This window comes from Bos indicus, chromosome X (genome assembly GCF_029378745.1).
Source record: "Bos indicus isolate NIAB-ARS_2022 breed Sahiwal x Tharparkar chromosome X, NIAB-ARS_B.indTharparkar_mat_pri_1.0, whole genome shotgun sequence".
Classification (NCBI taxonomy): Eukaryota; Metazoa; Chordata; class Mammalia; order Artiodactyla; family Bovidae; genus Bos; species Bos indicus.
The window spans coordinates 40,103,111-40,167,462 of NC_091789.1; the positions used below are offsets into that span (position 1 = coordinate 40,103,111).

The 64,352-nt window shown below is 54.4% G+C and overlaps 10 protein-coding genes across 10 annotated transcripts; 5 read left to right on the plus strand and 5 right to left on the minus strand.

Annotated features, from left to right (window-relative positions):
• Positions 1 to 843: 843 nt before the first annotated feature.
• LOC139181044 (melanoma-associated antigen 8-like) lies at positions 844 to 2,989 on the plus strand. The gene is made up of 3 exons (XM_070783768.1): positions 844 to 1,089; positions 1,233 to 1,325; positions 1,682 to 2,989. Exons 1-3 carry the CDS (start codon positions 933 to 935, stop codon positions 2,494 to 2,496), a joined length of 1,065 nt encoding a protein of 354 aa, XP_070639869.1. The 5' UTR covers positions 844 to 932; the 3' UTR covers positions 2,497 to 2,989.
• An 8,744-nt stretch (positions 2,990 to 11,733) lies between these two features.
• LOC139181492 (melanoma-associated antigen 10-like) lies at positions 11,734 to 12,725 on the minus strand. Its single transcript, XM_070785019.1, has 3 exons — positions 12,671 to 12,725; positions 12,493 to 12,534; positions 11,734 to 12,362 (listed from the first exon to the last, which is right to left on the minus strand). Exons 1-3 carry the CDS (start codon positions 12,723 to 12,725, stop codon positions 11,734 to 11,736), a joined length of 726 nt encoding a protein of 241 aa, XP_070641120.1.
• A 2,412-nt stretch (positions 12,726 to 15,137) lies between these two features.
• LOC139181024 (melanoma-associated antigen 8-like) lies at positions 15,138 to 17,658 on the plus strand. The gene is made up of 3 exons (XM_070783709.1): positions 15,138 to 15,758; positions 15,902 to 15,994; positions 16,351 to 17,658. The coding sequence occupies exons 1-3, from the start codon at positions 15,602 to 15,604 to the stop codon at positions 17,163 to 17,165; spliced, it is 1,065 nt and encodes a 354-aa protein (XP_070639810.1). The 5' UTR covers positions 15,138 to 15,601; the 3' UTR covers positions 17,166 to 17,658.
• Positions 17,659 to 23,381: 5,723 nt separating this feature from the next.
• On the minus strand, positions 23,382 to 24,373 carry LOC139181493 (melanoma-associated antigen 10-like). Its single transcript, XM_070785021.1, has 3 exons — positions 24,319 to 24,373; positions 24,141 to 24,182; positions 23,382 to 24,010 (listed from the first exon to the last, which is right to left on the minus strand). Exons 1-3 carry the CDS (start codon positions 24,371 to 24,373, stop codon positions 23,382 to 23,384), a joined length of 726 nt encoding a protein of 241 aa, XP_070641122.1.
• A 2,409-nt stretch (positions 24,374 to 26,782) lies between these two features.
• On the plus strand, positions 26,783 to 29,306 carry LOC139181089 (melanoma-associated antigen 8-like). Its single transcript, XM_070783867.1, has 3 exons — positions 26,783 to 27,406; positions 27,550 to 27,642; positions 27,999 to 29,306. The coding sequence occupies exons 1-3, from the start codon at positions 27,250 to 27,252 to the stop codon at positions 28,811 to 28,813; spliced, it is 1,065 nt and encodes a 354-aa protein (XP_070639968.1). The 5' UTR covers positions 26,783 to 27,249; the 3' UTR covers positions 28,814 to 29,306.
• Positions 29,307 to 35,034: 5,728 nt separating this feature from the next.
• LOC139181494 (melanoma-associated antigen 10-like) lies at positions 35,035 to 36,026 on the minus strand. Its single transcript, XM_070785022.1, has 3 exons — positions 35,972 to 36,026; positions 35,794 to 35,835; positions 35,035 to 35,663 (listed from the first exon to the last, which is right to left on the minus strand). The coding sequence occupies exons 1-3, from the start codon at positions 36,024 to 36,026 to the stop codon at positions 35,035 to 35,037; spliced, it is 726 nt and encodes a 241-aa protein (XP_070641123.1).
• A 2,409-nt stretch (positions 36,027 to 38,435) lies between these two features.
• On the plus strand, positions 38,436 to 40,959 carry LOC139181026 (melanoma-associated antigen 8-like). Its single transcript, XM_070783732.1, has 3 exons — positions 38,436 to 39,059; positions 39,203 to 39,295; positions 39,652 to 40,959. Exons 1-3 carry the CDS (start codon positions 38,903 to 38,905, stop codon positions 40,464 to 40,466), a joined length of 1,065 nt encoding a protein of 354 aa, XP_070639833.1. The 5' UTR covers positions 38,436 to 38,902; the 3' UTR covers positions 40,467 to 40,959.
• A 5,728-nt stretch (positions 40,960 to 46,687) lies between these two features.
• On the minus strand, positions 46,688 to 47,680 carry LOC139181495 (melanoma-associated antigen 10-like). The gene is made up of 3 exons (XM_070785023.1): positions 47,626 to 47,680; positions 47,447 to 47,488; positions 46,688 to 47,316 (listed from the first exon to the last, which is right to left on the minus strand). Exons 1-3 carry the CDS (start codon positions 47,678 to 47,680, stop codon positions 46,688 to 46,690), a joined length of 726 nt encoding a protein of 241 aa, XP_070641124.1.
• A 2,409-nt stretch (positions 47,681 to 50,089) lies between these two features.
• On the plus strand, positions 50,090 to 52,613 carry LOC139181042 (melanoma-associated antigen 8-like). Its single transcript, XM_070783763.1, has 3 exons — positions 50,090 to 50,713; positions 50,857 to 50,949; positions 51,306 to 52,613. Exons 1-3 carry the CDS (start codon positions 50,557 to 50,559, stop codon positions 52,118 to 52,120), a joined length of 1,065 nt encoding a protein of 354 aa, XP_070639864.1. The 5' UTR covers positions 50,090 to 50,556; the 3' UTR covers positions 52,121 to 52,613.
• An 8,740-nt stretch (positions 52,614 to 61,353) lies between these two features.
• LOC139181496 (melanoma-associated antigen 10-like) lies at positions 61,354 to 62,347 on the minus strand. Its single transcript, XM_070785024.1, has 3 exons — positions 62,293 to 62,347; positions 62,113 to 62,154; positions 61,354 to 61,982 (listed from the first exon to the last, which is right to left on the minus strand). The coding sequence occupies exons 1-3, from the start codon at positions 62,345 to 62,347 to the stop codon at positions 61,354 to 61,356; spliced, it is 726 nt and encodes a 241-aa protein (XP_070641125.1).
• Positions 62,348 to 64,352: the final 2,005 nt, after the last annotated feature.

The window sequence follows — 64,352 nt, forward strand, 5'->3', positions numbered from 1 at the left end:
CTGGACCCCAATCGGAGGAGACCTCAGAGAAGCTTGTAGCTGCTGCCGGTCCTTGGCGGCCCTGGGGTAGGATGAGCCCAATGTGCGGGGTTTCACTTCCTCATATCCTGATCTCAGACTGGAGACCTGGTTAGGCGGCCTGACTTCCTGACGTCCGGATCTCAGACTGGGGACCTTGCATATGGGGCGGAGCCTTAGGTGGTCCAATTCCCAGGTCTGGTGGGGTGTCAGGTTGAGGACCCTGAGGAGGAACTAGAGGACCCTGAACTCCAATCAGAGGACACCTCAGAGAAGCTCATCTCTGCCGTCAGTCCAGGGCAACTGTGGGGGTAGGATGAGCGCAGCAGGCATGGTCTGACTTCCTGACATCCGGGTCTTGGAGAGACTGGGGCCCTGGTATAAGGGGCGGGGCTTCAGCTGGGGAGAGGCGAGAATCCCAGGTCCCGGCCGGAGGCAGGTGAGGTGCCTGAAGGAGGACTGAGGGGACCCTGCATGAGGACCGACGGAACCCCACAGATCCCCGCCCCTGTAGTCGGCCCTGGGAGCACATTCTGTCTGTCTGCCTTTCTCACATGCTGGTCTCAGAGAGACTGGGGATCTTGTGAAAGCGGAGAGGTCTCAAAATGGCGGACGGGACAGTCTCCGGTCCTGCCTGAGGGCCAGGCTGCATGCAAGGATGGACTGAGGCGGAAAGACCCCAACAGGGAGGCAGGGATCCTAGCCCTTGTGGGGACTCTTGGAGGCCCTAGAGTGGGGTGAGCAGTTTCTTGACTTCTGGCTTAGGGACCTCGGGAGGTGAGGTTTTTTTCTGGGCGGAGGGCAGAGGCTTCAGGTCGGCAGAGGCTGAACTCCCCAAACCCGAGGGAGGACTAAGCAGACCCCCACCCCTGTGGTCAGTGCTGGGAGGCCAGGCAGGACGTGAGGAGGAGCTGATGACCGAGCATCTCCCCAGCCTAGGACCCACAGGAAGCCCTGGGCAGGTTCGGCAGCGTGTGGAGCCCCTCAGCGCTTTCTGTGGAGGCTGGGATCTTGTTCTGAATTTCCATGCAGGTCCCCAGAGGGGAGGGACCAGGTCGTGCCAGGGGCAAGGTGAGCACTACAAGGGAGCCCTGAGGGGACCTCCCGCCACACAACTGGGGGTACCTCACAGAGTCCACCCCTTGTACTGTCACAGAAGGCTCAGGGCAGTGCCACAGGATACCCCCGAGCTGCCCCCTCCCTTTTTCTCACAGGAGCTGCAGGAACCAGGAGGCGAAGGCAGAGGGCTGCAGCTGGTGTCCTGAGGTCAGAGGGCAGAGGAGGTCCAGGCAGTACCAGGGGTCAAGGTGAGGAGGGTACCCTGAGTGTGCACCAGGGGCTCCCCACCCCAGAACAGAAGGGACCCCACAAGGGCCTAATCCCCCACCTTGTCAGCCTTGGAAATCTTGGGCTGTGCTGACTGCACCCTGCGGAGCCACCTCACTTCCTCCTTCCGGTAGCCAGGGGACTGGCTGCCCTGGAGGCTTGCCCCTGTGAGGTCTGAGAGCACCCAGCCCTCAAGAGGAGACCTGTAGGTTGCCTGTGTCAGTCCGCCCAGGGTGTGGTGCTCAGCTGAGGCCATTCACAGCCCCTCTCTCCCCCAGCCTGGCCTGTGGTCCCCATCTGTCACCCTGGCTGACTCCTGTCTGTGGTTTGATCCCAGGTATCGCGCTCGTGGTCGAGATGAGTGAACTGAGCAAGCCCGAGGAAGATTTTCAGGACCCTGGCGAGGCCCAGGGCCCGGTGAATGTGCAGCTCTTGGGGGCTGAGGCAGGGGTGGCTGCATCCGCCTCGGCCTCCTCCCCCACAGTGTCCTCCTTAGGCACTGGGGAGTCCTTGCCCCAGGAAGCGCTGAATGAGATGATAGCTAGCCTAATGAAGTTCCTGCTCCTCAAGTATCGAGCCAAGGAGCTGACCTCCCAGGCGGAAATGCTGAATAAGGTCCTCAGGGATAACCAGGAATACTTCCCGGTGGTCTTCAACCAAGCCTCGCAGTGCCTGCAGCTGGTCTTTGGCGTGGAAGTGAAGGAGGTGGACCCCAGGGAGCACATCTACATCATGGTCCCCATCCTGGGCCTCACCTGCAACGCAATGCTGAACAGTGGGCAGAGCATCCCCAAGGCTGGCCTCCTGGTGCTGGTCCTTAACCTGATCATGCGGAATGGAGACCGTGCCCCTGAGGAGAAGGTCTGGGGAGCACTCAGCAGATTGGGTGTGTGTGTCGGGAGTGTGCACTGCATCTTTGGGGAGCCCAGGGCGCTTCTGACCCACGCGTGGGTGCAGGAGGGGTACCTGGAGTACCGGCAGGTGCCTTACAGCCACCCTGCTCGCTATGAGTTCCTGTGGGGTCCCCGGGCTTATGCGGAGACCAGCAAGTGGGAAGTCATGGCATTTCTGCTCAGGGTCAAACAAAGGGCTTTGAGGACCTTCCCACTGCAGTCTGCAGAGGCTGCAAGGGAGGAGGATGAGGTGGCCTGAGCCAGAGCAGCATCCAGGTGATCCTTGGCTCTGAGATTGAAGAGGGAGCGGTCAGCCTTCTCAGAAGTGAGGGCCTGGGGCAGTTTGGGGAACCAGTGTATCAGCTTCTTTGCATTCCTGTTCTGTACGATGACGTGGAGATTCACCAGTTCTCCTTAGAAAATTTTCAAACTTTGATTGTTTTCATAGAAGGCTAAATAGACTTCAGTGTCTTAGCTTCATGAATGATGCTGATCACAGTGCGTTTGTGCTTACCCAGTTCGTGAGCAAGAGTTTTGCTGTTTCGTAAAAGAGATCGGAAACTCTTCCATTGTATTTTGTGGTCCTGAACAGGATGCAATGGAATTGGAATTAGAACTGTTGTGGAAAAGTGAGCTTGCTTAGCAGTAATATTGATGATGGAAGAGATGATAAAAGTAATTGTAGTGAATTCATGGTTCTGTCCTTCTTGTGTGTCATTTTCAAAAACTAAATAATCTCTTGTTCATTTGGATTTGCCTGGGTTATTTAAGGAATCAGCAGATAATGAATTGAGCCCCCCGCTCACTGGCTTGTGTATTCTGAAGACCTTTATGGAGCCACTGCTCCATGAAAGGCTGGGTTAGCAGTGGGGACACTAGGAGAAGCCGGACACCCCCCACACCATGAGCGATGATCTAGGAGCCGTAGTCACACGAAGAAGGTGGAGAGAAGTCCCCTAGTCACACTAAACCAGGCAACACAGGGCGGGGCGGTCAGGCTCCTAGAGGAATGCTGGAATGTCAGTGTCTGAGCCAGGGCGTTCTGGGGGCTTTGGGAAGCTGGGTTCCTTCTGTGGGAGGTGATCGTGATGAGGCTGCGTGGTGGCATCCCTCAGACTTGCAGGCAGTGTGTCTTGGGGGTGACGGGAAAGTCTGAAACAGATCATCGCTGTGAGGTATCCTTTTGCATCTTGGATAAAACACAGAGAGATCTCTTTCTCGGGCAGGAAAGAAGGGGTCCTGACTGTTGTTGCATTGGTGTTGACCACAGGGGAAAAGGACGTGTTTTCTACCACTGCCCCACCATCTGCTTGGAATCCTGGAGAAGAGCAAATGTTGCTTTGAAGTATGGCCCAGCAGTCCCTGGGCTGGCCCTCTACTCTCTGTCCTGGGAAAGCGGATTACCAAGTATATTGAAATGACCATTTATTTGGTCATCTGGACTTTATTTTGGCCACTTGTGCACATGCTCTAGATTTCAGAGGGATGAAATGAGTGAAGAGAAGCTGCCAAGTGGAGAAATCCTGCTGGGTGACTGGATCCTGGGAACTTTGATTCCCAGCTGGGAAAGACACTGCTCCGCACCCCTCAAACACATGCATACACCCAGGTTGAATAATATAACCCCTAAGAGGAAAACACACAGAGCAGCGATTTTGACGGTTTTTTTATTTATCTTAGACTCAGAGTCTGAGATCCAAATGACAAAAGAGATACGTACTAGCCAGAAAAGATGCAACATCCACCAGTGTCCGTGGCTTCAGGCAGGTTCAGAAGTGTGGAGGCAGCAGAGACTCAACAGGTTAAGGCTGTGCCTGGCATCAAATGACAGGAGCGAGTTCCGGGCCTAAGGAGGTGGTGAGGTTACTGCAGTGCGGTGTGCGGGTGGGTGCAGGGGGCTGAAGGGGCCGCTCTCCCTGCTGAGTGCCAGAGAACAACGGGAACAGATGTGATTCTGGCCGCGTACGTGGCATCTGCCACATAGTCAGTGGACACTTGGAAATGGTTGAGAATTTCAAGACCCGTGTGACCTGCTCAGACTCTCTTCCCCAAAACAAAGGAGATTGTGTCATTATAAGTTCTAACCGCTGCTCTTTGTTGAGCATCTGCTAGGCAGTGTGGAATTGGAGAGCTGTCAGGCATTCAGTTGGGGAAGGCAATGGCACCCCACTCCAGTACTCTTGCCTGGAAAATCCCATGGATGGAGGAGCCTGGTAGGCTGCAGTCCATGGGGTCGCTACGAGTCGGACATGACTGAGCAACTTCACTTTCACTTTTCACTTGCATGCATTGGAGAAGGAAATGGCAACCCACTCCAGTGTTCTTGCCTGGAGAATCCCAGGGACGGGGGAGCCTGGTGGGCTGCTGTCTGTGGGGTGGCGCAGAGTCGGACACGACTGAAGCGACTTAGCAGCAGCAGCAGCAGCAGGTGTTCAGTCACTTCTTGTCTTCCTCTCTCCATGCACACATGGGGACACGGCCCTGCCAAGGCCTCTTCACTTTGGAAGGGTCATGTGATGACCCGTGACCAGTGAATTTGGAAAAGAAGCATTTTTTTTTTTTTGTCACGACCATTTGTTTTGAAGGGACACGGGTGCCTGGGAGTTAATCATCAAGTCAGGACAACACACAGACATAGACAACTCTGAGTGAGGCTTCTCTCCCAGAGACTAAAGTCCTGCACTTCTGATCCTTGAGAGAGGCTGGCCCACAGGGAGCTGGCTGAAGGAATTCCACCCACCCCCACCCACAGCCTGCCACCACCCCCGGTGAGAGGCACTGAAAGCCCCTTCGGGGCTCTGCCCGGTCTCCCATCAGGAGGACAGCAGCCAGCTGCCAAAGGTCTCTGTTGGGGTTGGGAGCATACTCCCCATGGGCCCCAGTCATGAGGCCTCCCACCCCTGCTGCCCACAGTGCCCCCTCTCCCTCAGAACCTGGCCTTGGGTTTTGTCCTGCCTGCCCCCCTCCCCCACCCTCCCCCACTGAGAACGGCTTAGGCCCTGGTCCTGATGACCTCATGTGTGTATCTTTATCTGGAAGTCCCAGGGCAGCATCGCCTTCCACGGTGCTTCATCTCGAACCCGCAGGACTTGACGCAGCCCCTGGGCGAGTCTCCTCATGGTGGGTCAGTAGTAATCATTGCCATGGATGTGCGGGGCACATCTATATAATCCTGAGGTGTATCAGACCATTCCCTGTGGAATCCCACGTGTTGGAGTAAACTCAGGGTCTTTGAATGTGACTGTTAGGTCATGGCTTTTGAGCCTGAGTAAGAGAGGCAGAGGGGTGTCTGGTCAGCCACCCGTGGAGACAGCTAGGAGCCAGTCGGGCTGTTTGAGCAGAGGACAGGCTCTAGCAGATGGCAGGGATCGTACCCAGGACGCTCTCCTAGGTGCCAGAGGCCACAGACTCCAATGAGGATTTGGAAAGGAACCAGGGAGGAGAGGAATCTGGCCTCCCAGGGGTGCAGGCTGTGCAGAGGGTCGGCTGCCCCAGAGAGGTGGAAGCAGCAAGGCCCTGGGGATCCCATCTGACTTGCCCGGGACTGGCCAGGAGAGGGAGGGGGGAGCAGATGCTGCTGCAGGTGAGCTGCCACCCCGGCCTCCATGAGGACATCCGTGCTCTGGGGCCAAGGCCAGGACCACAGCCCCAGGTTTCACTCCAGGATGGATACGTGACAGCTCTCATAACAGGTACTCCTCATGCCCCTTATTGGATATGACTGTTAGGTGTGGTTGGGTTCTTGCTCTGGGTACATAAGAACCTCAGGCCTTTGGCTGCTAGGAGGCCCAAACTGCCCCCTGTCCCCCACCGACTTTTCTGGAGGTCAATTCCAGGATCCAGCATCTTCTGCAACAGCCTCTGTGTGGAAACACACCACCCTGTTCCCAAGCTGATCTTGCCCAGGGCATCAGCGATTGGACAGGCGCCTCCCCTGGCTTAAGGAGTCTCAGTGAATGTTCTGCTCTTCTGAGAAGGCCCTGTGTTTCCTCATGGCTTCCCTGGAGGCTCTGTTAAAGAATCCGCCTGCAATGTGGGAGACGCAAGTTTGATCCCTGGGTGGGAAGGTACTCTAGAGGAGGAAATGGCAGTCCACTCAAGTATTCTTGCCTGGGAAATCCCACGGACAGAGGAGCCCGGGGGACTGCATTCCATGGGGTCGCAAAGAGTCGGATATGGCTGTGCGACTGAGCACACTCTCATGTATGCACAGCTAAAGGTTTGCTCTGGACTCTTTTATCTTTGGCAAGACACTGACCCGTGCTGGAACTTGCCAGACTTCTTCTGTGGCAGATAACACTGGCAATCGTCTTAAAGTGGATTTTGGGCAATACAGGGTTCCAGGTCTACCCCTGGCCTCCAGGTGGTGGCTCTTCCCATATCCAGGCAAAACATCATGAGGTTGGATCAGGGTAGTGTTTGTGGGGCTTGATAAAAAAGTGGATCCAGAGATGTTTCTGTGGTGGAAGAGGCCCAGTTAGTATATTCTATGGGGTTGGAGGTTAAGGGAGAGGAAAAGCTGAAGATAATTTAGCAAGGGTTGTTTCAGACTTACAGGTTCTGTGTGCTTGCATTTGGTTTCCTTTCTTTTTCCTTTTTTTTTTTTTTTAAATTGTGTCTTTTTCTTTTTTTTTCTTTTTTACTTTACAATATTGTATTGGTTTTGCCCTTTTTTAAACACACTCAGCATCTTTTCTCCAAAGTTTCGTTGTCTTTTTTTTTTTTTTAATTTTGAAACTGTCAGTAGACTTTAATTTGAGCTTTTCCATTGTAACCCTTTAAGATTTGAATAATATTTGTGAAAATCGTGGACTTCTCATATGCCCTCACCCAGTTTCCCCGCTTACTAATATCTTACATTAATATGATACATTTATTACTGAGGAATTACTGAGGAAGTATTAATGAGGAAGTATTGATGCATTATTTATTATCAACTAAAGCCCATACTTTACTCAGATTTCTATAGGTTTTACCCACTCCAGGATCCTGGCCAGGAAACCAGCCTAACATTTAGTTGTAATGTCTCCTTGGCTTCCCCATAGCTTTAACATTTCTTTGTTTTGGATGATATTGACAGTTTTGAGGAGTACTCAGTAGATGTTCTGTACAATGTCCCTTGATTGGGATTTGTCTGATATTTTACCCGTACCTAGTCTTGGAGTACGGAGAAGGCAATGGCACCCCACTCCAGTACTCTTGCCTGGAAAATCCCATGGATGGAGGAGCCTGGTAGGCTGCAGTCCATGGGGTCGCTACGAGTCGGACATGACTGAGCAACTTCACTTTCACTTTTCACTTGCATGCATTGGAGAAGGAAATGGCAACCCACTCCAGTGTTCTTGCCTGGAGAATCCCAGGGACGGGGGAGCCTGGTGGGCTGCTGTCTGTGGGGTGGCGCAGAGTCGGACACGACTGAAGCGACTTAGCAGCAGCAGCAGCAGCAGGTGTTCAGTCACTTCTTGTCTTCCTCTCTCCATGCACACATGGGGACACGGCCCTGCCAAGGCCTCTTCACTTTGGAAGGGTCATGTGATGACCCGTGACCAGTGAATTTGGAAAAGAAGCATTTTTTTTTTTTTTGTCACGACCATTTGTTTTGAAGGGACACGGGTGCCTGGGAGTTAATCATCAAGTCAGGACAACACACAGACATAGACAACTCTGAGTGAGGCTTCTCTCCCAGAGACTAAAGTCCTGCACTTCTGATCCTTGAGAGAGGCTGGCCCACAGGGAGCTGGCTGAAGGAATTCCACCCACCCCCACCCACAGCCTGCCACCACCCCCGGTGAGAGGCACTGAAAGCCCCTTCGGGGCTCTGCCCGGTCTCCCATCAGGAGGACAGCAGCCAGCTGCCAAAGGTCTCTGTTGGGGTTGGGAGCATACTCCCCATGGGCCCCAGTCATGAGGCCTCCCACCCCTGCTGCCCACAGTGCCCCCTCTCCCTCAGAACCTGGCCTTGGGTTTTGTCCTGCCTGCCCCCCTCCCCCACCCTCCCCCACTGAGAACGGCTTAGGCCCTGGTCCTGATGACCTCATGTGTGTATCTTTATCTGGAAGTCCCAGGGCAGCATCGCCTTCCACGGTGCTTCATCTCGAACCCGCAGGACTTGACGCAGCCCCTGGGCGAGTCTCCTCATGGTGGGTCGGTAGTAATCATTGCCATGGATGTGCGGGGCACATCTATATAATCCTGAGGTGTATCAGACCATTCCCTGTGGAATCCCACGTGTTGGAGTAAACTCAGGGTCTTTGAATGTGACTGTTAGGTCATGGCTTTTGAGCCTGAGTAAGAGAGGCAGAGGGGTGTCTGGTCAGCCACCCGTGGAGACAGCTAGGAGCCAGTCGGGCTGTTTGAGCAGAGGACAGGCTCTAGCAGATGGCAGGGATCGTACCCAGGACGCTCTCCTAGGTGCCAGAGGCCACAGACTCCAATGAGGATTTGGAAAGGAACCAGGGAGGAGAGGAATCTGGCCTCCCAGGGGTGCAGGCTGTGCAGAGGGTCGGCTGCCCCAGAGAGGTGGAAGCAGCAAGGCCCTGGGGATCCCATCTGACTTGCCCGGGACTGGCCAGGAGAGGGAGGGGGGAGCAGATGCTGCTGCAGGTGAGCTGCCACCCCGGCCTCCATGAGGACATCCGTGCTCTGGGGCCAAGGCCAGGACCACAGCCCCAGGTTTCACTCCAGGATGGATACGTGACAGCTCTCATAACAGGTACTCCTCATGCCCCTTATTGGATATGACTGTTAGGTGTGGTTGGGTTCTTGCTCTGGGTACATAAGAACCTCAGGCCTTTGGCTGCTAGGAGGCCCAAACTGCCCCCTGTCCCCCACCGACTTTTCTGGAGGTCAATTCCAGGATCCAGCATCTTCTGCAACAGCCTCTGTGTGGAAACACACCACCCTGTTCCCAAGCTGATCTTGCCCAGGGCATCAGCGATTGGACAGGCGCCTCCCCTGGCTTAAGGAGTCTCAGTGAATGTTCTGCTCTTCTGAGAAGGCCCTGTGTTTCCTCATGGCTTCCCTGGAGGCTCTGTTAAAGAATCCGCCTGCAATGTGGGAGACGCAAGTTTGATCCCTGGGTGGGAAGGTACTCTAGAGGAGGAAATGGCAGTCCACTCAAGTATTCTTGCCTGGGAAATCCCACGGACAGAGGAGCCCGGGGGACTGCATTCCATGGGGTCGCAAAGAGTCGGATATGGCTGTGCGACTGAGCACACTCTCATGTATGCACAGCTAAAGGTTTGCTCTGGACTCTTTTATCTTTGGCAAGACACTGACCCGTGCTGGAACTTGCCAGACTTCTTCTGTGGCAGATAACACTGGCAATCGTCTTAAAGTGGATTTTGGGCAATACAGGGTTCCAGGTCTACCCCTGGCCTCCAGGTGGTGGCTCTTCCCATATCCAGGCAAAACATCATGAGGTTGGATCAGGGTAGTGTTTGTGGGGCTTGATAAAAAAGTGGATCCAGAGATGTTTCTGTGGTGGAAGAGGCCCAGTTAGTATATTCTATGGGGTTGGAGGTTAAGGGAGAGGAAAAGCTGAAGATAATTTAGCAAGGGTTGTTTCAGACTTACAGGTTCTGTGTGCTTGCATTTGGTTTCCTTTCTTTTTCCTTTTTTTTTTTTTTTAAATTGTGTCTTTTTCTTTTTTTTTTCTTTTTTACTTTACAATATTGTATTGGTTTTGCCCTTTTTTAAACACACTCAGCATCTTTTCTCCAAAGTTTCGTTGTCTTTTTTTTTTTTTTAATTTTGAAACTGTCAATAGACTTTAATTTGAGCTTTTCCATTGTAACCCTTTAAGATTTGAATAATATTTGTGAAAATCGTGGACTTCTCATATGCCCTCACCCAGTTTCCCCGCTTACTAATATCTTACATTAATATGATACATTTATTACTGAGGAATTACTGAGGAAGTATTAATGAGGAAGTATTGATGCATTATTTATTATCAACTAAAGCCCATACTTTACTCAGATTTCTATAGGTTTTACCCACTCCAGGATCCTGGCCAGGAAACCAGCCTAACATTTAGTTGTAATGTCTCCTTGGCTTCCCCATAGCTTTAACATTTCTTTGTTTTGGATGATATTGACAGTTTTGAGGAGTACTCAGTAGATGTTTTGTACAATGTCCCTTGATTGGGATTTGTCTGATATTTTACCCGTACCTAGTCTTGGAGTACGGAGAAGGCAATGGCACCCCACTCCAGTACTCTTGCCTGGAAAATCCCATGGATGGAGGAGCCTGGTAGGCTGCAGTCCATGGGGTCACTAAGAGTTGGGCACGACTGAGCGACTTCACTTTCACTTTTCACTTTCATGCATTGGAGAAGGAAATGGCAACCCACTCCAGTGTTCTTGCCTGGAGAATCCCAGGGACGGGGGAGCCTGGTGGGCTGCCGTCTATGGGGTCGCACAGAGTCGGACACGACTGAGGTGACTTAGCAGCAGCATGGGGTATGAAAACACCTCATTTGCCCCTGTGATCAACAGCAATGTGACAAGAGCCAGGGCCCCTTCCTTCCTGCCCAAGAAAGAGATCTCTCTGGACTTTATCCAAGATGCAAAAGGACACCTCACAGCAATGATCCATTTCAGAATTTCCCGTCACCCCCCAGACACACTGTCTGCAAGTCTGAGGGCTGCCACCACCCAGCCTCATCACAATCACCTCCCACAGAAGGAACCCAGCTTTCCCAAGCTCCAAACCACCCTGGCTCAGGCACCAACAGCCCAACACTCCTCCTGTAACCCCACCACCCCGCCCTGGGTTGCATTGTTCATTGCGACTAGGGGATGTCTTTCCACCTTCCTCATGTGACTGCAGCTCCTAGACCGTCACTCTAGGTGTGGGGGTGTCCTGCTTCTCCTAGTGTCCCCACTGCTAACACAGCATTTCACAGAGCAGAGGCTCCATAAAGGTCTTTGGAATACACGAGCCAGTGAGCAGGGGGCTCAATTAATTATCTGCTACTTCCTAAAATAACCCAGGCAAATCCAAATAGAGAGAGATAATTTAGTTTTAGAAAATGACACACAAGAAGGACAGAACCATGAATTCACTACAATTACTTTTATCATCTAATTCTTCCTGCATCAATATTACTGCTAAGTAGGCTCACTTTTCCACAACAGTTCCAATTCCAATTCCATTGCATCCTGTTCAGGACCACAAAACACAATGGAAGAGTCTCCAGTCTCTTTTACAAAACAGTGAAGCTCTTGTTCTTGAACTGGGTAAGTACAAACACACTGTGATCAACATCATTCACTAAGTTAAGACACTGAAGTCTATTTAGCCTTCTACGAAAATAATCAAAGTTTGAAAGTTCTCTAAAGAAAACAGATGAATCCCCATGTCATCATAGAGAACAGGAACCCAAAGATGCTATACACCAGTTTCCCCAACTGGCCTGGGCCAGCACTTCTGAGAAGGCTGATCTCTCCCTCTTCAATCACAGAGGGAAGGATCACCTGGATGCTGCTCTGGCTCAGGCCGCCTCGTCCTCCTCCCTTGCAGCCTCTGTAGACAGGGGTGGGAAGGCCCTCAAAGCCCTTTGTTTGACCCTGAGCAGAAATGCCATGGCTTCCCACTTGCTGGTCTCCGCATAGGCCTGGGGAACCCACAGGAACTCAGAGCGGGCAGGGTGGCTGTCAGGCACCTGCCGGTATGCCAGGTACCCCTCCTGCACCCACGTGTGGGTAAGCAGCTCCCTGGGCTCCCCAAAGTTGCAGTGCTCACTCTTGACACACACACCCATCCTGCTGAGTGCTCCCCAGACCTTCTCCTCAGGGGCGTGGTCTGCATTCCACATGATGAGGCTGAGGACCAGCACCAGGAGGCTGGCCCTGGGCAGGCCCTGCCCACTGTTCAGCATCACATCATAGGTGAGGCCCATGGTGGGGACCATGATGTAGATGTGCTCCCTGGGTTCCACCTTCTTCACCTCCACACCACAGACCAGCTGCAGGCACTGTGAGGCTTGGCTGAAGACTGCCGGAAAGTGCTCCTGGTTATCCCTGAGGGCCTTCTTTAGCATTTTCACCTGGGAGGTCAGCTCCTTGGCTGGATACTTGAGCAGCAGGAACTTAATCAGGTTGGCCACCATCTCATTCAGAGCTACCGGGGGCAAGGGCAGAGACTGGTGGGGGGGCAGATGCAGTCTCCCCTGCCTCAGGCCCCAAGAGCTGAGCCTCCACTGGGCCCTGGGCCTGGGTCCTAAGTTCTTCCTCGGGCTTGCTCAGCTCACTCATCTCGACCATGAGGGCGATGCCTGGGATCAAACCACAGCCTGAGGCAGGAGTGAGGCGGGGGTGGGGGGGGGGGGAGATGGGCACATATGGGGACCACGGGCCTGGATGGTGGAGAGAGGGGCTGTGAACAGCCTCAGCTGAAAACCACAGCCTGGACGGCCACAGGCCACTTACACATCTCCTCTTGAAAGGTGCTCTCAGACTTCACAGGGGCAAGCCTCCAGGGCATCCAGTCCCCTGGCTACCTGAAGAAGGAAGTGAGGTGTCTCCCCAGGGTGCAGTCAGCACAGTCCAAGATTTCCACAACTGACAAGGTAGTGGGATTAGGCCCTTGTGGGGTCCCCTCTGTTCTGGGATGGGGAGCCCCTGGTGCACACTCAGGGCACCCTCCTCATCTTGACTCCTGGTACTGCCTGGACCACCTCTGCTCTCTGACTTCAGGACATGGCCCTCAGACCTCTGCTTTTGCCTCCTGGTTCCTGGAGCTCCTGTGAGAGAAAGGGAGGAGGCAGCTGGGGGTATCCTGTGGCACAGCCCTGAGCCTTCTCTGACGGTACGAGCAGTGGACTCTGTGAGGTCCCCTCAGTTTTGTGTGGTGGGAGGTCCCCTCAGGGCTCTCTTGCAGTGCTCACCTTTCCCCTGGTACAATCTGGCCCCTACCCTCTGGGGACCTGCGAGGAAACTCAGAACAAGACCCTAGCCTGAACAAAAAGTGCTGAGGGGCCCCACATGAGGCTGCACCTGCCCAGGGAATCCCGCGGGTCCTAGGCTGGGGAGATGCTCGGTCCTCAACTCCTCCTCACGTCCTGCCTGGCCTCCCAGCACTGACCGCAGGGGCGGGGGTCTGCTTAGTCCTCCATCAGGGTTGGTGTGTCCAGCCTCTGCTAACCTGAAGCCATCCGCACTCCACCCGAAAAACCTCATCTCACGAGGTCCCTAGGCCAGATGTCAAGAAACTGCTCACCCTGCTCACCCTGCTCTGGGCCCTCCAAGACCCTCCTGCAAGGGCCAAGATCCCTCCCTGTTGGGGTCTAACTGCCTCTGTCCCTCCTCGCATGGAGCCTGTACTCCAGGCAAGACCTGCAAGTGTCCTGTCTGCAATCTGGAGGCTCTGCTGCTTTCACCTGTCTCTCTGACAGGGATGTCAGGCAATGCGGCATGAGGTCGTCCTGCCTGGGGACTACCAGGGTTCCCTCTGGTCTGAGATCTGACTACCCTCAGTCCTCACTCAGGGTGTTCACCTTGACTTCTGGTGGACCTAGGCTCTGTCCTCTCCCCACCAGGAAAGGTGGGAAGAGGTCCCTGCTCCTCACACCAGGTCCCTACTCTCACAGACCCGGATCTCAGGAAGACAGGACAGACCAAGTGTGCTCTTCTCACCCCGAGGGCTCCCAGGGCCGATAACAGGGGCTGAGATCTGTGGGGTTCCATCAGTCTCACCTTGGGGTCCCTAGAGTCTTCACTTGGGGTCCCTTCAGTCGTCCCTCAGGGACCTCAACTTGTCTCTGTGTAGGACTTTGGATTCTCTCCTCTCCCCACTCATGCCCCATCCCTTATGTCAGGACCCCAGTTTCTCTGAGACCTGGATGTCAGGAAGTCAGCCCCCTATACCAGGTCCCCAGTCTCTCTGACACCCGGATGTCAGGAAACACAGCATGGTTCGTCTGCCCTGTGTCCTCCCAGGGCCCACTCTGCTCTGCGGTCCAGCAGCCCCTGAGTCCTCCCTCAGTGTCCTCACCTTGACCCTCAAAATAACTAAGATCTTCCCGCCTGCCCATCTGAGGCCCTGCCCCGTCTAACAGTTGCCTAATGTCTCTGAGACGCAGATGCGCAAGTCAGAACAGGCTGCCAAGTGCTCATCCCACCACCAGGGTGGCCCAGGGCTGACAGCAGGGGCAGGGATCAGTGGGGTTGCCTTTCATCATCCCTCAGGGACCACATCTTGAGCCCTGACAGATCTGGGGATGCCCTTTGTGTTGACCAGAGGCGGGACCCTCACATCAAGGCTCAGGGAGCACAGAGGGTGGATGAGCACATGTTGCATTTCCTGACATCCAGGTCTCAGAGAAACTGGGGACCTGGGAAAGGGGGCGTGGCCTCAGGTGAGCAGAGGGAAGAAGCCCGGCTCCTCCAGAGTTTCAAGTTGAGGACCCTGAGGGAGGACTGAGCGGGCTCTGGACCCCAATCGGAGGAGACCTCAGAGAAGCTTGTAGCTGCTGCCGGTCCTTGGCGGCCCTGGGGTAGGATGAGCCCAATGTGCGGGGTTTCACTTCCTCATATCCTGATCTCAGACTGGAGACCTGGTTAGGCGGCCTGACTTCCTGACGTCCGGATCTCAGACTGGGGACCTTGCATATGGGGCGGAGCCTTAGGTGGTCCAATTCCCAGGTCTGGTGGGGTGTCAGGTTGAGGACCCTGAGGAGGAACTAGAGGACCCTGAACTCCAATCAGAGGACACCTCAGAGAAGCTCATCTCTGCCGTCAGTCCAGGGCAACTGTGGGGGTAGGATGAGCGCAGCAGGCATGGTCTGACTTCCTGACATCCGGGTCTTGGAGAGACTGGGGCCCTGGTATAAGGGGCGGGGCTTCAGCTGGGGAGAGGCGAGAATCCCAGGTCCCGGCCGGAGGCAGGTGAGGTGCCTGAAGGAGGACTGAGGGGACCCTGCATGAGGACCGACGGAACCCCACAGATCCCCGCCCCTGTAGTCGGCCCTGGGAGCACATTCTGTCTGTCTGCCTTTCTCACATGCTGGTCTCAGAGAGACTGGGGATCTTGTGAAAGCGGAGGGGTCTCAAAATGGCGGACGGGACAGTCTCCGGTCCTGCCTGAGGGCCAGGCTGCATGCAAGGATGGACTGAGGCGGAAAGACCCCAACAGGGAGGCAGGGATCCTAGCCCTTGTGGGGACTCTTGGAGGCCCTAGAGTGGGGTGAGCAGTTTCTTGACTTCTGGCTTAGGGACCTCGGGAGGTGAGGTTTTTTCTGGGCGGAGGGCAGAGGCTTCAGGTCGGCAGAGGCTGAACTCCCCAAACCCGAGGGAGGACTAAGCAGACCCCCACCCCTGTGGTCAGTGCTGGGAGGCCAGGCAGGACGTGAGGAGGAGCTGATGACCGAGCATCTCCCCAGCCTAGGACCCACAGGAAGCCCTGGGCAGGTTCGGCAGCGTGTGGAGCCCCTCAGCGCTTTCTGTGGAGGCTGGGATCTTGTTCTGAATTTCCATGCAGGTCCCCAGAGGGGAGGGACCAGGTCGTGCCAGGGGCAAGGTGAGCACTACAAGGGAGCCCTGAGGGGACCTCCCGCCACACAACTGGGGGTACCTCACAGAGTCCACCCCTTGTACTGTCACAGAAGGCTCAGGGCAGTGCCACAGGATACCCCCGAGCTGCCCCCTCCCTTTTTCTCACAGGAGCTGCAGGAACCAGGAGGCGAAGGCAGAGGGCTGCAGCTGGTGTCCTGAGGTCAGAGGGCAGAGGAGGTCCAGGCAGTACCAGGGGTCAAGGTGAGGAGGGTACCCTGAGTGTGCACCAGGGGCTCCCCACCCCAGAACAGAAGGGACCCCACAAGGGCCTAATCCCCCACCTTGTCAGCCTTGGAAATCTTGGGCTGTGCTGACTGCACCCTGCGGAGCCACCTCACTTCCTCCTTCCGGTAGCCAGGGGACTGGCTGCCCTGGAGGCTTGCCCCTGTGAGGTCTGAGAGCACCCAGCCCTCAAGAGGAGACCTGTAGGTTGCCTGTGTCAGTCCGCCCAGGGTGTGGTGCTCAGCTGAGGCCATTCACAGCCCCTCTCTCCCCCAGCCTGGCCTGTGGTCCCCATCTGTCACCCTGGCTGACTCCTGTCTGTGGTTTGATCCCAGGTATCGCGCTCGTGGTCGAGATGAGTGAACTGAGCAAGCCCGAGGAAGATTTTCAGGACCCTGGCGAGGCCCAGGGCCCGGTGAATGTGCAGCTCTTGGGGGCTGAGGCAGGGGTGGCTGCATCCGCCTCGGCCTCCTCCCCCACAGTGTCCTCCTTAGGCACTGGGGAGTCCTTGCCCCAGGAAGCGCTGAATGAGATGATAGCTAGCCTAATGAAGTTCCTGCTCCTCAAGTATCGAGCCAAGGAGCTGACCTCCCAGGCGGAAATGCTGAATAAGGTCCTCAGGGATAACCAGGAATACTTCCCGGTGGTCTTCAACCAAGCCTCGCAGTGCCTGCAGCTGGTCTTTGGCGTGGAAGTGAAGGAGGTGGACCCCAGGGAGCACATCTACATCATGGTCCCCATCCTGGGCCTCACCTGCAACGCAATGCTGAACAGTGGGCAGAGCATCCCCAAGGCTGGCCTCCTGGTGCTGGTCCTTAACCTGATCATGCGGAATGGAGACCGTGCCCCTGAGGAGAAGGTCTGGGGAGCACTCAGCAGATTGGGTGTGTGTGTCGGGAGTGTGCACTGCATCTTTGGGGAGCCCAGGGCGCTTCTGACCCACGCGTGGGTGCAGGAGGGGTACCTGGAGTACCGGCAGGTGCCTTACAGCCACCCTGCTCGCTATGAGTTCCTGTGGGGTCCCCGGGCTTATGCGGAGACCAGCAAGTGGGAAGTCATGGCATTTCTGCTCAGGGTCAAACAAAGGGCTTTGAGGACCTTCCCACTGCAGTCTGCAGAGGCTGCAAGGGAGGAGGATGAGGTGGCCTGAGCCAGAGCAGCATCCAGGTGATCCTTGGCTCTGAGATTGAAGAGGGAGCGGTCAGCCTTCTCAGAAGTGAGGGCCTGGGGCAGTTTGGGGAACCAGTGTATCAGCTTCTTTGCATTCCTGTTCTGTACGATGACGTGGAGATTCACCAGTTCTCCTTAGAAAATTTTCAAACTTTGATTGTTTTCATAGAAGGCTAAATAGACTTCAGTGTCTTAGCTTCATGAATGATGCTGATCACAGTGCGTTTGTGCTTACCCAGTTCGTGAGCAAGAGTTTTGCTGTTTCGTAAAAGAGATCGGAAACTCTTCCATTGTATTTTGTGGTCCTGAACAGGATGCAATGGAATTGGAATTAGAACTGTTGTGGAAAAGTGAGCTTGCTTAGCAGTAATATTGATGATGGAAGAGATGATAAAAGTAATTGTAGTGAATTCATGGTTCTGTCCTTCTTGTGTGTCATTTTCAAAAACTAAATAATCTCTTGTTCATTTGGATTTGCCTGGGTTATTTAAGGAATCAGCAGATAATGAATTGAGCCCCCCGCTCACTGGCTTGTGTATTCTGAAGACCTTTATGGAGCCACTGCTCCATGAAAGGCTGGGTTAGCAGTGGGGACACTAGGAGAAGCCGGACACCCCCCACACCATGAGCGATGATCTAGGAGCCGTAGTCACACGAAGAAGGTGGAGAGAAGTCCCCTAGTCACACTAAACCAGGCAACACAGGGCGGGGCGGTCAGGCTCCTAGAGGAATGCTGGAATGTCAGTGTCTGAGCCAGGGCGTTCTGGGGGCTTTGGGAAGCTGGGTTCCTTCTGTGGGAGGTGATCGTGATGAGGCTGCGTGGTGGCATCCCTCAGACTTGCAGGCAGTGTGTCTTGGGGGTGACGGGAAAGTCTGAAACAGATCATCGCTGTGAGGTATCCTTTTGCATCTTGGATAAAACACAGAGAGATCTCTTTCTCGGGCAGGAAAGAAGGGGTCCTGACTGTTGTTGCATTGGTGTTGACCACAGGGGAAAAGGACGTGTTTTCTACCACTGCCCCACCATCTGCTTGGAATCCTGGAGAAGAGCAAATGTTGCTTTGAAGTATGGCCCAGCAGTCCCTGGGCTGGCCCTCTACTCTCTGTCCTGGGAAAGCGGATTACCAAGTATATTGAAATGACCATTTATTTGGTCATCTGGACTTTATTTTGGCCACTTGTGCACATGCTCTAGATTTCAGAGGGATGAAATGAGTGAAGAGAAGCTGCCAAGTGGAGAAATCCTGCTGGGTGACTGGATCCTGGGAACTTTGATTCCCAGCTGGGAAAGACACTGCTCCGCACCCCTCAAACACATGCATACACCCAGGTTGAATAATATAACCCCTAAGAGGAAAACACACAGAGCAGCGATTTTGACGGTTTTTTTTATTTATCTTAGACTCAGAGTCTGAGATCCAAATGACAAAAGAGATACGTACTAGCCAGAAAAGATGCAACATCCACCAGTGTCCGTGGCTTCAGGCAGGTTCAGAAGTGTGGAGGCAGCAGAGACTCAACAGGTTAAGGCTGTGCCTGGCATCAAATGACAGGAGCGAGTTCCGGGCCTAAGGAGGTGGTGAGGTTACTGCAGTGCGGTGTGCGGGTGGGTGCAGGGGGCTGAAGGGGCCGCTCTCCCTGCTGAGTGCCAGAGAACAACGGGAACAGATGTGATTCTGGCCGCGTACGTGGCATCTGCCACATAGTCAGTGGACACTTGGAAATGGTTGAGAATTTCAAGACCCGTGTGACCTGCTCAGACTCTCTTCCCCAAAACAAAGGAGATTGTGTCATTATAAGTTCTAACCGCTGCTCTTTGTTGAGCATCTGCTAGGCAGTGTGGAATTGGAGAGCTGTCAGGCATTCAGTTGGGGAAGGCAATGGCACCCCACTCCAGTACTCTTGCCTGGAAAATCCCATGGATGGAGGAGCCTGGTAGGCTGCAGTCCATGGGGTCGCTACGAGTCGGACATGACTGAGCAACTTCACTTTCACTTTTCACTTGCATGCATTGGAGAAGGAAATGGCAACCCACTCCAGTGTTCTTGCCTGGAGAATCCCAGGGACGGGGGAGCCTGGTGGGCTGCTGTCTGTGGGGTGGCGCAGAGTCGGACACGACTGAAGCGACTTAGCAGCAGCAGCAGCAGCAGGTGTTCAGTCACTTCTTGTCTTCCTCTCTCCATGCACACATGGGGACACGGCCCTGCCAAGGCCTCTTCACTTTGGAAGGGTCATGTGATGACCCGTGACCAGTGAATTTGGAAAAGAAGCATTTTTTTTTTTTTGTCACGACCATTTGTTTTGAAGGGACACGGGTGCCTGGGAGTTAATCATCAAGTCAGGACAACACACAGACATAGACAACTCTGAGTGAGGCTTCTCTCCCAGAGACTAAAGTCCTGCACTTCTGATCCTTGAGAGAGGCTGGCCCACAGGGAGCTGGCTGAAGGAATTCCACCCACCCCCACCCACAGCCTGCCACCACCCCCGGTGAGAGGCACTGAAAGCCCCTTCGGGGCTCTGCCCGGTCTCCCATCAGGAGGACAGCAGCCAGCTGCCAAAGGTCTCTGTTGGGGTTGGGAGCATACTCCCCATGGGCCCCAGTCATGAGGCCTCCCACCCCTGCTGCCCACAGTGCCCCCTCTCCCTCAGAACCTGGCCTTGGGTTTTGTCCTGCCTGCCCCCCTCCCCCACCCTCCCCCACTGAGAACGGCTTAGGCCCTGGTCCTGATGACCTCATGTGTGTATCTTTATCTGGAAGTCCCAGGGCAGCATCGCCTTCCACGGTGCTTCATCTCGAACCCGCAGGACTTGACGCAGCCCCTGGGCGAGTCTCCTCATGGTGGGTCAGTAGTAATCATTGCCATGGATGTGCGGGGCACATCTATATAATCCTGAGGTGTATCAGACCATTCCCTGTGGAATCCCACGTGTTGGAGTAAACTCAGGGTCTTTGAATGTGACTGTTAGGTCATGGCTTTTGAGCCTGAGTAAGAGAGGCAGAGGGGTGTCTGGTCAGCCACCCGTGGAGACAGCTAGGAGCCAGTCGGGCTGTTTGAGCAGAGGACAGGCTCTAGCAGATGGCAGGGATCGTACCCAGGACGCTCTCCTAGGTGCCAGAGGCCACAGACTCCAATGAGGATTTGGAAAGGAACCAGGGAGGAGAGGAATCTGGCCTCCCAGGGGTGCAGGCTGTGCAGAGGGTCGGCTGCCCCAGAGAGGTGGAAGCAGCAAGGCCCTGGGGATCCCATCTGACTTGCCCGGGACTGGCCAGGAGAGGGAGGGGGGAGCAGATGCTGCTGCAGGTGAGCTGCCACCCCGGCCTCCATGAGGACATCCGTGCTCTGGGGCCAAGGCCAGGACCACAGCCCCAGGTTTCACTCCAGGATGGATACGTGACAGCTCTCATAACAGGTACTCCTCATGCCCCTTATTGGATATGACTGTTAGGTGTGGTTGGGTTCTTGCTCTGGGTACATAAGAACCTCAGGCCTTTGGCTGCTAGGAGGCCCAAACTGCCCCCTGTCCCCCACCGACTTTTCTGGAGGTCAATTCCAGGATCCAGCATCTTCTGCAACAGCCTCTGTGTGGAAACACACCACCCTGTTCCCAAGCTGATCTTGCCCAGGGCATCAGCGATTGGACAGGCGCCTCCCCTGGCTTAAGGAGTCTCAGTGAATGTTCTGCTCTTCTGAGAAGGCCCTGTGTTTCCTCATGGCTTCCCTGGAGGCTCTGTTAAAGAATCCGCCTGCAATGTGGGAGACGCAAGTTTGATCCCTGGGTGGGAAGGTACTCTAGAGGAGGAAATGGCAGTCCACTCAAGTATTCTTGCCTGGGAAATCCCACGGACAGAGGAGCCCGGGGGACTGCATTCCATGGGGTCGCAAAGAGTCGGATATGGCTGTGCGACTGAGCACACTCTCATGTATGCACAGCTAAAGGTTTGCTCTGGACTCTTTTATCTTTGGCAAGACACTGACCCGTGCTGGAACTTGCCAGACTTCTTCTGTGGCAGATAACACTGGCAATCGTCTTAAAGTGGATTTTGGGCAATACAGGGTTCCAGGTCTACCCCTGGCCTCCAGGTGGTGGCTCTTCCCATATCCAGGCAAAACATCATGAGGTTGGATCAGGGTAGTGTTTGTGGGGCTTGATAAAAAAGTGGATCCAGAGATGTTTCTGTGGTGGAAGAGGCCCAGTTAGTATATTCTATGGGGTTGGAGGTTAAGGGAGAGGAAAAGCTGAAGATAATTTAGCAAGGGTTGTTTCAGACTTACAGGTTCTGTGTGCTTGCATTTGGTTTCCTTTCTTTTTCCTTTTTTTTTTTTTTTAAATTGTGTCTTTTTCTTTTTTTTTCTTTTTTACTTTACAATATTGTATTGGTTTTGCCCTTTTTTAAACATACTCAGCATCTTTTCTCCAAAGTTTCGTTGTCTTTTTTTTTTTTTAATTTTGAAACTGTCAATAGACTTTAATTTGAGCTTTTCCATTGTAACCCTTTAAGATTTGAATAATATTTGTGAAAATCGTGGACTTCTCATATGCCCTCACCCAGTTTCCCCGCTTACTAATATCTTACATTAATATGATACATTTATTACTGAGGAATTACTGAGGAAGTATTAATGAGGAAGTATTGATGCATTATTTATTATCAACTAAAGCCCATACTTTACTCAGATTTCTATAGGTTTTACCCACTCCAGGATCCTGGCCAGGAAACCAGCCTAACATTTAGTTGTAATGTCTCCTTGGCTTCCCCATAGCTTTAACATTTCTTTGTTTTGGATGATATTGACAGTTTTGAGGAGTACTCAGTAGATGTTTTGTACAATGTCCCTTGATTGGGATTTGTCTGATATTTTACCCGTACCTAGTCTTGGAGTACGGAGAAGGCAATGGCACCCCACTCCAGTACTCTTGCCTGGAAAATCCCATGGATGGAGGAGCCTGGTAGGCTGCAGTCCATGGGGTCACTAAGAGTTGGGCACGACTGAGCGACTTCACTTTCACTTTTCACTTTCATGCATTGGAGAAGGAAATGGCAACCCACTCCAGTGTTCTTGCCTGGAGAATCCCAGGGACGGGGGAGCCTGGTGGGCTGCCGTCTATGGGGTCGCACAGAGTCGGACACGACTGAGGTGACTTAGCAGCAGCATGGGGTATGAAAACACCTCATTTGCCCCTGTGATCAACAGCAATGTGACAAGAGCCAGGGCCCCTTCCTTCCTGCCCAAGAAAGAGATCTCTCTGGACTTTATCCAAGATGCAAAAGGACACCTCACAGCAATGATCCATTTCAGAATTTCCCGTCACCCCCCAGACACACTGTCTGCAAGTCTGAGGGCTGCCACCACCCAGCCTCATCACAATCACCTCCCACAGAAGGAACCCAGCTTTCCCAAGCTCCAAACCACCCTGGCTCAGGCACCAACAGCCCAACACTCCTCCTGTAACCCCACCACCCCGCCCTGGGTTGCATTGTTCATTGCGACTAGGGGATGTCTTTCCACCTTCCTCATGTGACTGCAGCTCCTAGACCGTCACTCTAGGTGTGGGGGTGTCCTGCTTCTCCTAGTGTCCCCACTGCTAACACAGCATTTCACAGAGCAGAGGCTCCATAAAGGTCTTTGGAATACACGAGCCAGTGAGCAGGGGGCTCAATTAATTATCTGCTACTTCCTAAAATAACCCAGGCAAATCCAAATAGAGAGAGATAATTTAGTTTTAGAAAATGACACACAAGAAGGACAGAACCATGAATTCACTACAATTACTTTTATCATCTAATTCTTCCTGCATCAATATTACTGCTAAGTAGGCTCACTTTTCCACAACAGTTCCAATTCCAATTCCATTGCATCCTGTTCAGGACCACAAAACACAATGGAAGAGTCTCCAGTCTCTTTTACAAAACAGTGAAGCTCTTGTTCTTGAACTGGGTAAGTACAAACACACTGTGATCAACATCATTCACTAAGTTAAGACACTGAAGTCTATTTAGCCTTCTACGAAAATAATCAAAGTTTGAAAGTTCTCTAAAGAAAACAGATGAATCCCCATGTCATCATAGAGAACAGGAACCCAAAGATGCTATACACCAGTTTCCCCAACTGGCCTGGGCCAGCACTTCTGAGAAGGCTGATCTCTCCCTCTTCAATCACAGAGGGAAGGATCACCTGGATGCTGCTCTGGCTCAGGCCGCCTCGTCCTCCTCCCTTGCAGCCTCTGTAGACAGGGGTGGGAAGGCCCTCAAAGCCCTTTGTTTGACCCTGAGCAGAAATGCCATGGCTTCCCACTTGCTGGTCTCCGCATAGGCCTGGGGAACCCACAGGAACTCAGAGCGGGCAGGGTGGCTGTCAGGCACCTGCCGGTATGCCAGGTACCCCTCCTGCACCCACGTGTGGGTAAGCAGCTCCCTGGGCTCCCCAAAGTTGCAGTGCTCACTCTTGACACACACACCCATCCTGCTGAGTGCTCCCCAGACCTTCTCCTCAGGGGCGTGGTCTGCATTCCACATGATGAGGCTGAGGACCAGCACCAGGAGGCTGGCCCTGGGCAGGCCCTGCCCACTGTTCAGCATCACATCATAGGTGAGGCCCATGGTGGGGACCATGATGTAGATGTGCTCCCTGGGTTCCACCTTCTTCACCTCCACACCACAGACCAGCTGCAGGCACTGTGAGGCTTGGCTGAAGACTGCCGGAAAGTGCTCCTGGTTATCCCTGAGGGCCTTCTTTAGCATTTTCACCTGGGAGGTCAGCTCCTTGGCTGGATACTTGAGCAGCAGGAACTTAATCAGGTTGGCCACCATCTCATTCAGAGCTACCGGGGGCAAGGGCAGAGACTGGTGGGGGGGCAGATGCAGTCTCCCCTGCCTCAGGCCCCAAGAGCTGAGCCTCCACTGGGCCCTGGGCCTGGGTCCTAAGTTCTTCCTCGGGCTTGCTCAGCTCACTCATCTCGACCATGAGGGCGATGCCTGGGATCAAACCACAGCCTGAGGCAGGAGTGAGGCGGGGGTGGGGGGGGGGGGAGATGGGCACATATGGGGACCACGGGCCTGGATGGTGGAGAGAGGGGCTGTGAACAGCCTCAGCTGAAAACCACAGCCTGGACGGCCACAGGCCACTTACACATCTCCTCTTGAAAGGTGCTCTCAGACTTCACAGGGGCAAGCCTCCAGGGCATCCAGTCCCCTGGCTACCTGAAGAAGGAAGTGAGGTGTCTCCCCAGGGTGCAGTCAGCACAGTCCAAGATTTCCACAACTGACAAGGTAGTGGGATTAGGCCCTTGTGGGGTCCCCTCTGTTCTGGGATGGGGAGCCCCTGGTGCACACTCAGGGCACCCTCCTCATCTTGACTCCTGGTACTGCCTGGACCACCTCTGCTCTCTGACTTCAGGACATGGCCCTCAGACCTCTGCTTTTGCCTCCTGGTTCCTGGAGCTCCTGTGAGAGAAAGGGAGGAGGCAGCTGGGGGTATCCTGTGGCACAGCCCTGAGCCTTCTCTGACGGTACGAGCAGTGGACTCTGTGAGGTCCCCTCAGTTTTGTGTGGTGGGAGGTCCCCTCAGGGCTCTCTTGCAGTGCTCACCTTTCCCCTGGTACAATCTGGCCCCTACCCTCTGGGGACCTGCGAGGAAACTCAGAACAAGACCCTAGCCTGAACAAAAAGTGCTGAGGGGCCCCACATGAGGCTGCACCTGCCCAGGGAATCCCGCGGGTCCTAGGCTGGGGAGATGCTCGGTCCTCAACTCCTCCTCACGTCCTGCCTGGCCTCCCAGCACTGACCGCAGGGGCGGGGGTCTGCTTAGTCCTCCATCAGGGTTGGTGTGTCCAGCCTCTGCTAACCTGAAGCCATCCGCACTCCACCCGAAAAACCTCATCTCACGAGGTCCCTAGGCCAGATGTCAAGAAACTGCTCACCCTGCTCACCCTGCTCTGGGCCCTCCAAGACCCTCCTGCAAGGGCCAAGATCCCTCCCTGTTGGGGTCTAACTGCCTCTGTCCCTCCTCGCATGGAGCCTGTACTCCAGGCAAGACCTGCAAGTGTCCTGTCTGCAATCTGGAGGCTCTGCTGCTTTCACCTGTCTCTCTGACAGGGATGTCAGGCAATGCGGCATGAGGTCGTCCTGCCTGGGGACTACCAGGGTTCCCTCTGGTCTGAGATCTGACTACCCTCAGTCCTCACTCAGGGTGTTCACCTTGACTTCTGGTGGACCTAGGCTCTGTCCTCTCCCCACCAGGAAAGGTGGGAAGAGGTCCCTGCTCCTCACACCAGGTCCCTACTCTCACAGACCCGGATCTCAGGAAGACAGGACAGACCAAGTGTGCTCTTCTCACCCCGAGGGCTCCCAGGGCCGATAACAGGGGCTGAGATCTGTGGGGTTCCATCAGTCTCACCTTGGGGTCCCTAGAGTCTTCACTTGGGGTCCCTTCAGTCGTCCCTCAGGGACCTCAACTTGTCTCTGTGTAGGACTTTGGATTCTCTCCTCTCCCCACTCATGCCCCATCCCTTATGTCAGGACCCCAGTTTCTCTGAGACCTGGATGTCAGGAAGTCAGCCCCCTATACCAGGTCCCCAGTCTCTCTGACACCCGGATGTCAGGAAACACAGCATGGTTCGTCTGCCCTGTGTCCTCCCAGGGCCCACTCTGCTCTGCGGTCCAGCAGCCCCTGAGTCCTCCCTCAGTGTCCTCACCTTGACCCTCAAAATAACTAAGATCTTCCCGCCTGCCCATCTGAGGCCCTGCCCCGTCTAACAGTTGCCTAATGTCTCTGAGACGCAGATGCGCAAGTCAGAACAGGCTGCCAAGTGCTCATCCCACCACCAGGGTGGCCCAGGGCTGACAGCAGGGGCAGGGATCAGTGGGGTTGCCTTTCATCATCCCTCAGGGACCACATCTTGAGCCCTGACAGATCTGGGGATGCCCTTTGTGTTGACCAGAGGCGGGACCCTCACATCAAGGCTCAGGGAGCACAGAGGGTGGATGAGCACATGTTGCATTTCCTGACATCCAGGTCTCAGAGAAACTGGGGACCTGGGAAAGGGGGCGTGGCCTCAGGTGAGCAGAGGGAAGAAGCCCGGCTCCTCCAGAGTTTCAAGTTGAGGACCCTGAGGGAGGACTGAGCGGGCTCTGGACCCCAATCGGAGGAGACCTCAGAGAAGCTTGTAGCTGCTGCCGGTCCTTGGCGGCCCTGGGGTAGGATGAGCCCAATGTGCGGGGTTTCACTTCCTCATATCCTGATCTCAGACTGGAGACCTGGTTAGGCGGCCTGACTTCCTGACGTCCGGATCTCAGACTGGGGACCTTGCATATGGGGCGGAGCCTTAGGTGGTCCAATTCCCAGGTCTGGTGGGGTGTCAGGTTGAGGACCCTGAGGAGGAACTAGAGGACCCTGAACTCCAATCAGAGGACACCTCAGAGAAGCTCATCTCTGCCGTCAGTCCAGGGCAACTGTGGGGGTAGGATGAGCGCAGCAGGCATGGTCTGACTTCCTGACATCCGGGTCTTGGAGAGACTGGGGCCCTGGTATAAGGGGCGGGGCTTCAGCTGGGGAGAGGCGAGAATCCCAGGTCCCGGCCGGAGGCAGGTGAGGTGCCTGAAGGAGGACTGAGGGGACCCTGCATGAGGACCGACGGAACCCCACAGATCCCCGCCCCTGTAGTCGGCCCTGGGAGCACATTCTGTCTGTCTGCCTTTCTCACATGCTGGTCTCAGAGAGACTGGGGATCTTGTGAAAGCGGAGGGGTCTCAAAATGGCGGACGGGACAGTCTCCGGTCCTGCCTGAGGGCCAGGCTGCATGCAAGGATGGACTGAGGCGGAAAGACCCCAACAGGGAGGCAGGGATCCTAGCCCTTGTGGGGACTCTTGGAGGCCCTAGAGTGGGGTGAGCAGTTTCTTGACTTCTGGCTTAGGGACCTCGGGAGGTGAGGTTTTTTCTGGGCGGAGGGCAGAGGCTTCAGGTCGGCAGAGGCTGAACTCCCCAAACCCGAGGGAGGACTAAGCAGACCCCCACCCCTGTGGTCAGTGCTGGGAGGCCAGGCAGGACGTGAGGAGGAGCTGATGACCGAGCATCTCCCCAGCCTAGGACCCACAGGAAGCCCTGGGCAGGTTCGGCAGCGTGTGGAGCCCCTCAGCGCTTTCTGTGGAGGCTGGGATCTTGTTCTGAATTTCCATGCAGGTCCCCAGAGGGGAGGGACCAGGTCGTGCCAGGGGCAAGGTGAGCACTACAAGGGAGCCCTGAGGGGACCTCCCGCCACACAACTGGGGGGACCTCACAGAGTCCACCCCTCGTACTGTCACAGAAGGCTCAGGGCAGTGCCACAGGATACCCCCGAGCTGCCCCCTCCCTTTTTCTCACAGGAGCTGCAGGAACCAGGAGGCGAAGGCAGAGGGCTGCAGCTGGTGTCCTGAGGTCAGAGGGCAGAGGAGGTCCAGGCAGTACCAGGGGTCAAGGTGAGGAGGGTACCCTGAGTGTGCACCAGGGGCTCCCCACCCCAGAACAGAAGGGACCCCACAAGGGCCTAATCCCCCACCTTGTCAGCCTTGGAAATCTTGGACTGTGCTGACTGCACCCTGCGGAGCCACCTCACTTCCTCCTTCCGGTAGCCAGGGGACTGGCTGCCCTGGAGGCTTGCCCCTGTGAGGTCTGAGAGCACCCAGCCCTCAAGAGGAGACCTGTAGGTTGCCTGTGTCAGTCCGCCCAGGGTGTGGTGCTCAGCTGAGGCCATTCACAGCCCCTCTCTCCCCCAGCCTGGCCTGTGGTCCCCATCTGTCACCCTGGCTGACTCCTGTCTGTGGTTTGATCCCAGGTATCGCGCTCGTGGTCGAGATGAGTGAACTGAGCAAGCCCGAGGAAGATTTTCAGGACCCTGGCGAGGCCCAGGGCCCGGTGAATGTGCAGCTCTTGGGGGCTGAGGCAGGGGTGGCTGCATCCGCCTCGGCCTCCTCCCCCACAGTGTCCTCCTTAGGCACTGGGGAGTCCTTGCCCCAGGAAGCGCTGAATGAGATGATAGCTAGCCTAATGAAGTTCCTGCTCCTCAAGTATCGAGCCAAGGAGCTGACCTCCCAGGCGGAAATGCTGAATAAGGTCCTCAGGGATAACCAGGAATACTTCCCGGTGGTCTTCAACCAAGCCTCGCAGTGCCTGCAGCTGGTCTTTGGCGTGGAAGTGAAGGAGGTGGACCCCAGGGAGCACATCTACATCATGGTCCCCATCCTGGGCCTCACCTGCAACGCAATGCTGAACAGTGGGCAGAGCATCCCCAAGGCTGGCCTCCTGGTGCTGGTCCTTAACCTGATCATGCGGAATGGAGACCGTGCCCCTGAGGAGAAGGTCTGGGGAGCACTCAGCAGATTGGGTGTGTGTGTCGGGAGTGTGCACTGCATCTTTGGGGAGCCCAGGGCGCTTCTGACCCACGCGTGGGTGCAGGAGGGGTACCTGGAGTACCGGCAGGTGCCTTACAGCCACCCTGCTCGCTATGAGTTCCTGTGGGGTCCCCGGGCTTATGCGGAGACCAGCAAGTGGGAAGTCATGGCATTTCTGCTCAGGGTCAAACAAAGGGCTTTGAGGACCTTCCCACTGCAGTCTGCAGAGGCTGCAAGGGAGGAGGATGAGGTGGCCTGAGCCAGAGCAGCATCCAGGTGATCCTTGGCTCTGAGATTGAAGAGGTTGCGGTCAGCCTTCTCAGAAGTGAGGGCCTGGGGCAGTTTGGGGAACCAGTGTATCAGCTTCTTTGCATTCCTGTTCTGTACGATGACGTGGAGATTCACCAGTTCTCCTTAGAAAATTTTCAAACTTTGATTGTTTTCATAGAAGGCTAAATAGACTTCAGTGTCTTAGCTTCATGAATGATGCTGATCACAGTGCGTTTGTGCTTACCCAGTTCGTGAGCAAGAGTTTTGCTGTTTCGTAAAAGAGATCGGAAACTCTTCCATTGTATTTTGTGGTCCTGAACAGGATGCAATGGAATTGGAATTAGAACTGTTGTGGAAAAGTGAGCTTGCTTAGCAGTAATATTGATGATGGAAGAGATGATAAAAGTAATTGTAGTGAATTCATGGTTCTGTCCTTCTTGTGTGTCATTTTCAAAAACTAAATAATCTCTTGTTCATTTGGATTTGCCTGGGTTATTTAAGGAATCAGCAGATAATGAATTGAGCCCCCCGCTCACTGGCTTGTGTATTCTGAAGACCTTTATGGAGCCACTGCTCCATGAAAGGCTGGGTTAGCAGTGGGGACACTAGGAGAAGCCGGACACCCCCCACACCATGAGCGATGATCTAGGAGCCGTAGTCACACGAAGAAGGTGGAGAGAAGTCCCCTAGTCACACTAAACCAGGCAACACAGGGCGGGGCGGTCAGGCTCCTAGAGGAATGCTGGAATGTCAGTGTCTGAGCCAGGGCGTTCTGGGGGCTTTGGGAAGCTGGGTTCCTTCTGTGGGAGGTGATCGTGATGAGGCTGCGTGGTGGCATCCCTCAGACTTGCAGGCAGTGTGTCTTGGGGGTGACGGGAAAGTCTGAAACAGATCATCGCTGTGAGGTATCCTTTTGCATCTTGGATAAAACACAGAGAGATCTCTTTCTCGGGCAGGAAAGAAGGGGTCCTGACTGTTGTTGCATTGGTGTTGACCACAGGGGAAAAGGACGTGTTTTCTACCACTGCCCCACCATCTGCTTGGAATCCTGGAGAAGAGCAAATGTTGCTTTGAAGTATGGCCCAGCAGTCCCTGGGCTGGCCCTCTACTCTCTGTCCTGGGAAAGCGGATTACCAAGTATATTGAAATGACCATTTATTTGGTCATCTGGACTTTATTTTGGCCACTTGTGCACATGCTCTAGATTTCAGAGGGATGAAATGAGTGAAGAGAAGCTGCCAAGTGGAGAAATCCTGCTGGGTGACTGGATCCTGGGAACTTTGATTCCCAGCTGGGAAAGACACTGCTCCGCACCCCTCAAACACATGCATACACCCAGGTTGAATAATATAACCCCTAAGAGGAAAACACACAGAGCAGCGATTTTGACGGTTTTTTTTTTATTTATCTTAGACTCAGAGTCTGAGATCCAAATGACAAAAGAGATACGTACTAGCCAGAAAAGATGCAACATCCACCAGTGTCCGTGGCTTCAGGCAGGTTCAGAAGTGTGGAGGCAGCAGAGACTCAACAGGTTAAGGCTGTGCCTGGCATCAAATGACAGGAGCGAGTTCCGGGCCTAAGGAGGTGGTGAGGTTACTGCAGTGCGGTGTGCGGGTGGGTGCAGGGGGCTGAAGGGGCCGCTCTCCCTGCTGAGTGCCAGAGAACAACGGGAACAGATGTGATTCTGGCCGCGTACGTGGCATCTGCCACATAGTCAGTGGACACTTGGAAATGGTTGAGAATTTCAAGACCCGTGTGACCTGCTCAGACTCTCTTCCCCAAAACAAAGGAGATTGTGTCATTATAAGTTCTAACCGCTGCTCTTTGTTGAGCATCTGCTAGGCAGTGTGGAATTGGAGAGCTGTCAGGCATTCAGTTGGGGAAGGCAATGGCACCCCACTCCAGTACTCTTGCCTGGAAAATCCCATGGATGGAGGAGCCTGGTAGGCTGCAGTCCATGGGGTCGCTACGAGTCGGACATGACTGAGCAACTTCACTTTCACTTTTCACTTGCATGCATTGGAGAAGGAAATGGCAACCCACTCCAGTGTTCTTGCCTGGAGAATCCCAGGGACGGGGGAGCCTGGTGGGCTGCTGTCTGTGGGGTGGCGCAGAGTCGGACACGACTGAAGCGACTTAGCAGCAGCAGCAGCAGCAGGTGTTCAGTCACTTCTTGTCTTCCTCTCTCCATGCACACATGGGGACACGGCCCTGCCAAGGCCTCTTCACTTTGGAAGGGTCATGTGATGACCCGTGACCAGTGAATTTGGAAAAGAAGCATTTTTTTTTTTTTTGTCACGACCATTTGTTTTGAAGGGACACGGGTGCCTGGGAGTTAATCATCAAGTCAGGACAACACACAGACATAGACAACTCTGAGTGAGGCTTCTCTCCCAGAGACTAAAGTCCTGCACTTCTGATCCTTGAGAGAGGCTGGCCCACAGGGAGCTGGCTGAAGGAATTCCACCCACCCCCACCCACAGCCTGCCACCACCCCCGGTGAGAGGCACTGAAAGCCCCTTCGGGGCTCTGCCCGGTCTCCCATCAGGAGGACAGCAGCCAGCTGCCAAAGGTCTCTGTTGGGGTTGGGAGCATACTCCCCATGGGCCCCAGTCATGAGGCCTCCCACCCCTGCTGCCCACAGTGCCCCCTCTCCCTCAGAACCTGGCCTTGGGTTTTGTCCTGCCTGCCCCCCTCCCCCACCCTCCCCCACTGAGAACGGCTTAGGCCCTGGTCCTGATGACCTCATGTGTGTATCTTTATCTGGAAGTCCCAGGGCAGCATCGCCTTCCACGGTGCTTCATCTCGAACCCGCAGGACTTGACGCAGCCCCTGGGCGAGTCTCCTCATGGTGGGTCAGTAGTAATCATTGCCATGGATGTGCGGGGCACATCTATATAATCCTGAGGTGTATCAGACCATTCCCTGTGGAATCCCACGTGTTGGAGTAAACTCAGGGTCTTTGAATGTGACTGTTAGGTCATGGCTTTTGAGCCTGAGTAAGAGAGGCAGAGGGGTGTCTGGTCAGCCACCCGTGGAGACAGCTAGGAGCCAGTCGGGCTGTTTGAGCAGAGGACAGGCTCTAGCAGATGGCAGGGATCGTACCCAGGACGCTCTCCTAGGTGCCAGAGGCCACAGACTCCAATGAGGATTTGGAAAGGAACCAGGGAGGAGAGGAATCTGGCCTCCCAGGGGTGCAGGCTGTGCAGAGGGTCGGCTGCCCCAGAGAGGTGGAAGCAGCAAGGCCCTGGGGATCCCATCTGACTTGCCCGGGACTGGCCAGGAGAGGGAGGGGGGAGCAGATGCTGCTGCAGGTGAGCTGCCACCCCGGCCTCCATGAGGACATCCGTGCTCTGGGGCCAAGGCCAGGACCACAGCCCCAGGTTTCACTCCAGGATGGATACGTGACAGCTCTCATAACAGGTACTCCTCATGCCCCTTATTGGATATGACTGTTAGGTGTGGTTGGGTTCTTGCTCTGGGTACATAAGAACCTCAGGCCTTTGGCTGCTAGGAGGCCCAAACTGCCCCCTGTCCCCCACCGACTTTTCTGGAGGTCAATTCCAGGATCCAGCATCTTCTGCAACAGCCTCTGTGTGGAAACACACCACCCTGTTCCCAAGCTGATCTTGCCCAGGGCATCAGCGATTGGACAGGCGCCTCCCCTGGCTTAAGGAGTCTCAGTGAATGTTCTGCTCTTCTGAGAAGGCCCTGTGTTTCCTCATGGCTTCCCTGGAGGCTCTGTTAAAGAATCCGCCTGCAATGTGGGAGACGCAAGTTTGATCCCTGGGTGGGAAGGTACTCTAGAGGAGGAAATGGCAGTCCACTCAAGTATTCTTGCCTGGGAAATCCCACGGACAGAGGAGCCCGGGGGACTGCATTCCATGGGGTCGCAAAGAGTCGGATATGGCTGTGCGACTGAGCACACTCTCATGTATGCACAGCTAAAGGTTTGCTCTGGACTCTTTTATCTTTGGCAAGACACTGACCCGTGCTGGAACTTGCCAGACTTCTTCTGTGGCAGATAACACTGGCAATCGTCTTAAAGTGGATTTTGGGCAATACAGGGTTCCAGGTCTACCCCTGGCCTCCAGGTGGTGGCTCTTCCCATATCCAGGCAAAACATCATGAGGTTGGATCAGGGTAGTGTTTGTGGGGCTTGATAAAAAAGTGGATCCAGAGATGTTTCTGTGGTGGAAGAGGCCCAGTTAGTATATTCTATGGGGTTGGAGGTTAAGGGAGAGGAAAAGCTGAAGATAATTTAGCAAGGGTTGTTTCAGACTTACAGGTTCTGTGTGCTTGCATTTGGTTTCCTTTCTTTTTCCTTTTTTTTTTTTTTTTTTAAATTGTGTCTTTTTCTTTTTTTTTCTTTTTTACTTTACAATATTGTATTGGTTTTGCCCTTTTTTAAACACACTCAGCATCTTTTCTCCAAAGTTTCGTTGTCTTTTTTTTTTTTTATTTTGAAACTGTCAATAGACTTTAATTTGAGCTTTTCCATTGTAACCCTTTAAGATTTGAATAATATTTGTGAAAATCGTGGACTTCTCATATGCCCTCACCCAGTTTCCCCGCTTACTAATATCTTACATTAATATGATACATTTATTACTGAGGAATTACTGAGGAAGTATTAATGAGGAAGTATTGATGCATTATTTATTATCAACTAAAGCCCATACTTTACTCAGATTTCTATAGGTTTTACCCACTCCAGGATCCTGGCCAGGAAACCAGCCTAACATTTAGTTGTAATGTCTCCTTGGCTTCCCCATAGCTTTAACATTTCTTTGTTTTGGATGATATTGACAGTTTTGAGGAGTACTCAGTAGATGTTTTGTACAATGTCCCTTGATTGGGATTTGTCTGATATTTTACCCGTACCTAGTCTTGGAGTACGGAGAAGGCAATGGCACCCCACTCCAGTACTCTTGCCTGGAAAATCCCATGGATGGAGGAGCCTGGTAGGCTGCAGTCCATGGGGTCACTAAGAGTTGGGCACGACTGAGCGACTTCACTTTCACTTTTCACTTTCATGCATTGGAGAAGGAAATGGCAACCCACTCCAGTGTTCTTGCCTGGAGAATCCCAGGGACGGGGGAGCCTGGTGGGCTGCCGTCTATGGGGTCGCACAGAGTCGGACACGACTGAGGTGACTTAGCAGCAGCATGGGGTATGAAAACACCTCATTTGCCCCTGTGATCAACAGCAATGTGACAAGAGCCAGGGCCCCTTCCTTCCTGCCCAAGAAAGAGATCTCTCTGGACTTTATCCAAGATGCAAAAGGACACCTCACAGCAATGATCCATTTCAGAATTTCCCGTCACCCCCCAGACACACTGTCTGCAAGTCTGAGGGCTGCCACCACCCAGCCTCATCACAATCACCTCCCACAGAAGGAACCCAGCTTTCCCAAGCTCCAAACCACCCTGGCTCAGGCACCAACAGCCCAACACTCCTCCTGTAACCCCACCACCCCGCCCTGGGTTGCATTGTTCATTGCGACTAGGGGATGTCTTTCCACCTTCCTCATGTGACTGCAGCTCCTAGACCGTCACTCTAGGTGTGGGGGTGTCCTGCTTCTCCTAGTGTCCCCACTGCTAACACAGCATTTCACAGAGCAGAGGCTCCATAAAGGTCTTTGGAATACACGAGCCAGTGAGCAGGGGGCTCAATTAATTATCTGCTACTTCCTAAAATAACCCAGGCAAATCCAAATAGAGAGAGATAATTTAGTTTTAGAAAATGACACACAAGAAGGACAGAACCATGAATTCACTACAATTACTTTTATCATCTAATTCTTCCTGCATCAATATTACTGCTAAGTAGGCTCACTTTTCCACAACAGTTCCAATTCCAATTCCATTGCATCCTGTTCAGGACCACAAAACACAATGGAAGAGTCTCCAGTCTCTTTTACAAAACAGTGAAGCTCTTGTTCTTGAACTGGGTAAGTACAAACACACTGTGATCAACATCATTCACTAAGTTAAGACACTGAAGTCTATTTAGCCTTCTACGAAAATAATCAAAGTTTGAAAGTTCTCTAAAGAAAACAGATGAATCCCCATGTCATCATAGAGAACAGGAACCCAAAGATGCTATACACCAGTTTCCCCAACTGGCCTGGGCCAGCACTTCTGAGAAGGCTGATCTCTCCCTCTTCAATCACAGAGGGAAGGATCACCTGGATGCTGCTCTGGCTCAGGCCGCCTCGTCCTCCTCCCTTGCAGCCTCTGTAGACAGGGGTGGGAAGGCCCTCAAAGCCCTTTGTTTGACCCTGAGCAGAAATGCCATGGCTTCCCACTTGCTGGTCTCCGCATAGGCCTGGGGAACCCACAGGAACTCAGAGCGGGCAGGGTGGCTGTCAGGCACCTGCCGGTATGCCAGGTACCCCTCCTGCACCCACGTGTGGGTAAGCAGCTCCCTGGGCTCCCCAAAGTTGCAGTGCTCACTCTTGACACACACACCCATCCTGCTGAGTGCTCCCCAGACCTTCTCCTCAGGGGCGTGGTCTGCATTCCACATGATGAGGCTGAGGACCAGCACCAGGAGGCTGGCCCTGGGCAGGCCCTGCCCACTGTTCAGCATCACATCATAGGTGAGGCCCATGGTGGGGACCATGATGTAGATGTGCTCCCTGGGTTCCACCTTCTTCACCTCCACACCACAGACCAGCTGCAGGCACTGTGAGGCTTGGCTGAAGACTGCCGGAAAGTGCTCCTGGTTATCCCTGAGGGCCTTCTTTAGCATTTTCACCTGGGAGGTCAGCTCCTTGGCTGGATACTTGAGCAGCAGGAACTTAATCAGGTTGGCCACCATCTCATTCAGAGCTACCGGGGGCAAGGGCAGAGACTGGTGGGGGGGCAGATGCAGTCTCCCCTGCCTCAGGCCCCAAGAGCTGAGCCTCCACTGGGCCCTGGGCCTGGGTCCTAAGTTCTTCCTCGGGCTTGCTCAGCTCACTCATCTCGACCATGAGGGCGATGCCTGGGATCAAACCACAGCCTGAGGCAGGAGTGAGGCGGGGGTGGGGGGGGGGGGAGATGGGCACATATGGGGACCACGGGCCTGGATGGTGGAGAGAGGGGCTGTGAACAGCCTCAGCTGAAAACCACAGCCTGGACGGCCACAGGCCACTTACACATCTCCTCTTGAAAGGTGCTCTCAGACTTCACAGGGGCAAGCCTCCAGGGCATCCAGTCCCCTGGCTACCTGAAGAAGGAAGTGAGGTGTCTCCCCAGGGTGCAGTCAGCACAGTCCAAGATTTCCACAACTGACAAGGTAGTGGGATTAGGCCCTTGTGGGGTCCCCTCTGTTCTGGGATGGGGAGCCCCTGGTGCACACTCAGGGCACCCTCCTCATCTTGACTCCTGGTACTGCCTGGACCACCTCTGCTCTCTGACTTCAGGACATGGCCCTCAGACCTCTGCTTTTGCCTCCTGGTTCCTGGAGCTCCTGTGAGAGAAAGGGAGGAGGCAGCTGGGGGTATCCTGTGGCACAGCCCTGAGCCTTCTCTGACGGTACGAGCAGTGGACTCTGTGAGGTCCCCTCAGTTTTGTGTGGTGGGAGGTCCCCTCAGGGCTCTCTTGCAGTGCTCACCTTTCCCCTGGTACAATCTGGCCCCTACCCTCTGGGGACCTGCGAGGAAACTCAGAACAAGACCCTAGCCTGAACAAAAAGTGCTGAGGGGCCCCACATGAGGCTGCACCTGCCCAGGGAATCCCGCGGGTCCTAGGCTGGGGAGATGCTCGGTCCTCAACTCCTCCTCACGTCCTGCCTGGCCTCCCAGCACTGACCGCAGGGGCGGGGGTCTGCTTAGTCCTCCATCAGGGTTGGTGTGTCCAGCCTCTGCTAACCTGAAGCCATCCGCACTCCACCCGAAAAACCTCATCTCACGAGGTCCCTAGGCCAGATGTCAAGAAACTGCTCACCCTGCTCACCCTGCTCTGGGCCCTCCAAGACCCTCCTGCAAGGGCCAAGATCCCTCCCTGTTGGGGTCTAACTGCCTCTGTCCCTCCTCGCATGGAGCCTGTACTCCAGGCAAGACCTGCAAGTGTCCTGTCTGCAATCTGGAGGCTCTGCTGCTTTCACCTGTCTCTCTGACAGGGATGTCAGGCAATGCGGCATGAGGTCGTCCTGCCTGGGGACTACCAGGGTTCCCTCTGGTCTGAGATCTGACTACCCTCAGTCCTCACTCAGGGTGTTCACCTTGACTTCTGGTGGACCTAGGCTCTGTCCTCTCCCCACCAGGAAAGGTGGGAAGAGGTCCCTGCTCCTCACACCAGGTCCCTACTCTCACAGACCCGGATCTCAGGAAGACAGGACAGACCAAGTGTGCTCTTCTCACCCCGAGGGCTCCCAGGGCCGATAACAGGGGCTGAGATCTGTGGGGTTCCATCAGTCTCACCTTGGGGTCCCTAGAGTCTTCACTTGGGGTCCCTTCAGTCGTCCCTCAGGGACCTCAACTTGTCTCTGTGTAGGACTTTGGATTCTCTCCTCTCCCCACTCATGCCCCATCCCTTATGTCAGGACCCCAGTTTCTCTGAGACCTGGATGTCAGGAAGTCAGCCCCCTATACCAGGTCCCCAGTCTCTCTGACACCCGGATGTCAGGAAACACAGCATGGTTCGTCTGCCCTGTGTCCTCCCAGGGCCCACTCTGCTCTGCGGTCCAGCAGCCCCTGAGTCCTCCCTCAGTGTCCTCACCTTGACCCTCAAAATAACTAAGATCTTCCCGCCTGCCCATCTGAGGCCCTGCCCCGTCTAACAGTTGCCTAATGTCTCTGAGACGCAGATGCGCAAGTCAGAACAGGCTGCCAAGTGCTCATCCCACCACCAGGGTGGCCCAGGGCTGACAGCAGGGGCAGGGATCAGTGGGGTTGCCTTTCATCATCCCTCAGGGACCACATCTTGAGCCCTGACAGATCTGGGGATGCCCTTTGTGTTGACCAGAGGCGGGACCCTCACATCAAGGCTCAGGGAGCACAGAGGGTGGATGAGCACATGTTGCATTTCCTGACATCCAGGTCTCAGAGAAACTGGGGACCTGGGAAAGGGGGCGTGGCCTCAGGTGAGCAGAGGGAAGAAGCCCGGCTCCTCCAGAGTTTCAAGTTGAGGACCCTGAGGGAGGACTGAGCGGGCTCTGGACCCCAATCGGAGGAGACCTCAGAGAAGCTTGTAGCTGCTGCCGGTCCTTGGCGGCCCTGGGGTAGGATGAGCCCAATGTGCGGGGTTTCACTTCCTCATATCCTGATCTCAGACTGGAGACCTGGTTAGGCGGCCTGACTTCCTGACGTCCGGATCTCAGACTGGGGACCTTGCATATGGGGCGGAGCCTTAGGTGGTCCAATTCCCAGGTCTGGTGGGGTGTCAGGTTGAGGACCCTGAGGAGGAACTAGAGGACCCTGAACTCCAATCAGAGGACACCTCAGAGAAGCTCATCTCTGCCGTCAGTCCAGGGCAACTGTGGGGGTAGGATGAGCGCAGCAGGCATGGTCTGACTTCCTGACATCCGGGTCTTGGAGAGACTGGGGCCCTGGTATAAGGGGCGGGGCTTCAGCTGGGGAGAGGCGAGAATCCCAGGTCCCGGCCGGAGGCAGGTGAGGTGCCTGAAGGAGGACTGAGGGGACCCTGCATGAGGACCGACGGAACCCCACAGATCCCCGCCCCTGTAGTCGGCCCTGGGAGCACATTCTGTCTGTCTGCCTTTCTCACATGCTGGTCTCAGAGAGACTGGGGATCTTGTGAAAGCGGAGGGGTCTCAAAATGGCGGACGGGACAGTCTCCGGTCCTGCCTGAGGGCCAGGCTGCATGCAAGGATGGACTGAGGCGGAAAGACCCCAACAGGGAGGCAGGGATCCTAGCCCTTGTGGGGACTCTTGGAGGCCCTAGAGTGGGGTGAGCAGTTTCTTGACTTCTGGCTTAGGGACCTCGGGAGGTGAGGTTTTTTCTGGGCGGAGGGCAGAGGCTTCAGGTCGGCAGAGGCTGAACTCCCCAAACCCGAGGGAGGACTAAGCAGACCCCCACCCCTGTGGTCAGTGCTGGGAGGCCAGGCAGGACGTGAGGAGGAGCTGATGACCGAGCATCTCCCCAGCCTAGGACCCACAGGAAGCCCTGGGCAGGTTCGGCAGCGTGTGGAGCCCCTCAGCGCTTTCTGTGGAGGCTGGGATCTTGTTCTGAATTTCCATGCAGGTCCCCAGAGGGGAGGGACCAGGTCGTGCCAGGGGCAAGGTGAGCACTACAAGGGAGCCCTGAGGGGACCTCCCGCCACACAACTGGGGGGACCTCACAGAGTCCACCCCTCGTACTGTCACAGAAGGCTCAGGGCAGTGCCACAGGATACCCCCGAGCTGCCCCCTCCCTTTTTCTCACAGGAGCTGCAGGAACCAGGAGGCGAAGGCAGAGGGCTGCAGCTGGTGTCCTGAGGTCAGAGGGCAGAGGAGGTCCAGGCAGTACCAGGGGTCAAGGTGAGGAGGGTACCCTGAGTGTGCACCAGGGGCTCCCCACCCCAGAACAGAAGGGACCCCACAAGGGCCTAATCCCCCACCTTGTCAGCCTTGGAAATCTTGGACTGTGCTGACTGCACCCTGCGGAGCCACCTCACTTCCTCCTTCCGGTAGCCAGGGGACTGGCTGCCCTGGAGGCTTGCCCCTGTGAGGTCTGAGAGCACCCAGCCCTCAAGAGGAGACCTGTAGGTTGCCTGTGTCAGTCCGCCCAGGGTGTGGTGCTCAGCTGAGGCCATTCACAGCCCCTCTCTCCCCCAGCCTGGCCTGTGGTCCCCATCTGTCACCCTGGCTGACTCCTGTCTGTGGTTTGATCCCAGGTATCGCGCTCGTGGTCGAGATGAGTGAACTGAGCAAGCCCGAGGAAGATTTTCAGGACCCTGGCGAGGCCCAGGGCCCGGTGAATGTGCAGCTCTTGGGGGCTGAGGCAGGGGTGGCTGCATCCGCCTCGGCCTCCTCCCCCACAGTGTCCTCCTTAGGCACTGGGGAGTCCTTGCCCCAGGAAGCGCTGAATGAGATGATAGCTAGCCTAATGAAGTTCCTGCTCCTCAAGTATCGAGCCAAGGAGCTGACCTCCCAGGCGGAAATGCTGAATAAGGTCCTCAGGGATAACCAGGAATACTTCCCGGTGGTCTTCAACCAAGCCTCGCAGTGCCTGCAGCTGGTCTTTGGCGTGGAAGTGAAGGAGGTGGACCCCAGGGAGCACATCTACATCATGGTCCCCATCCTGGGCCTCACCTGCAACGCAATGCTGAACAGTGGGCAGAGCATCCCCAAGGCTGGCCTCCTGGTGCTGGTCCTTAACCTGATCATGCGGAATGGAGACCGTGCCCCTGAGGAGAAGGTCTGGGGAGCACTCAGCAGATTGGGTGTGTGTGTCGGGAGTGTGCACTGCATCTTTGGGGAGCCCAGGGCGCTTCTGACCCACGCGTGGGTGCAGGAGGGGTACCTGGAGTACCGGCAGGTGCCTTACAGCCACCCTGCTCGCTATGAGTTCCTGTGGGGTCCCCGGGCTTATGCGGAGACCAGCAAGTGGGAAGTCATGGCATTTCTGCTCAGGGTCAAACAAAGGGCTTTGAGGACCTTCCCACTGCAGTCTGCAGAGGCTGCAAGGGAGGAGGATGAGGTGGCCTGAGCCAGAGCAGCATCCAGGTGATCCTTGGCTCTGAGATTGAAGAGGTTGCGGTCAGCCTTCTCAGAAGTGAGGGCCTGGGGCAGTTTGGGGAACCAGTGTATCAGCTTCTTTGCATTCCTGTTCTGTACGATGACGTGGAGATTCACCAGTTCTCCTTAGAAAATTTTCAAACTTTGATTGTTTTCATAGAAGGCTAAATAGACTTCAGTGTCTTAGCTTCATGAATGATGCTGATCACAGTGCGTTTGTGCTTACCCAGTTCGTGAGCAAGAGTTTTGCTGTTTCGTAAAAGAGATCGGAAACTCTTCCATTGTATTTTGTGGTCCTGAACAGGATGCAATGGAATTGGAATTAGAACTGTTGTGGAAAAGTGAGCTTGCTTAGCAGTAATATTGATGATGGAAGAGATGATAAAAGTAATTGTAGTGAATTCATGGTTCTGTCCTTCTTGTGTGTCATTTTCAAAAACTAAATAATCTCTTGTTCATTTGGATTTGCCTGGGTTATTTAAGGAATCAGCAGATAATGAATTGAGCCCCCCGCTCACTGGCTTGTGTATTCTGAAGACCTTTATGGAGCCACTGCTCCATGAAAGGCTGGGTTAGCAGTGGGGACACTAGGAGAAGCCGGACACCCCCCACACCATGAGCGATGATCTAGGAGCCGTAGTCACACGAAGAAGGTGGAGAGAAGTCCCCTAGTCACACTAAACCAGGCAACACAGGGCGGGGCGGTCAGGCTCCTAGAGGAATGCTGGAATGTCAGTGTCTGAGCCAGGGCGTTCTGGGGGCTTTGGGAAGCTGGGTTCCTTCTGTGGGAGGTGATCGTGATGAGGCTGCGTGGTGGCATCCCTCAGACTTGCAGGCAGTGTGTCTTGGGGGTGACGGGAAAGTCTGAAACAGATCATCGCTGTGAGGTATCCTTTTGCATCTTGGATAAAACACAGAGAGATCTCTTTCTCGGGCAGGAAAGAAGGGGTCCTGACTGTTGTTGCATTGGTGTTGACCACAGGGGAAAAGGACGTGTTTTCTACCACTGCCCCACCATCTGCTTGGAATCCTGGAGAAGAGCAAATGTTGCTTTGAAGTATGGCCCAGCAGTCCCTGGGCTGGCCCTCTACTCTCTGTCCTGGGAAAGCGGATTACCAAGTATATTGAAATGACCATTTATTTGGTCATCTGGACTTTATTTTGGCCACTTGTGCACATGCTCTAGATTTCAGAGGGATGAAATGAGTGAAGAGAAGCTGCCAAGTGGAGAAATCCTGCTGGGTGACTGGATCCTGGGAACTTTGATTCCCAGCTGGGAAAGACACTGCTCCGCACCCCTCAAACACATGCATACACCCAGGTTGAATAATATAACCCCTAAGAGGAAAACACACAGAGCAGCGATTTTGACGGTTTTTTTTTATTTATCTTAGACTCAGAGTCTGAGATCCAAATGACAAAAGAGATACGTACTAGCCAGAAAAGATGCAACATCCACCAGTGTCCGTGGCTTCAGGCAGGTTCAGAAGTGTGGAGGCAGCAGAGACTCAACAGGTTAAGGCTGTGCCTGGCATCAAATGACAGGAGCGAGTTCCGGGCCTAAGGAGGTGGTGAGGTTACTGCAGTGCGGTGTGCGGGTGGGTGCAGGGGGCTGAAGGGGCCGCTCTCCCTGCTGAGTGCCAGAGAACAACGGGAACAGATGTGATTCTGGCCGCGTACGTGGCATCTGCCACATAGTCAGTGGACACTTGGAAATGGTTGAGAATTTCAAGACCCGTGTGACCTGCTCAGACTCTCTTCCCCAAAACAAAGGAGATTGTGTCATTATAAGTTCTAACCGCTGCTCTTTGTTGAGCATCTGCTAGGCAGTGTGGAATTGGAGAGCTGTCAGGCATTCAGTTGGGGAAGGCAATGGCACCCCACTCCAGTACTCTTGCCTGGAAAATCCCATGGATGGAGGAGCCTGGTAGGCTGCAGTCCATGGGGTCGCTACGAGTCGGACATGACTGAGCAACTTCACTTTCACTTTTCACTTGCATGCATTGGAGAAGGAAATGGCAACCCACTCCAGTGTTCTTGCCTGGAGAATCCCAGGGACGGGGGAGCCTGGTGGGCTGCTGTCTGTGGGGTGGCGCAGAGTCGGACACGACTGAAGCGACTTAGCAGCAGCAGCAGCAGCAGGTGTTCAGTCACTTCTTGTCTTCCTCTCTCCATGCACACATGGGGACACGGCCCTGCCAAGGCCTCTTCACTTTGGAAGGGTCATGTGATGACCCGTGACCAGTGAATTTGGAAAAGAAGCATTTTTTTTTTTTTTGTCACGACCATTTGTTTTGAAGGGACACGGGTGCCTGGGAGTTAATCATCAAGTCAGGACAACACACAGACATAGACAACTCTGAGTGAGGCTTCTCTCCCAGAGACTAAAGTCCTGCACTTCTGATCCTTGAGAGAGGCTGGCCCACAGGGAGCTGGCTGAAGGAATTCCACCCACCCCCACCCACAGCCTGCCACCACCCCCGGTGAGAGGCACTGAAAGCCCCTTCGGGGCTCTGCCCGGTCTCCCATCAGGAGGACAGCAGCCAGCTGCCAAAGGTCTCTGTTGGGGTTGGGAGCATACTCCCCATGGGCCCCAGTCATGAGGCCTCCCACCCCTGCTGCCCACAGTGCCCCCTCTCCCTCAGAACCTGGCCTTGGGTTTTGTCCTGCCTGCCCCCCTCCCCCACCCTCCCCCACTGAGAACGGCTTAGGCCCTGGTCCTGATGACCTCATGTGTGTATCTTTATCTGGAAGTCCCAGGGCAGCATCGCCTTCCACGGTGCTTCATCTCGAACCCGCAGGACTTGACGCAGCCCCTGGGCGAGTCTCCTCATGGTGGGTCAGTAGTAATCATTGCCATGGATGTGCGGGGCACATCTATATAATCCTGAGGTGTATCAGACCATTCCCTGTGGAATCCCACGTGTTGGAGTAAACTCAGGGTCTTTGAATGTGACTGTTAGGTCATGGCTTTTGAGCCTGAGTAAGAGAGGCAGAGGGGTGTCTGGTCAGCCACCCGTGGAGACAGCTAGGAGCCAGTCGGGCTGTTTGAGCAGAGGACAGGCTCTAGCAGATGGCAGGGATCGTACCCAGGACGCTCTCCTAGGTGCCAGAGGCCACAGACTCCAATGAGGATTTGGAAAGGAACCAGGGAGGAGAGGAATCTGGCCTCCCAGGGGTGCAGGCTGTGCAGAGGGTCGGCTGCCCCAGAGAGGTGGAAGCAGCAAGGCCCTGGGGATCCCATCTGACTTGCCCGGGACTGGCCAGGAGAGGGAGGGGGGAGCAGATGCTGCTGCAGGTGAGCTGCCACCCCGGCCTCCATGAGGACATCCGTGCTCTGGGGCCAAGGCCAGGACCACAGCCCCAGGTTTCACTCCAGGATGGATACGTGACAGCTCTCATAACAGGTACTCCTCATGCCCCTTATTGGATATGACTGTTAGGTGTGGTTGGGTTCTTGCTCTGGGTACATAAGAACCTCAGGCCTTTGGCTGCTAGGAGGCCCAAACTGCCCCCTGTCCCCCACCGACTTTTCTGGAGGTCAATTCCAGGATCCAGCATCTTCTGCAACAGCCTCTGTGTGGAAACACACCACCCTGTTCCCAAGCTGATCTTGCCCAGGGCATCAGCGATTGGACAGGCGCCTCCCCTGGCTTAAGGAGTCTCAGTGAATGTTCTGCTCTTCTGAGAAGGCCCTGTGTTTCCTCATGGCTTCCCTGGAGGCTCTGTTAAAGAATCCGCCTGCAATGTGGGAGACGCAAGTTTGATCCCTGGGTGGGAAGGTACTCTAGAGGAGGAAATGGCAGTCCACTCAAGTATTCTTGCCTGGGAAATCCCACGGACAGAGGAGCCCGGGGGACTGCATTCCATGGGGTCGCAAAGAGTCGGATATGGCTGTGCGACTGAGCACACTCTCATGTATGCACAGCTAAAGGTTTGCTCTGGACTCTTTTATCTTTGGCAAGACACTGACCCGTGCTGGAACTTGCCAGACTTCTTCTGTGGCAGATAACACTGGCAATCGTCTTAAAGTGGATTTTGGGCAATACAGGGTTCCAGGTCTACCCCTGGCCTCCAGGTGGTGGCTCTTCCCATATCCAGGCAAAACATCATGAGGTTGGATCAGGGTAGTGTTTGTGGGGCTTGATAAAAAAGTGGATCCAGAGATGTTTCTGTGGTGGAAGAGGCCCAGTTAGTATATTCTATGGGGTTGGAGGTTAAGGGAGAGGAAAAGCTGAAGATAATTTAGCAAGGGTTGTTTCAGACTTACAGGTTCTGTGTGCTTGCATTTGGTTTCCTTTCTTTTTCCTTTTTTTTTTTTTTTTTTAAATTGTGTCTTTTTCTTTTTTTTTCTTTTTTACTTTACAATATTGTATTGGTTTTGCCCTTTTTTAAACACACTCAGCATCTTTTCTCCAAAGTTTCGTTGTCTTTTTTTTTTTTTAATTTTGAAACTGTCAATAGACTTTAATTTGAGCTTTTCCATTGTAACCCTTTAAGATTTGAATAATATTTGTGAAAATCGTGGACTTCTCATATGCCCTCACCCAGTTTCCCCGCTTACTAATATCTTACATTAATATGATACATTTATTACTGAGGAATTACTGAGGAAGTATTAATGAGGAAGTATTGATGCATTATTTATTATCAACTAAAGCCCATACTTTACTCAGATTTCTATAGGTTTTACCCACTCCAGGATCCTGGCCAGGAAACCAGCCTAACATTTAGTTGTAATGTCTCCTTGGCTTCCCCATAGCTTTAACATTTCTTTGTTTTGGATGATATTGACAGTTTTGAGGAGTACTCAGTAGATGTTTTGTACAATGTCCCTTGATTGGGATTTGTCTGATATTTTACCCGTACCTAGTCTTGGAGTACGGAGAAGGCAATGGCACCCCACTCCAGTACTCTTGCCTGGAAAATCCCATGGATGGAGGAGCCTGGTAGGCTGCAGTCCATGGGGTCACTAAGAGTTGGGCACGACTGAGCGACTTCACTTTCACTTTTCACTTTCATGCATTGGAGAAGGAAATGGCAACCCACTCCAGTGTTCTTGCCTGGAGAATCCCAGGGACGGGGGAGCCTGGTGGGCTGCCGTCTATGGGGTCGCACAGAGTCGGACACGACTGAGGTGACTTAGCAGCAGCATGGGGTATGAAAACACCTCATTTGCCCCTGTGATCAACAGCAATGTGACAAGAGCCAGGGCCCCTTCCTTCCTGCCCAAGAAAGAGATCTCTCTGGACTTTATCCAAGATGCAAAAGGACACCTCACAGCAATGATCCATTTCAGAATTTCCCGTCACCCCCCAGACACACTGTCTGCAAGTCTGAGGGCTGCCACCACCCAGCCTCATCACAATCACCTCCCACAGAAGGAACCCAGCTTTCCCAAGCTCCAAACCACCCTGGCTCAGGCACCAACAGCCCAACACTCCTCCTGTAACCCCACCACCCCGCCCTGGGTTGCATTGTTCATTGCGACTAGGGGATGTCTTTCCACCTTCCTCATGTGACTGCAGCTCCTAGACCGTCACTCTAGGTGTGGGGGTGTCCTGCTTCTCCTAGTGTCCCCACTGCTAACACAGCATTTCACAGAGCAGAGGCTCCATAAAGGTCTTTGGAATACACGAGCCAGTGAGCAGGGGGCTCAATTAATTATCTGCTACTTCCTAAAATAACCCAGGCAAATCCAAATAGAGAGAGATAATTTAGTTTTAGAAAATGACACACAAGAAGGACAGAACCATGAATTCACTACAATTACTTTTATCATCTAATTCTTCCTGCATCAATATTACTGCTAAGTAGGCTCACTTTTCCACAACAGTTCCAATTCCAATTCCATTGCATCCTGTTCAGGACCACAAAACACAATGGAAGAGTCTCCAGTCTCTTTTACAAAACAGTGAAGCTCTTGTTCTTGAACTGGGTAAGTACAAACACACTGTGATCAACATCATTCACTAAGTTAAGACACTGAAGTCTATTTAGCCTTCTACGAAAATAATCAAAGTTTGAAAGTTCTCTAAAGAAAACAGATGAATCCCCATGTCATCATAGAGAACAGGAACCCAAAGATGCTATACACCAGTTTCCCCAACTGGCCTGGGCCAGCACTTCTGAGAAGGCTGATCTCTCCCTCTTCAATCACAGAGGGAAGGATCACCTGGATGCTGCTCTGGCTCAGGCCGCCTCGTCCTCCTCCCTTGCAGCCTCTGTAGACAGGGGTGGGAAGGCCCTCAAAGCCCTTTGTTTGACCCTGAGCAGAAATGCCATGGCTTCCCACTTGCTGGTCTCCGCATAGGCCTGGGGAACCCACAGGAACTCAGAGCGGGCAGGGTGGCTGTCAGGCACCTGCCGGTATGCCAGGTACCCCTCCTGCACCCACGTGTGGGTAAGCAGCTCCCTGGGCTCCCCAAAGTTGCAGTGCTCACTCTTGACACACACACCCATCCTGCTGAGTGCTCCCCAGACCTTCTCCTCAGGGGCGTGGTCTGCATTCCACATGATGAGGCTGAGGACCAGCACCAGGAGGCTGGCCCTGGGCAGGCCCTGCCCACTGTTCAGCATCACATCATAGGTGAGGCCCATGGTGGGGACCATGATGTAGATGTGCTCCCTGGGTTCCACCTTCTTCACCTCCACACCACAGACCAGCTGCAGGCACTGTGAGGCTTGGCTGAAGACTGCCGGAAAGTGCTCCTGGTTATCCCTGAGGGCCTTCTTTAGCATTTTCACCTGGGAGGTCAGCTCCTTGGCTGGATACTTGAGCAGCAGGAACTTAATCAGGTTGGCCACCATCTCATTCAGAGCTACCGGGGGCAAGGGCAGAGACTGGTGGGGGGGCAGATGCAGTCTCCCCTGCCTCAGGCCCCAAGAGCTGAGCCTCCACTGGGCCCTGGGCCTGGGTCCTAAGTTCTTCCTCGGGCTTGCTCAGCTCACTCATCTCGACCATGAGGGCGATGCCTGGGATCAAACCACAGCCTGAGGCAGGAGTGAGGCGGGGGTGGGGGGGGGGGGGAGATGGGCACATATGGGGACCACGGGCCTGGATGGTGGAGAGAGGGGCTGTGAACAGCCTCAGCTGAAAACCACAGCCTGGACGGCCACAGGCCACTTACACATCTCCTCTTGAAAGGTGCTCTCAGACTTCACAGGGGCAAGCCTCCAGGGCATCCAGTCCCCTGGCTACCTGAAGAAGGAAGTGAGGTGTCTCCCCAGGGTGCAGTCAGCACAGTCCAAGATTTCCACAACTGACAAGGTAGTGGGATTAGGCCCTTGTGGGGTCCCCTCTGTTCTGGGATGGGGAGCCCCTGGTGCACACTCAGGGCACCCTCCTCATCTTGACTCCTGGTACTGCCTGGACCACCTCTGCTCTCTGACTTCAGGACATGGCCCTCAGACCTCTGCTTTTGCCTCCTGGTTCCTGGAGCTCCTGTGAGAGAAAGGGAGGAGGCAGCTGGGGGTATCCTGTGGCACAGCCCTGAGCCTTCTCTGACGGTACGAGCAGTGGACTCTGTGAGGTCCCCTCAGTTTTGTGTGGTGGGAGGTCCCCTCAGGGCTCTCTTGCAGTGCTCACCTTTCCCCTGGTACAATCTGGCCCCTACCCTCTGGGGACCTGCGAGGAAACTCAGAACAAGACCCTAGCCTGAACAAAAAGTGCTGAGGGGCCCCACATGAGGCTGCACCTGCCCAGGGAATCCCGCGGGTCCTAGGCTGGGGAGATGCTCGGTCCTCAACTCCTCCTCACGTCCTGCCTGGCCTCCCAGCACTGACCGCAGGGGCGGGGGTCTGCTTAGTCCTCCATCAGGGTTGGTGTGTCCAGCCTCTGCTAACCTGAAGCCATCCGCACTCCACCCGAAAAACCTCATCTCACGAGGTCCCTAGGCCAGATGTCAAGAAACTGCTCACCCTGCTCACCCTGCTCTGGGCCCTCCAAGACCCTCCTGCAAGGGCCAAGATCCCTCCCTGTTGGGGTCTAACTGCCTCTGTCCCTCCTCGCATGGAGCCTGTACTCCAGGCAAGACCTGCAAGTGTCCTGTCTGCAATCTGGAGGCTCTGCTGCTTTCACCTGTCTCTCTGACAGGGATGTCAGGCAATGCGGCATGAGGTCGTCCTGCCTGGGGACTACCAGGGTTCCCTCTGGTCTGAGATCTGACTACCCTCAGTCCTCACTCAGGGTGTTCACCTTGACTTCTGGTGGACCTAGGCTCTGTCCTCTCCCCACCAGGAAAGGTGGGAAGAGGTCCCTGCTCCTCACACCAGGTCCCTACTCTCACAGACCCGGATCTCAGGAAGACAGGACAGACCAAGTGTGCTCTTCTCACCCCGAGGGCTCCCAGGGCCGATAACAGGGGCTGAGATCTGTGGGGTTCCATCAGTCTCACCTTGGGGTCCCTAGAGTCTTCACTTGGGGTCCCTTCAGTCGTCCCTCAGGGACCTCAACTTGTCTCTGTGTAGGACTTTGGATTCTCTCCTCTCCCCACTCATGCCCCATCCCTTATGTCAGGACCCCAGTTTCTCTGAGACCTGGATGTCAGGAAGTCAGCCCCCTATACCAGGTCCCCAGTCTCTCTGACACCCGGATGTCAGGAAACACAGCATGGTTCGTCTGCCCTGTGTCCTCCCAGGGCCCACTCTGCTCTGCGGTCCAGCAGCCCCTGAGTCCTCCCTCAGTGTCCTCACCTTGACCCTCAAAATAACTAAGATCTTCCCGCCTGCCCATCTGAGGCCCTGCCCCGTCTAACAGTTGCCTAATGTCTCTGAGACGCAGATGCGCAAGTCAGAACAGGCTGCCAAGTGCTCATCCCACCACCAGGGTGGCCCAGGGCTGACAGCAGGGGCAGGGATCAGTGGGGTTGCCTTTCATCATCCCTCAGGGACCACATCTTGAGCCCTGACAGATCTGGGGATGCCCTTTGTGTTGACCAGAGGCGGGACCCTCACATCAAGGCTCAGGGAGCACAGAGGGTGGATGAGCACATGTTGCATTTCCTGACATCCAGGTCTCAGAGAAACTGGGGACCTGGGAAAGGGGGCGTGGCCTCAGGTGAGCAGAGGGAAGAAGCCCGGCTCCTCCAGAGTTTCAAGTTGAGGACCCTGAGGGAGGACTGAGCGGGCTCTGGACCCCAATCGGAGGAGACCTCAGAGAAGCTTGTAGCTGCTGCCGGTCCTTGGCGGCCCTGGGGTAGGATGAGCCCAATGTGCGGGGTTTCACTTCCTCATATCCTGATCTCAGACTGGAGACCTGGTTAGGCGGCCTGACTTCCTGACGTCCGGATCTCAGACTGGGGACCTTGCATATGGGGCGGAGCCTTAGGTGGTCCAATTCCCAGGTCTGGTGGGGTGTCAGGTTGAGGACCCTGAGGAGGAACTAGAGGACCCTGAACTCCAATCAGAGGACACCTCAGAGAAGCTCATCTCTGCCGTCAGTCCAGGGCAACTGTGGGGGTAGGATGAGCGCAGCAGGCATGGTCTGACTTCCTGACATCCGGGTCTTGGAGAGACTGGGGCCCTGGTATAAGGGGCGGGGCTTCAGCTGGGGAGAGGCGAGAATCCCAGGTCCCGGCCGGAGGCAGGTGAGGTGCCTGAAGGAGGACTGAGGGGACCCTGCATGAGGACCGACGGAACCCCACAGATCCCCGCCCCTGTAGTCGGCCCTGGGAGCACATTCTGTCTGTCTGCCTTTCTCACATGCTGGTCTCAGAGAGACTGGGGATCTTGTGAAAGCGGAGGGGTCTCAAAATGGCGGACGGGACAGTCTCCGGTCCTGCCTGAGGGCCAGGCTGCATGCAAGGATGGACTGAGGCGGAAAGACCCCAACAGGGAGGCAGGGATCCTAGCCCTTGTGGGGACTCTTGGAGGCCCTAGAGTGGGGTGAGCAGTTTCTTGACTTCTGGCTTAGGGACCTCGGGAGGTGAGGTTTTTTCTGGGCGGAGGGCAGAGGCTTCAGGTCGGCAGAGGCTGAACTCCCCAAACCCGAGGGAGGACTAAGCAGACCCCCACCCCTGTGGTCAGTGCTGGGAGGCCAGGCAGGACGTGAGGAGGAGCTGATGACCGAGCATCTCCCCAGCCTAGGACCCACAGGAAGCCCTGGGCAGGTTCGGCAGCGTGTGGAGCCCCTCAGCGCTTTCTGTGGAGGCTGGGATCTTGTTCTGAATTTCCATGCAGGTCCCCAGAGGGGAGGGACCAGGTCGTGCCAGGGGCAAGGTGAGCACTACAAGGGAGCCCTGAGGGGACCTCCCGCCACACAACTGGGGGGACCTCACAGAGTCCACCCCTCGTACTGTCACAGAAGGCTCAGGGCAGTGCCACAGGATACCCCCGAGCTGCCCCCTCCCTTTTTCTCACAGGAGCTGCAGGAACCAGGAGGCGAAGGCAGAGGGCTGCAGCTGGTGTCCTGAGGTCAGAGGGCAGAGGAGGTCCAGGCAGTACCAGGGGTCAAGGTGAGGAGGGTACCCTGAGTGTGCACCAGGGGCTCCCCACCCCAGAACAGAAGGGACCCCACAAGGGCCTAATCCCCCACCTTGTCAGCCTTGGAAATCTTGGACTGTGCTGACTGCACCCTGCGGAGCCACCTCACTTCCTCCTTCCGGTAGCCAGGGGACTGGCTGCCCTGGAGGCTTGCCCCTGTGAGGTCTGAGAGCACCCAGCCCTCAAGAGGAGACCTGTAGGTTGCCTGTGTCAGTCCGCCCAGGGTGTGGTGCTCAGCTGAGGCCATTCACAGCCCCTCTCTCCCCCAGCCTGGCCTGTGGTCCCCATCTGTCACCCTGGCTGACTCCTGTCTGTGGTTTGATCCCAGGTATCGCGCTCGTGGTCGAGATGAGTGAACTGAGCAAGCCCGAGGAAGATTTTCAGGACCCTGGCGAGGCCCAGGGCCCGGTGAATGTGCAGCTCTTGGGGGCTGAGGCAGGGGTGGCTGCATCCGCCTCGGCCTCCTCCCCCACAGTGTCCTCCTTAGGCACTGGGGAGTCCTTGCCCCAGGAAGCGCTGAATGAGATGATAGCTAGCCTAATGAAGTTCCTGCTCCTCAAGTATCGAGCCAAGGAGCTGACCTCCCAGGCGGAAATGCTGAATAAGGTCCTCAGGGATAACCAGGAATACTTCCCGGTGGTCTTCAACCAAGCCTCGCAGTGCCTGCAGCTGGTCTTTGGCGTGGAAGTGAAGGAGGTGGACCCCAGGGAGCACATCTACATCATGGTCCCCATCCTGGGCCTCACCTGCAACGCAATGCTGAACAGTGGGCAGAGCATCCCCAAGGCTGGCCTCCTGGTGCTGGTCCTTAACCTGATCATGCGGAATGGAGACCGTGCCCCTGAGGAGAAGGTCTGGGGAGCACTCAGCAGATTGGGTGTGTGTGTCGGGAGTGTGCACTGCATCTTTGGGGAGCCCAGGGCGCTTCTGACCCACGCGTGGGTGCAGGAGGGGTACCTGGAGTACCGGCAGGTGCCTTACAGCCACCCTGCTCGCTATGAGTTCCTGTGGGGTCCCCGGGCTTATGCGGAGACCAGCAAGTGGGAAGTCATGGCATTTCTGCTCGGGGTCAAACAAAGGGCTTTGAGGACCTTCCCACTGCAGTCTGCAGAGGCTGCAAGGGAGGAGGATGAGGTGGCCTGAGCCAGAGCAGCATCCAGGTGATCCTTGGCTCTGAGATTGAAGAGGGAGCGGTCAGCCTTCTCAGAAGTGAGGGCCTGGGGCAGTTTGGGGAACCAGTGTATCAGCTTCTTTGCATTCCTGTTCTGTACGATGACGTGGAGATTCACCAGTTCTCCTTAGAAAATTTTCAAACTTTGATTGTTTTCATAGAAGGCTAAATAGACTTCAGTGTCTTAGCTTCATGAATGATGCTGATCACAGTGCGTTTGTGCTTACCCAGTTCGTGAGCAAGAGTTTTGCTGTTTCGTAAAAGAGATCGGAAACTCTTCCATTGTATTTTGTGGTCCTGAACAGGATGCAATGGAATTGGAATTAGAACTGTTGTGGAAAAGTGAGCTTGCTTAGCAGTAATATTGATGATGGAAGAGATGATAAAAGTAATTGTAGTGAATTCATGGTTCTGTCCTTCTTGTGTGTCATTTTCAAAAACTAAATAATCTCTTGTTCATTTGGATTTGCCTGGGTTATTTAAGGAATCAGCAGATAATGAATTGAGCCCCCCGCTCACTGGCTTGTGTATTCTGAAGACCTTTATGGAGCCACTGCTCCATGAAAGGCTGGGTTAGCAGTGGGGACACTAGGAGAAGCCGGACACCCCCCACACCATGAGCGATGATCTAGGAGCCGTAGTCACACGAAGAAGGTGGAGAGAAGTCCCCTAGTCACACTAAACCAGGCAACACAGGGCGGGGCGGTCAGGCTCCTAGAGGAATGCTGGAATGTCAGTGTCTGAGCCAGGGCGTTCTGGGGGCTTTGGGAAGCTGGGTTCCTTCTGTGGGAGGTGATCGTGATGAGGCTGCGTGGTGGCATCCCTCAGACTTGCAGGCAGTGTGTCTTGGGGGTGACGGGAAAGTCTGAAACAGATCATCGCTGTGAGGTATCCTTTTGCATCTTGGATAAAACACAGAGAGATCTCTTTCTCGGGCAGGAAAGAAGGGGTCCTGACTGTTGTTGCATTGGTGTTGACCACAGGGGAAAAGGACGTGTTTTCTACCACTGCCCCACCATCTGCTTGGAATCCTGGAGAAGAGCAAATGTTGCTTTGAAGTATGGCCCAGCAGTCCCTGGGCTGGCCCTCTACTCTCTGTCCTGGGAAAGCGGATTACCAAGTATATTGAAATGACCATTTATTTGGTCATCTGGACTTTATTTTGGCCACTTGTGCACATGCTCTAGATTTCAGAGGGATGAAATGAGTGAAGAGAAGCTGCCAAGTGGAGAAATCCTGCTGGGTGACTGGATCCTGGGAACTTTGATTCCCAGCTGGGAAAGACACTGCTCCGCACCCCTCAAACACATGCATACACCCAGGTTGAATAATATAACCCCTAAGAGGAAAACACACAGAGCAGCGATTTTGACGGTTTTTTTTTATTTATCTTAGACTCAGAGTCTGAGATCCAAATGACAAAAGAGATACGTACTAGCCAGAAAAGATGCAACATCCACCAGTGTCCGTGGCTTCAGGCAGGTTCAGAAGTGTGGAGGCAGCAGAGACTCAACAGGTTAAGGCTGTGCCTGGCATCAAATGACAGGAGCGAGTTCCGGGCCTAAGGAGGTGGTGAGGTTACTGCAGTGCGGTGTGCGGGTGGGTGCAGGGGGCTGAAGGGGCCGCTCTCCCTGCTGAGTGCCAGAGAACAACGGGAACAGATGTGATTCTGGCCGCGTACGTGGCATCTGCCACATAGTCAGTGGACACTTGGAAATGGTTGAGAATTTCAAGACCCGTGTGACCTGCTCAGACTCTCTTCCCCAAAACAAAGGAGATTGTGTCATTATAAGTTCTAACCGCTGCTCTTTGTTGAGCATCTGCTAGGCAGTGTGGAATTGGAGAGCTGTCAGGCATTCAGTTGGGGAAGGCAATGGCACCCCACTCCAGTACTCTTGCCTGGAAAATCCCATGGATGGAGGAGCCTGGTAGGCTGCAGTCCATGGGGTCGCTACGAGTCGGACATGACTGAGCAACTTCACTTTCACTTTTCACTTGCATGCATTGGAGAAGGAAATGGCAACCCACTCCAGTGTTCTTGCCTGGAGAATCCCAGGGACGGGGGAGCCTGGTGGGCTGCTGTCTGTGGGGTGGCGCAGAGTCGGACACGACTGAAGCGACTTAGCAGCAGCAGCAGCAGCAGGTGTTCAGTCACTTCTTGTCTTCCTCTCTCCATGCACACATGGGGACACGGCCCTGCCAAGGCCTCTTCACTTTGGAAGGGTCATGTGATGACCCGTGACCAGTGAATTTGGAAAAGAAGCATTTTTTTTTTTTTTGTCACGACCATTTGTTTTGAAGGGACACGGGTGCCTGGGAGTTAATCATCAAGTCAGGACAACACACAGACATAGACAACTCTGAGTGAGGCTTCTCTCCCAGAGACTAAAGTCCTGCACTTCTGATCCTTGAGAGAGGCTGGCCCACAGGGAGCTGGCTGAAGGAATTCCACCCACCCCCACCCACAGCCTGCCACCACCCCCGGTGAGAGGCACTGAAAGCCCCTTCGGGGCTCTGCCCGGTCTCCCATCAGGAGGACAGCAGCCAGCTGCCAAAGGTCTCTGTTGGGGTTGGGAGCATACTCCCCATGGGCCCCAGTCATGAGGCCTCCCACCCCTGCTGCCCACAGTGCCCCCTCTCCCTCAGAACCTGGCCTTGGGTTTTGTCCTGCCTGCCCCCCTCCCCCACCCTCCCCCACTGAGAACGGCTTAGGCCCTGGTCCTGATGACCTCATGTGTGTATCTTTATCTGGAAGTCCCAGGGCAGCATCGCCTTCCACGGTGCTTCATCTCGAACCCGCAGGACTTGACGCAGCCCCTGGGCGAGTCTCCTCATGGTGGGTCAGTAGTAATCATTGCCATGGATGTGCGGGGCACATCTATATAATCCTGAGGTGTATCAGACCATTCCCTGTGGAATCCCACGTGTTGGAGTAAACTCAGGGTCTTTGAATGTGACTGTTAGGTCATGGCTTTTGAGCCTGAGTAAGAGAGGCAGAGGGGTGTCTGGTCAGCCACCCGTGGAGACAGCTAGGAGCCAGTCGGGCTGTTTGAGCAGAGGACAGGCTCTAGCAGATGGCAGGGATCGTACCCAGGACGCTCTCCTAGGTGCCAGAGGCCACAGACTCCAATGAGGATTTGGAAAGGAACCAGGGAGGAGAGGAATCTGGCCTCCCAGGGGTGCAGGCTGTGCAGAGGGTCGGCTGCCCCAGAGAGGTGGAAGCAGCAAGGCCCTGGGGATCCCATCTGACTTGCCCGGGACTGGCCAGGAGAGGGAGGGGGGAGCAGATGCTGCTGCAGGTGAGCTGCCACCCCGGCCTCCATGAGGACATCCGTGCTCTGGGGCCAAGGCCAGGACCACAGCCCCAGGTTTCACTCCAGGATGGATACGTGACAGCTCTCATAACAGGTACTCCTCATGCCCCTTATTGGATATGACTGTTAGGTGTGGTTGGGTTCTTGCTCTGGGTACATAAGAACCTCAGGCCTTTGGCTGCTAGGAGGCCCAAACTGCCCCCTGTCCCCCACCGACTTTTCTGGAGGTCAATTCCAGGATCCAGCATCTTCTGCAACAGCCTCTGTGTGGAAACACACCACCCTGTTCCCAAGCTGATCTTGCCCAGGGCATCAGCGATTGGACAGGCGCCTCCCCTGGCTTAAGGAGTCTCAGTGAATGTTCTGCTCTTCTGAGAAGGCCCTGTGTTTCCTCATGGCTTCCCTGGAGGCTCTGTTAAAGAATCCGCCTGCAATGTGGGAGACGCAAGTTTGATCCCTGGGTGGGAAGGTACTCTAGAGGAGGAAATGGCAGTCCACTCAAGTATTCTTGCCTGGGAAATCCCACGGACAGAGGAGCCCGGGGGACTGCATTCCATGGGGTCGCAAAGAGTCGGATATGGCTGTGCGACTGAGCACACTCTCATGTATGCACAGCTAAAGGTTTGCTCTGGACTCTTTTATCTTTGGCAAGACACTGACCCGTGCTGGAACTTGCCAGACTTCTTCTGTGGCAGATAACACTGGCAATCGTCTTAAAGTGGATTTTGGGCAATACAGGGTTCCAGGTCTACCCCTGGCCTCCAGGTGGTGGCTCTTCCCATATCCAGGCAAAACATCATGAGGTTGGATCAGGGTAGTGTTTGTGGGGCTTGATAAAAAAGTGGATCCAGAGATGTTTCTGTGGTGGAAGAGGCCCAGTTAGTATATTCTATGGGGTTGGAGGTTAAGGGAGAGGAAAAGCTGAAGATAATTTAGCAAGGGTTGTTTCAGACTTACAGGTTCTGTGTGCTTGCATTTGGTTTCCTTTCTTTTTCCTTTTTTTTTTTTTTTTTAAATTGTGTCTTTTTCTTTTTTTTTCTTTACAATATTGTATTGGTTTTGCCCTTTTTTAAACACACTCAGCATCTTTTCTCCAAAGTTTCGTTGTCTTTTTTTTTTTTTTATTTTGAAACTGTCAATAGACTTTAATTTGAGCTTTTCCATTGTAACCCTTTAAGATTTGAATAATATTTGTGAAAATCGTGGACTTCTCATATGCCCTCACCCAGTTTCCCCGCTTACTAATATCTTACATTAATATGATACATTTATTACTGAGGAATTACTGAGGAAGTATTAATGAGGAAGTATTGATGCATTATTTATTATCAACTAAAGCCCATACTTTACTCAGATTTCTATAGGTTTTACCCACTCCAGGATCCTGGCCAGGAAACCAGCCTAACATTTAGTTGTAATGTCTCCTTGGCTTCCCCATAGCTTTAACATTTCTTTGTTTTGGATGATATTGACAGTTTTGAGGAGTACTCAGTAGATGTTTTGTACAATGTCCCTTGATTGGGATTTGTCTGATATTTTACCCGTACCTAGTCTTGGAGTACGGAGAAGGCAATGGCACCCCACTCCAGTACTCTTGCCTGGAAAATCCCATGGATGGAGGAGCCTGGTAGGCTGCAGTCCATGGGGTCACTAAGAGTTGGGCACGACTGAGCGACTTCACTTTCACTTTTCACTTTCATGCATTGGAGAAGGAAATGGCAACCCACTCCAGTGTTCTTGCCTGGAGAATCCCAGGGACGGGGGAGCCTGGTGGGCTGCTGTCTGTGGGGTGGCGCAGAGTCGGACACGACTGAAGCGACTTAGCAGCAGCAGCAGCAGCAGGTGTTCAGTCACTTCTTGTCTTCCTCTCTCCATGCACACATGGGGACACGGCCCTGCCAAGGCCTCTTCACTTTGGAAGGGTCATGTGATGACCCGTGACCAGTGAATTTGGAAAAGAAGCATTTTTTTTTTTTTTTTTGTCACGACCATTTGTTTTGAAGGGACACGGGTGCCTGGGAGTTAATCATCAAGTCAGGACAACACACAGACATAGACAACTCTGAGTGAGGCTTCTCTCCCAGAGACTAAAGTCCTGCACTTCTGATCCTTGAGAGAGGCTGGCCCACAGGGAGCTGGCTGAAGGAATTCCACCCACCCCCACCCACAGCCTGCCACCACCCCCGGTGAGAGGCACTGAAAGCCCCTTCGGGGCTCTGCCCGGTCTCCCATCAGGAGGACAGCAGCCAGCTGCCAAAGGTCTCTGTTGGGGTTGGGAGCATACTCCCCATGGGCCCCAGTCATGAGGCCTCCCACCCCTGCTGCCCACAGTGCCCCCTCTCCCTCAGAACCTGGCCTTGGGTTTTGTCCTGCCTGCCCCCCTCCCCCACCCTCCCCCACTGAGAACGGCTTAGGCCCTGGTCCTGATGACCTCATGTGTGTATCTTTATCTGGAAGTCCCAGGGCAGCATCGCCTTCCACGGTGCTTCATCTCGAACCTGCAGGACTTGACGCAGCCCCTGGGCGAGTCTCCTCATGGTGGGTCAGTAGTAATCATTGCCATGGATGTGCGGGGCACATCTATATAATCCTGAGGTGTATCAGACCATTCCCTGTGGAATCCCACGTGTTGGAGTAAACTCAGGGTCTTTGAATGTGACTGTTAGGTCATGGCTTTTGAGCCTGAGTAAGAGAGGCAGAGGGGTGTCTGGTCAGCCACCCGTGGAGACAGCTAGGAGCCAGTCGGGCTGTTTGAGCAGAGGACAGGCTCTAGCAGATGGCAGGGATCGTACCCAGGACGCTCTCCTAGGTGCCAGAGGCCACAGACTCCAATGAGGATTTGGAAAGGAACCAGGGAGGAGAGGAATCTGGCCTCCCAGGGGTGCAGGCTGTGCAGAGGGTCGGCTGCCCCAGAGAGGTGGAAGCAGCAAGGCCCTGGGGATCCCATCTGACTTGCCCGGGACTGGCCAGGAGAGGGAGGGGGGAGCAGATGCTGCTGCAGGTGAGCTGCCACCCCGGCCTCCATGAGGACATCCGTGCTCTGGGGCCAAGGCCAGGACCACAGCCCCAGGTTTCACTCCAGGATGGATACGTGACAGCTCTCATAACAGGTACTCCTCATGCCCCTTATTGGATATGACTGTTAGGTGTGGTTGGGTTCTTGCTCTGGGTACATAAGAACCTCAGGCCTTTGGCTGCTAGGAGGCCCAAACTGCCCCCTGTCCCCCACCGACTTTTCTGGAGGTCAATTCCAGGATCCAGCATCTTCTGCAACAGCCTCTGTGTGGAAACACACCACCCTGTTCCCAAGCTGATCTTGCCCAGGGCATCAGCGATTGGACAGGCGCCTCCCCTGGCTTAAGGAGTCTCAGTGAATGTTCTGCTCTTCTGAGAAGGCCCTGTGTTTCCTCATGGCTTCCCTGGAGGCTCTGTTAAAGAATCCGCCTGCAATGTGGGAGACGCAAGTTTGATCCCTGGGTGGGAAGGTACTCTAGAGGAGGAAATGGCAGTCCACTCAAGTATTCTTGCCTGGGAAATCCCACGGACAGAGGAGCCCGGGGGACTGCATTCCATGGGGTCGCAAAGAGTCGGATATGGCTGTGCGACTGAGCACACTCTCATGTATGCACAGCTAAAGGTTTGCTCTGGACTCTTTTATCTTTGGCAAGACACTGACCCGTGCTGGAACTTGCCAGACTTCTTCTGTGGCAGATAACACTGGCAATCGTCTTAAAGTGGATTTTGGGCAATACAGGGTTCCAGGTCTACCCCTGGCCTCCAGGTGGTGGCTCTTCCCATATCCAGGCAAAACATCATGAGGTTGGATCAGGGTAGTGTTTGTGGGGCTTGATAAAAAAGTGGATCCAGAGATGTTTCTGTGGTGGAAGAGGCCCAGTTAGTATATTCTATGGGGTTGGAGGTTAAGGGAGAGGAAAAGCTGAAGATAATTTAGCAAGGGTTGTTTCAGACTTACAGGTTCTGTGTGCTTGCATTTGGTTTCCTTTCTTTTTCCTTTTTTTTTTTTTAAATTGTGTCTTTTTCTTTTTTTTTCTTTTTTACTTTACAATATTGTATTGGTTTTGCCCTTTTTTAAACACACTCAGCATCTTTTCTCCAAAGTTTCGTTGTCTTTTTTTTTTTTTTTATTTTGAAACTGTCAATAGACTTTAATTTGAGCTTTTCCATTGTAACCCTTTAAGATTTGAATAATATTTGTGAAAATCGTGGACTTCTCATATGCCCTCACCCAGTTTCCCCGCTTACTAATATCTTACATTAATATGATACATTTATTACTGAGGAATTACTGAGGAAGTATTAATGAGGAAGTATTGATGCATTATTTATTATCAACTAAAGCCCATACTTTACTCAGATTTCTATAGGTTTTACCCACTCCAGGATCCTGGCCAGGAAACCAGCCTAACATTTAGTTGTAATGTCTCCTTGGCTTCCCCATAGCTTTAACATTTCTTTGTTTTGGATGATATTGACAGTTTTGAGGAGTACTCAGTAGATGTTTTGTACAATGTCCCTTGATTGGGATTTGTCTGATATTTTACCCGTACCTAGTCTTGGAGTACGGAGAAGGCAATGGCACCCCACTCCAGTACTCTTGCCTGGAAAATCCCATGGATGGAGGAGCCTGGTAGGCTGCAGTCCATGGGGTCACTAAGAGTTGGGCACGACTGAGCGACTTCACTTTCACTTTTCACTTTCATGCATTGGAGAAGGAAATGGCAACCCACTCCAGTGTTCTTGCCTGGAGAATCCCAGGGACGGGGGAGCCTGGTGGGCTGCCGTCTATGGGGTCGCACAGAGTCGGACACGACTGAGGTGACTTAGCAGCAGCATGGGGTATGAAAACACCTCATTTGCCCCTGTGATCAACAGCAATGTGACAAGAGCCAGGGCCCCTTCCTTCCTGCCCAAGAAAGAGATCTCTCTGGACTTTATCCAAGATGCAAAAGGACACCTCACAGCAATGATCCATTTCAGAATTTCCCGTCACCCCCCAGACACACTGTCTGCAAGTCTGAGGGCTGCCACCACCCAGCCTCATCACAATCACCTCCCACAGAAGGAACCCAGCTTTCCCAAGCTCCAAACCACCCTGGCTCAGGCACCAACAGCCCAACACTCCTCCTGTAACCCCACCACCCCGCCCTGGGTTGCATTGTTCATTGCGACTAGGGGATGTCTTTCCACCTTCCTCATGTGACTGCAGCTCCTAGACCGTCACTCTAGGTGTGGGGGTGTCCTGCTTCTCCTAGTGTCCCCACTGCTAACACAGCATTTCACAGAGCAGAGGCTCCATAAAGGTCTTTGGAATACACGAGCCAGTGAGCAGGGGGCTCAATTAATTATCTGCTACTTCCTAAAATAACCCAGGCAAATCCAAATAGAGAGAGATAATTTAGTTTTAGAAAATGACACACAAGAAGGACAGAACCATGAATTCACTACAATTACTTTTATCATCTAATTCTTCCTGCATCAATATTACTGCTAAGTAGGCTCACTTTTCCACAACAGTTCCAATTCCAATTCCATTGCATCCTGTTCAGGACCACAAAACACAATGGAAGAGTCTCCAGTCTCTTTTACAAAACAGTGAAGCTCTTGTTCTTGAACTGGGTAAGTACAAACACACTGTGATCAACATCATTCACTAAGTTAAGACACTGAAGTCTATTTAGCCTTCTACGAAAATAATCAAAGTTTGAAAGTTCTCTAAAGAAAACAGATGAATCCCCATGTCATCATAGAGAACAGGAACCCAAAGATGCTATACACCAGTTTCCCCAACTGGCCTGGGCCAGCACTTCTGAGAAGGCTGATCTCTCCCTCTTCAATCACAGAGGGAAGGATCACCTGGATGCTGCTCTGGCTCAGGCCGCCTCGTCCTCCTCCCTTGCAGCCTCTGTAGACAGGGGTGGGAAGGCCCTCAAAGCCCTTTGTTTGACCCTGAGCAGAAATGCCATGGCTTCCCACTTGCTGGTCTCCGCATAGGCCTGGGGAACCCACAGGAACTCAGAGCGGGCAGGGTGGCTGTCAGGCACCTGCCGGTATGCCAGGTACCCCTCCTGCACCCACGTGTGGGTAAGCAGCTCCCTGGGCTCCCCAAAGTTGCAGTGCTCACTCTTGACACACACACCCATCCTGCTGAGTGCTCCCCAGACCTTCTCCTCAGGGGCGTGGTCTGCATTCCACATGATGAGGCTGAGGACCAGCACCAGGAGGCTGGCCCTGGGCAGGCCCTGCCCACTGTTCAGCATCACATCATAGGTGAGGCCCATGGTGGGGACCATGATGTAGATGTGCTCCCTGGGTTCCACCTTCTTCACCTCCACACCACAGACCAGCTGCAGGCACTGTGAGGCTTGGCTGAAGACTGCCGGAAAGTGCTCCTGGTTATCCCTGAGGGCCTTCTTTAGCATTTTCACCTGGGAGGTCAGCTCCTTGGCTGGATACTTGAGCAGCAGGAACTTAATCAGGTTGGCCACCATCTCATTCAGAGCTACCGGGGGCAAGGGCAGAGACTGGTGGGGGGGCAGATGCAGTCTCCCCTGCCTCAGGCCCCAAGAGCTGAGCCTCCACTGGGCCCTGGGCCTGGGTCCTAAGTTCTTCCTCGGGCTTGCTCAGCTCACTCATCTCGACCATGAGGGCGATGCCTGGGATCAAACCACAGCCTGAGGCAGGAGTGAGGCGGGGGTGGGGGGGGGGGGGGAGATGGGCACATATGGGGACCACGGGCCTGGATGGTGGAGAGAGGGGCTGTGAACAGCCTCAGCTGAAAACCACAGCCTGGACGGCCACAGGCCACTTACACATCTCCTCTTGAAAGGTGCTCTCAGACTTCACAGGGGCAAGCCTCCAGGGCATCCAGTCCCCTGGCTACCTGAAGAAGGAAGTGAGGTGTCTCCCCAGGGTGCAGTCAGCACAGTCCAAGATTTCCACAACTGACAAGGTAGTGGGATTAGGCCCTTGTGGGGTCCCCTCTGTTCTGGGATGGGGAGCCCCTGGTGCACACTCAGGGCACCCTCCTCATCTTGACTCCTGGTACTGCCTGGACCACCTCTGCTCTCTGACTTCAGGACATGGCCCTCAGACCTCTGCTTTTGCCTCCTGGTTCCTGGAGCTCCTGTGAGAGAAAGGGAGGAGGCAGCTGGGGGTATCCTGTGGCACAGCCCTGAGCCTTCTCTGACGGTACGAGCAGTGGACTCTGTGAGGTCCCCTCAGTTTTGTGTGGTGGGAGGTCCCCTCAGGGCTCTCTTGCAGTGCTCACCTTTCCCCTGGTACAATCTGGCCCCTACCCTCTGGGGACCTGCGAGGAAACTCAGAACAAGACCCTAGCCTGAACAAAAAGTGCTGAGGGGCCCCACATGAGGCTGCACCTGCCCAGGGAATCCCGCGGGTCCTAGGCTGGGGAGATGCTCGGTCCTCAACTCCTCCTCACGTCCTGCCTGGCCTCCCAGCACTGACCGCAGGGGCGGGGGTCTGCTTAGTCCTCCATCAGGGTTGGTGTGTCCAGCCTCTGCTAACCTGAAGCCATCCGCACTCCACCCGAAAAACCTCATCTCACGAGGTCCCTAGGCCAGATGTCAAGAAACTGCTCACCCTGCTCACCCTGCTCTGGGCCCTCCAAGACCCTCCTGCAAGGGCCAAGATCCCTCCCTGTTGGGGTCTAACTGCCTCTGTCCCTCCTCGCATGGAGCCTGTACTCCAGGCAAGACCTGCAAGTGTCCTGTCTGCAATCTGGAGGCTCTGCTGCTTTCACCTGTCTCTCTGACAGGGATGTCAGGCAATGCGGCATGAGGTCGTCCTGCCTGGGGACTACCAGGGTTCCCTCTGGTCTGAGATCTGACTACCCTCAGTCCTCACTCAGGGTGTTCACCTTGACTTCTGGTGGACCTAGGCTCTGTCCTCTCCCCACCAGGAAAGGTGGGAAGAGGTCCCTGCTCCTCACACCAGGTCCCTACTCTCACAGACCCGGATCTCAGGAAGACAGGACAGACCAAGTGTGCTCTTCTCACCCCGAGGGCTCCCAGGGCCGATAACAGGGGCTGAGATCTGTGGGGTTCCATCAGTCTCACCTTGGGGTCCCTAGAGTCTTCACTTGGGGTCCCTTCAGTCGTCCCTCAGGGACCTCAACTTGTCTCTGTGTAGGACTTTGGATTCTCTCCTCTCCCCACTCATGCCCCATCCCTTATGTCAGGACCCCAGTTTCTCTGAGACCTGGATGTCAGGAAGTCAGCCCCCTATACCAGGTCCCCAGTCTCTCTGACACCCGGATGTCAGGAAACACAGCATGGTTCGTCTGCCCTGTGTCCTCCCAGGGCCCACTCTGCTCTGCGGTCCAGCAGCCCCTGAGTCCTCCCTCAGTGTCCTCACCTTGACCCTCAAAATAACTAAGATCTTCCCGCCTGCCCATCTGAGGCCCTGCCCCGTCTAACAGTTGCCTAATGTCTCTGAGACGCAGATGCGCAAGTCAGAACAGGCTGCCAAGTGCTCATCCCACCACCAGGGTGGCCCAGGGCTGACAGCAGGGGCAGGGATCAGTGGGGTTGCCTTTCATCATCCCTCAGGGACCACATCTTGAGCCCTGACAGATCTGGGGATGCCCTTTGTGTTGACCAGAGGCGGGACCCTCACATCAAGGCTCAGGGAGCACAGAGGGTGGATGAGCACATGTTGCATTTCCTGACATCCAGGTCTCAGAGAAACTGGGGACCTGGGAAAGGGGGCGTGGCCTCAGGTGAGCAGAGGGAAGAAGCCCGGCTCCTCCAGAGTTTCAAGTTGAGGACCCTGAGGGAGGACTGAGCGGGCTCTGGACCCCAATCGGAGGAGACCTCAGAGAAGCTTGTAGCTGCTGCCGGTCCTTGGCGGC

What these genes read in the sequence shown, in the direction of transcription:
- LOC139181044 (XM_070783768.1), top strand. Translation starts at nt 933, where the DNA reads ATGACCGAGCATCTCCCCAGCCTAGGACCCACAGGAAGCCCTGGGCAG. An exon ending in CAGGTCGTGCCAGGGGCAAG is followed by an intron (nt 1,090 to 1,232) that starts GTGAGCACTACA and finishes TTTTTCTCACAG; the next exon opens with GAGCTGCAGGAACCAGGAGG. An exon ending in AGGCAGTACCAGGGGTCAAG is followed by an intron (nt 1,326 to 1,681) that starts GTGAGGAGGGTA and finishes GTTTGATCCCAG; the next exon opens with GTATCGCGCTCGTGGTCGAG.
- LOC139181492 (XM_070785019.1), bottom strand. Translation starts at nt 12,725, where the DNA reads ATGCCCTGGAGGCTTGCCCCTGTGAAGTCTGAGAGCACCTTTCAAGAG. An exon ending in CACCTTTCAAGAGGAGATGT is followed by an intron (nt 12,535 to 12,670) that starts GTAAGTGGCCTG and finishes CTCCTGCCTCAG; the next exon opens with GCTGTGGTTTGATCCCAGGC. An exon ending in CGCCCTCATGGTCGAGATGA is followed by an intron (nt 12,363 to 12,492) that starts GTGAGCTGAGCA and finishes TGCCCCCGGTAG; the next exon opens with CTCTGAATGAGATGGTGGCC.
- LOC139181024 (XM_070783709.1), top strand. Translation starts at nt 15,602, where the DNA reads ATGACCGAGCATCTCCCCAGCCTAGGACCCACAGGAAGCCCTGGGCAG. An exon ending in CAGGTCGTGCCAGGGGCAAG is followed by an intron (nt 15,759 to 15,901) that starts GTGAGCACTACA and finishes TTTTTCTCACAG; the next exon opens with GAGCTGCAGGAACCAGGAGG. An exon ending in AGGCAGTACCAGGGGTCAAG is followed by an intron (nt 15,995 to 16,350) that starts GTGAGGAGGGTA and finishes GTTTGATCCCAG; the next exon opens with GTATCGCGCTCGTGGTCGAG.
- LOC139181493 (XM_070785021.1), bottom strand. Translation starts at nt 24,373, where the DNA reads ATGCCCTGGAGGCTTGCCCCTGTGAAGTCTGAGAGCACCTTTCAAGAG. An exon ending in CACCTTTCAAGAGGAGATGT is followed by an intron (nt 24,183 to 24,318) that starts GTAAGTGGCCTG and finishes CTCCTGCCTCAG; the next exon opens with GCTGTGGTTTGATCCCAGGC. An exon ending in CGCCCTCATGGTCGAGATGA is followed by an intron (nt 24,011 to 24,140) that starts GTGAGCTGAGCA and finishes TGCCCCCGGTAG; the next exon opens with CTCTGAATGAGATGGTGGCC.
- LOC139181089 (XM_070783867.1), top strand. Translation starts at nt 27,250, where the DNA reads ATGACCGAGCATCTCCCCAGCCTAGGACCCACAGGAAGCCCTGGGCAG. An exon ending in CAGGTCGTGCCAGGGGCAAG is followed by an intron (nt 27,407 to 27,549) that starts GTGAGCACTACA and finishes TTTTTCTCACAG; the next exon opens with GAGCTGCAGGAACCAGGAGG. An exon ending in AGGCAGTACCAGGGGTCAAG is followed by an intron (nt 27,643 to 27,998) that starts GTGAGGAGGGTA and finishes GTTTGATCCCAG; the next exon opens with GTATCGCGCTCGTGGTCGAG.
- LOC139181494 (XM_070785022.1), bottom strand. Translation starts at nt 36,026, where the DNA reads ATGCCCTGGAGGCTTGCCCCTGTGAAGTCTGAGAGCACCTTTCAAGAG. An exon ending in CACCTTTCAAGAGGAGATGT is followed by an intron (nt 35,836 to 35,971) that starts GTAAGTGGCCTG and finishes CTCCTGCCTCAG; the next exon opens with GCTGTGGTTTGATCCCAGGC. An exon ending in CGCCCTCATGGTCGAGATGA is followed by an intron (nt 35,664 to 35,793) that starts GTGAGCTGAGCA and finishes TGCCCCCGGTAG; the next exon opens with CTCTGAATGAGATGGTGGCC.
- LOC139181026 (XM_070783732.1), top strand. Translation starts at nt 38,903, where the DNA reads ATGACCGAGCATCTCCCCAGCCTAGGACCCACAGGAAGCCCTGGGCAG. An exon ending in CAGGTCGTGCCAGGGGCAAG is followed by an intron (nt 39,060 to 39,202) that starts GTGAGCACTACA and finishes TTTTTCTCACAG; the next exon opens with GAGCTGCAGGAACCAGGAGG. An exon ending in AGGCAGTACCAGGGGTCAAG is followed by an intron (nt 39,296 to 39,651) that starts GTGAGGAGGGTA and finishes GTTTGATCCCAG; the next exon opens with GTATCGCGCTCGTGGTCGAG.
- LOC139181495 (XM_070785023.1), bottom strand. Translation starts at nt 47,680, where the DNA reads ATGCCCTGGAGGCTTGCCCCTGTGAAGTCTGAGAGCACCTTTCAAGAG. An exon ending in CACCTTTCAAGAGGAGATGT is followed by an intron (nt 47,489 to 47,625) that starts GTAAGTGGCCTG and finishes CTCCTGCCTCAG; the next exon opens with GCTGTGGTTTGATCCCAGGC. An exon ending in CGCCCTCATGGTCGAGATGA is followed by an intron (nt 47,317 to 47,446) that starts GTGAGCTGAGCA and finishes TGCCCCCGGTAG; the next exon opens with CTCTGAATGAGATGGTGGCC.
- LOC139181042 (XM_070783763.1), top strand. Translation starts at nt 50,557, where the DNA reads ATGACCGAGCATCTCCCCAGCCTAGGACCCACAGGAAGCCCTGGGCAG. An exon ending in CAGGTCGTGCCAGGGGCAAG is followed by an intron (nt 50,714 to 50,856) that starts GTGAGCACTACA and finishes TTTTTCTCACAG; the next exon opens with GAGCTGCAGGAACCAGGAGG. An exon ending in AGGCAGTACCAGGGGTCAAG is followed by an intron (nt 50,950 to 51,305) that starts GTGAGGAGGGTA and finishes GTTTGATCCCAG; the next exon opens with GTATCGCGCTCGTGGTCGAG.
- LOC139181496 (XM_070785024.1), bottom strand. Translation starts at nt 62,347, where the DNA reads ATGCCCTGGAGGCTTGCCCCTGTGAAGTCTGAGAGCACCTTTCAAGAG. An exon ending in CACCTTTCAAGAGGAGATGT is followed by an intron (nt 62,155 to 62,292) that starts GTAAGTGGCCTG and finishes CTCCTGCCTCAG; the next exon opens with GCTGTGGTTTGATCCCAGGC. An exon ending in CGCCCTCATGGTCGAGATGA is followed by an intron (nt 61,983 to 62,112) that starts GTGAGCTGAGCA and finishes TGCCCCCGGTAG; the next exon opens with CTCTGAATGAGATGGTGGCC.